Source organism: Channa argus, chromosome 1, assembly GCF_033026475.1.
Source record: "Channa argus isolate prfri chromosome 1, Channa argus male v1.0, whole genome shotgun sequence".
In the NCBI taxonomy this organism is placed as follows: domain Eukaryota; kingdom Metazoa; phylum Chordata; class Actinopteri; order Anabantiformes; family Channidae; genus Channa; species Channa argus.
Genome location: NC_090197.1, coordinates 31,402,629 through 31,474,717, shown reverse-complemented (window position 1 = coordinate 31,474,717; position 72,089 = coordinate 31,402,629).

Here is a 72,089-nt window from a genome sequence, read left to right as displayed (position 1 = left end):
ACAGATGGAACAACGGTTTGAAAAGAACACACAGTACTATGATGACATAATAAGGGAACAGAGGTCTTAAGAATATGATCAGGTGCAGTTCTGTACGAAAGAATGGTCCAAAACTCCTCCTGTAAGTTGTGCAGGTCTGATCCACAGCTATAGGAAATTCTTGCTTGTGGTCATTGCTACTAAAGGTGGTTCAACCAGCTGTTAAAACAGTGTCGCCATTGATCTTTCTAACATTACTTTTGATTTTTAATAGTTGTGGTTACAAATATTGTGTTTATTAATATTTGAGGCTTTGGTGAATATCAGATCACATATTATGAATAATTTATGAAGAAGAAAATTTGCAAACAATATCAATGCTTTTTTCTGGCATCGGCATTAGCAGATTTTTGTATGGATCAATGGAGCAGGGTTGATGCTTTTTGTTAGTTTCTAAAACCTTGATTCGAGGTGTTTAGCTGGTTTTGATGGAAGGAGCAGACCTTGCTGACAGCTTGTCTCAACATTATGTTGAACACAGTTGGGAGCGACAAAGAACAAACAGCAGGGGAGGTTTTAAATAAAAGAAAGGAGAAAATGGTGGATATAATAAACTGTCATCTGCTGTGTTAAAATCTTGAATATTGAAATAAAACAGGTTGTTAGGACGGATTCTGATTGTGATCTTCTGCCATCCTGTCCTAAAGCTTCTCCCTGTGTCAACTGTATTTTCCTTCTCCTTCTTCCTTCACGTGTAACTTTTCTCTTATAAGCATCTTTGCCAGTTTTATTAATATTGTTTTAGATAAACCTTAACAGGGCAGACTGATAGCTTTAAAATATGCAAATAAGATAAGTGTTCGAATTGAGTGACTAACAAATGGCAATCTGTTTTTAATGTCAGTGCAGTGCTTTTGGTGTTAGATCTATTTAATCAAGACCTTGAGTTTGAACACTTTTTTTTTAGCTTGTACAGAAAGAATATAAAATGTTGGATTCTTTTATCTACCTAAAGTGAGTAAACGAATTTCCATTTTTCCTCTCTGCAGGAGTTTCCATCCACATTAGTTTTAATCAGAGATATATTATGGCACAAGCATGCCACATATAATGCTATGTTATACCTAATTATACAAATTTCCAGAGCTCCTCCAGATGATGTACAATTACACCCCATAGAAAGCAAATGAAAGTGAACTTGCCCTTTAAGCACAGATTTCACATTTCCTACACATTGCATGCTGGGTAAGTACCCTATGCACTAATGTCTGATGTCTGTTTGCTGAAAATAGCTGATGAGACTGAACCATACGATAAATGTGTGGCTTGAGAAAATAACTTGTGCATCATTCTTAGTAGATTTAGTTGTACATTATTAAAAATACAGCATGGGTCATTAAACAAAACACATTTTAGTAGCCTGGGGTCACTTATTTTTAATTGTTTTTAATGCGTGTCAGAGTGCGTTGTAATTCTCAGCGCCACATGTGCCTCTTTTTACATTTTGTTTTTAGGATGCCTCAAATAAAAAAATGCAATCTAATTAGCATTTTTTTCATTGTGTAATCAGATAAATTGAGATAGCTGAATGTCAGCATTCAGAATATGCCAGATTATGTTGCTTTATATACAATGTCATAGCTTTAGAAATCAAATAATGATGCACCAGCATTTTAATTTCACTTCACTGACAGCCCTGTGCGCTCTGACTGATGGCATCTAACGTCAAAAGACTGGACAAAGCTGCACTTTTAGATGCTTTGTGGTTGAGTACATGGTACAAAGTACCCTTCATCTGCCCATGTTTGAGTGCAGATGATTTGGAAAATTACTATTTATATAAATGGTCAAAGATGCGCAGATGAAAATCATTTGATGGTTGCGTAGTAACAATTAAAAAAATCTTTAAAACTTTGTTGGTTTCAGCAAAAGGTCAGTGCAGTTCATCTATGTTGTGATTAGGTTTAGGAACCAAGTGCATAACCACAGACCCATTTCTAGTAGCAGAATGCAGAAAAGGCCAGGAATTAAAAATCAAAAAACAAAGATGTGGATCATGACACTCTGTAACCTGAAGAAGTGTTTTATCTGATTAAGGCCTAATGTGGTTTTTAGAATGTATAAGGACTGCTCAACTACACAAACACCTATTTCAGTCTGAGAGGCGATTTTAAGCTCCAGTATTAATTTTGAAATGAGCTTTAACACTTTAATGGTTGTCTGGTAATTGGGCATTTTGCGCTATCTTAAAATGTTAACCTCTCGTTCAGAGACAAAGGGGGAAAACTGTCTTAACATCATCTGAATTATATAAAATGAGTCAATATGATCTTGTAAGTGTGAAATCAACCAGTATTTTAGGGTTTCTGATTTTTAGGCTGCCAGGGAATGAGCAAACATTGGCACTCACTTCACAGGTGAAGCTGTTCCACACACGTGCACGCAAACACTTGTCTAGCATGCGCGTAGAAGCATTTTACAAAGGCTCGATTTTGTGATTTTGCCGGGTAATTTGACAGCAGATGCTTGAGTCGTGACTTCCACTTTACTCTGTGAATACACAAAACCCTTCTGCCACCCACTGACAAACACACACGCACACACAAACACACACACACACACATAGGTGGAGACACTAACTTACATACAGAAACGCAGAAAAAAAAATCTTAACATTACCCTGACATTTTTGAGCTTAACCCTAACGCAGTTTTTGTTTATATGTAGGGCAATTCCCATGACATCAAATGGTGGAAGTCCTGGAGCGTCCTGTAGTGACATCAAAGTGTATCTGTAGCATCTATATGATACACAAAGGGATGTACAAAGCGGCACAATTTGACACCTTAGGAAGCATCATTATACAACGCTTTGGAATAAGAATTGGAACAGTCCTGCGCAAGTTTACAATACTAATATAGGGAGTTGTTACACATATAAACGTGGATGGATTGTAGAACAGGCCTGCAGGGCACAGGCCCAAGAGCCCAAGGGATCAGAGGACCCTGGGGCTTTAGCCTCTGTATATAGAGGTGATGGGAAGCTCTAGGAAGTTCTAGGAAGCTCCATCTGAGTATAATTCCTGCTGTGAAAACCCACAAAAAAGACCATAAATGACACAAATGACCACAAATAAATGACAATGAGATTAAATATGATTGGAAATAGAACAACAATGCTCAAAAAAGTCATTTGGTGTCGGTTTGAGGGTTTTGGAGGGCATCCTGTATAATGGTGTGTGTGGCCTTTACCTGTCTGTACCCAAGGGCTCATTTTCTCATAATCTGGACATGCCTACCAATCATCATGTATTTCTGAAGCTCATGTCTCTACATACATAACTCTCTTGGAGACTGTCCTGAACTCCTGTCCATGAAAATAACACTTGTCTTTGTGTAACCCCCCTTTTTTCGTCATGGTGTAGTAAGACAACTCATACATACATACTCGTAGACACGTTGGCTTTATTCAGAAGTGACCTGTGTCTGTCTGACAAAAGCCATCGGTTTTAGACATTGAGGAAGTAAGAAGTGTCATGTACACAATATATAAAAGTTTCATAGTTTCATAAAAAATGTGAGAAGTCATTCTTACATACAGAGGGAGAAAAAACAACACAAACACAGACAAGTCTGTAGACACACACACACACACACACACGCACACACACACACACACACACACAGACACACACACACACACAGACACACACACACACACACACACACACACACACAAACCATTATGTCTAAGTGGATATACAGTATGTGTGCACACTTCACCCTCCCACACACACACAGAAACTGGCGCACAAAGGCAGAGACACACACACACACTCAGAGAGAGGAGGTCTTACACACAAAACACACACGCAGAGAGGGAACAATCATGTCTACTTTGTTTTGCCTCCTCTTCCACTGAGGAGTGACATTTTGAGGGGCTTGGTGGGGATGGGGCTGAGGGCAGGAGGTTCACTGATGAAAAACATGAGTCAGGATGGAAGGAGAGCAAAAAAAAAAAAAAAGACAGAGACAACAGCATGTCAGAGAAAAACAGAAAGAGAGCAGGGAGAAGAAGCTGTGTTCCAATGTGGCAGATAAGACCCGTGCTGCCATGGTGAGGTACAACAGAGGCCGAGTCAGCGAGACACCCAAAGACAAAGGAGCTGAGAGAGAAAGGGAGACGGAGAGTGAGGAGGAAGCACAGAGTGGTACATCACCCGCCCTGAGGGGACAATGAAAACTGCATGGAAAAGGCCACTGGTTATGGCAGGAACTGAAACATACTTCCAGCATGCTACAGCAAAGTTATTAAATGGGGGTCTGGTTAAGCGATTGGGGTCTAAAAGCACTAGACTGGAGCTTGCATCATACGTCCCTGTGCCAGTTGATCACTTGGTTATGGTCAGAGAAAGAGGGTCATCTTTATTCAGTCATTCTGCATAAGTCAGCAAAGAGCATCTTTAAAATACCAATGTCAGCTCTTCGGAAAGATGTCAATTTCTCCCAAATGGGCACTTCCAGCCCACCATACCTACTTTCATACCATACCATATTTCCTCTGTCTCTGTGATATGATCTGTGTACTACTACATCATTTGGCAGATAACCAGTGGGGAGGTGTGTGTTGTAATAACCAGCGTGGAGGTTGGTGTGTATTGTACATCGGACATTTGGATGTTGAGTCATGGAAACTGGACTACTCATCCAAGAAAGGGATGTGAATATTGGATAGTATCAGGATATGCTCATGACCCCAAGAACCGTTCACTCAAAATGGGACATGAAGTGTGGTGTCCCTATATGTGAAGGTGATTTCATGGCGTGTTGACTTTTGGGTTTCATGCACCATGTTCTGAGAACCCCACATCATGCCTTTCTGTTTAGGGTACCTGTTTGCGTGAGTGACACTCAGATCTTTCAGGGTATTTCAAGAGGAAACCCTGACGCTTCAATATTTTGGCACCTAAAGCATTATTTCACCACACCCAGTGTCATGTTCCCAGCCCCCTGCAGGAATGATTCTTTGGCAGGGTGCTCTGCTGAAGTGAGGTCTACTGAACTGAACTTCACAGAAGTACAGCGCACAAAATTACACTGACAAGAGGAAGTATGTGAAGCCTCTGGAGTTCCCTTGTTATTGCAGAAAACATTATTTTGAGAGACAGCCGGAGAGATCATTCTAACAACCAAATGTTTAATTGCGAAACTATTTCAGTTTTCATTAACAAAATATGTGAAATATATTATGCCATCAAACCCAAGCTTTTCTTATTCTTTTTTGAAATCTTCTCTTTTGAATACCAAAAGTCACTGATGGATTTATTGAATATGTGATTTTGTAGAAATGAGACATATATAACGTTTCTCTCACTTACATGTGTAAAGTAAATTAGCTATACTGCATTAACCAAAAATAAATAGATAATATACAGTAATAAATTAATCACTCGACTCCCAAAATTAAAGAAAAGAAAAACTTTTCAGTCAGAAATTCAACAAAACACAGTCATGTGTAAACCTACATACCTGTTATTTCATAGAAATTAGACATTCATTACTTAATTACAGCTGCATAAGTCAGCGTCGACATTTAAGTGTATCGGCAGATAAGTATAATTTCGCATTGTGGAGCCAACCTCAAAGGCAACTACGGATTCACTGTAGCTTGAGGGCACGTGGCCACGAGGAATCAAATTACTGACCCTGCAGTTTGTGGACGACTGCTGTACCAAGAGCCACAAACTGCTCAAACTATATTCCAGACGTAAGTCAAAGTATACCCCCAAAACACTGATCTGCTAAGTCGATTCCTGAACTAATATTACTAACATTAAGTACAAAATCCAGTAATACTTTCATAAAATATAAATTTTTTTCCTGATCATTAGGACTGATCACACTCTGCGGTGCAGTCCGTTAGCAGTATTTTGTGAAGATGACCGCAATGCTCAAAAACACTACCAAGACATGCTGGACATTGCTCCTTATTCACAAAAAAATTCCACAGCACTTAGAGTTGGTCAAAGTTTTACTTTACTTTCTTTGGTTTTTATAGGGCTCATGTCCCATGGGCAGGACAGTGGGTGGTAAAAGGTTATCTCACCTTTATAATGTCTATGCAAACTTTCTTTGTCCAAAAGTAAGCAGTATGGGGCCCTTCTTACAGTACGTCTAAAAAACTGCGGTATGTTTGGTTTTATTTTCATTTCCCTAGTGAATGTGCTCAAATCGCAGATGGTGATCTGTGTGCATGACCCTGTAGCATCAACTATCAAAAATAAATACACAACATTTGCACCAGCATCTCCAATTTCCCCTGCAGATATTTACCTAACAGAGGTGTGGGTGGATGGTCAGGGGTTGTACATAAACATATAATTACATTCAGATAAAGTGCTCTCATACTTTGCAAACTAGTTAAGTTGGTCACACGTGCTCATGCGTGTGCCCATTAACTGCAGTTTAAAAATATCAAAGCACACCTTTTACAGAAGAAAGGGCAACATGGCGGATTCTGCAGGGTATATTTAACTGAAGCCCGTGAAGCAGGCATCTACTGAACCAGATTAATATGCATAATAAATGGGTATGTTGTGATGACAAAATATTGGTCTGCTTGTCAAACAGTCAAGTACGCCCTGAAGCAGGATGGCTCTATCTTATACATTTAGGTCAACAGCAAGTCATTGTCTTAGATGATCCCAAAATTATCCTAAGATTACATACACTCATTCATTAAATGGAAAGGTCTTTGAGCATTATATTTAGGCCTGTATTATTCAGATATGATTTGTGTCTTGTTTGAAAAACGCTGCTGGACATATGGTGTTGAATCGTTGCTTTTCATGCGTGTAACGCAGCCAAAGAACCAACCCCAGTGGTCATGTTTGATAACTCTCCCAATACTCACCATTACTAGTGGGATTAACATGATTGTGGTTACACACACACACACACAAAAACACACACGCACAGAGGGTTAGAGAGGCAATGTGAGACAAGAGGCCCTGGCAGTAGAAGACAAGTCTGATGCCAGTGAAGCGCTTCAAAATGAAAGTGAACAACAGGAAAAAAATGAGGACAGAGGGGAGAACAGAGACAAAGAGAAAAGGAAATTGGGAAGAACAAGGGTGAGACAAGTTGGATAGTAAATGCAAAAAGCTGGAGTCAAACCCACAACGTCTTAAGTACAGGACGTGCCTTAGCCTGCTGCACTACAGAGAATACCAGTGTGTCTAACACGCTTTGGTTTCAGTCCATTTGGAAACAAATTCAAAGTGTGCAGACCCAGGCGGCTGAGTTTTGAAAGGAGGGGTGTGTGTGTGTGTATGTGCAAGTCGTAGAGGTAAACCCCTCATTGTTTCCATTACCCTTCATGCAGAAACTCAGCGAAACCACCTCTTGTAACTTACTGTAAATTAGTCTGTTTTGTTAATTTCAAGTTAATTAATCTTAAAATGTCTACTTAGATGTTTAACAAAACATCCAAGTCAACAAAATTTCTTAAGTTTATTGAACTAGATTACTCAACTTCAGATAAATAAAATATTTCTATTAAAGTAACTTAATAAATATGAAACTGTTTTATCTTCATTCAAATTAGGGCAAGAATTTTTATATTAAATTCTGACTTTTTTTCTCAAAACTCCATCTAAAATCAGATTTTAAAATCTGAGTTTTAAGTAAGTCATAATGCTGAGCGTAAAGTCAACTCAAATATATTTCTATACTAATCCTATACTAATCCTCTTCTGTAGTTTTGGCATCCTTTAGATTTTTTTTTTTTCATTCATTCTGTTTGTCCTACTGTCCCTTTCATTTCCTCCTCCCTTTCTCTATGTTTATAAGAAAATTAGAAAGAAATCGATGGTCTTATGCTCCCAACTTCTGCAAGCCGTCAACCAGGGGAACTTAATACTTTTATAGAATTACACTATGATAGCTTATGTATTCAAAAGAAATCCCGCTGCAATGTTAGTCTGGTCAGTGCATCAGTTTAACTCTGGAAACTCAGAGAGAGATAGACAAACTGTTTGACACATACTGTGGACTTACGCCAGCTTCTGCCCTTGATTCTAATATTGATAGATGCAGAAACGCATTGTGCGAGTGAACATGCACATATTGGAAAAGTGTCTCGATGGTAAAAGCATAAAATCCTACAGCTAATTGGTTCTCTGTGGGCCTCTGCTGACAGGCTCCAAACATTAGGGTTATGCAGCGGAGAGAGGCAAGAGGACACACACAACAACACAGAAAGCCAGAGACAAAAGTAGACAGCAGGAGGACGACTTGCAGAAGGAGAGAAAAAGTAAGAGTGAGACAGATGAGACAAGTGGGTCACTTGACATCTGAGAAGTCTAGAGAAAGATGTCAAAACTTAAATGTAAATCTGTGATGGTGAGAAAAAGCAGGATAAAATAGCTCAGTATAATAGCACAGAGAGAGACAGAAAGAAAAAAAGGAACTTTATAAGCTATTTGGGATTTTATAAGCCTTTTGAGGGTCCTTTTATTCTCTGACCTTTTCAGTTTTGTCATCTCAGTGTGCAATTTTACAAACCCTAAACCAAGATAAAGAAGAGAGAGAGAGATCAGACAGGAAATGACAGTCTGTGAAAAATACAGCGGTTTCTCTTTCAAGAATTTCTTGCAGTCTTTTCACACGTGAGCCTCGTTGTGCCTCTGAGTGCCTTGTATAGTCGTGTATTACTTCTTGTTTGTGTGGCTGCACTTTTCACTTGTCATTTTGCCGCTTTAACAAGGAGCATTCCTTGTACATGTAACCGGGCTGCTCAGTGATCCTGATTGCAATTCGGCATGTTCGTGCCAATGCAGCACATTGTTTAGCCTCGTATCCAGCTCCTTGCTCGTCTCTACACATTGAAACTGTCAGCTTAGCTACAATGAAGTCACACCTGCTGCAAATAGAAACACAATCACACGCATGCATGTACAGTCACTCTGGTGTCATATATAAACGCATGAATTTATGAATGAAAAATAAACATAATTAGGACTCATTAGGAACGGATAGAAGGAAACAGTTAAGTCAAGCAGATGTACTTTGTTGTTTTTCTGTGTATTTTTCAGTTGTCGTAACGACATTGTCCTTTCTTAAAGACGTTATGCTAAATAAATAAATAATAATTGTTGTTATTATAACGATGGGAAAATGTGGACCTACATGTTTTGGAGAATAATTATAATTAATCATTTATTTTAGGAAATGTATTTATATGGTGAAAAGATTCGAAAAATAGCGAGTGCTTGTTCTGGACAAATTCAGACTGTAAGTTTCATTGCCTTGTGACAAGGTGCAGCAGATTAGAAAACATTGTAGGGAACGCACACACAAAAAAATAGCACATGAATAACACATATTTAATTCACAACCACTATTTCAGACCTAAGCAGTGTCAGCAATGTTCAGGTTATCATCTTTATAAGCCCTGGAAATATCTAAATTCAGCATTTGAGGGCCGCCTGTGTTGTAAGGCAGTGCCTGGACAGAGGACAGGGACAGAACACAGGATGCAGTCAAGTAAATAATGACTTTTTTGTGAATTGTAAAGCTTTTTAAGGTGTGATAATGAAGAATAGTCAAAAACGTTAATGTTGGCCATACCTGAGCATAGGTTTGTCTGCATCCATGCACCACATGTGATTCACATGAATTTATTTGAAACTTTTTATTACTGTGGACATTTTTCACTGTCATTTATTAAATTGAATTTTAGCAACCAGCAACCTTTACTCAAACATATGTTTATAGGCCTTTGTGACTTTAGCTAAGCATCATGGACTTAAACATTACCGATGTTTACTTCTGGTGGTCATAAAGGATGGGTTCACATTTTTTCAAGTGTGTCTCATTACAACATCCATCCTTGCTGCGACCATTCCTCAGGTTTATATTGGTCATCCCTTTCCTAAACGTTGTTTATTGGAAGAGATGGGGTGTCAACATCCACAGTCCTCATTCTGCTATACTGTCTCCTAAAAATTACGTTAACATACAACCAAACAGTAAATGCAATAATGTTTTGCACCTGCACCTGAAAATTGTGAACCTGTCTATTACATGAGTTGTGGCTAAAGTGTGGGTACTTATGAGTTTGACTTGATTCATTTGGTTACGTTGAGCTTTCCGAGTTTAAATAACTCAGTGATGTCAGTGACGCAATGTTGTTATCCACCTCCATGTTCTATGTTCTCAGAAATACATTCATGCCAACAGTTGCTCAAAACGCTCAGTTTATGCACCTCAAAAGGCCTAAGTCAAAGCCAACTAAGTGGGTGCTGGAGCCGGGTCTTTACAAACTATCCTCGACTGTCTCTCACATTTCTGTGTTCCAGAATAATCTATGTGACATCTGTCTGTACTCTTTCCACATATGTTAGTATTTCTGCCCATTTACCGCCTGTATGTCAAGATATGGCACAATTTCTGTATATGTGACCTCTTTCTGTAAATATATTCTAACAATAAGGATGCAGCACACAGGAAACATAAAAAGTGCAGTTATTTAGATTTGTTTTGTGTGCAGACCTTATTTCATTAAAATAGTCAAAAAGATTTTACAGTTTGTACCATACATAATACAAAGTAGCCATTTGCCCTTTGAAGGATTTGTAACCACACTACACACACACACTACAGAAGTTGTATTTGACTGAGTCAACCACAGTATATATTGTACACTTGAAGGAGTACCAACACGTTATCATCCCACAGCGTGAGATTATGATGCTTCTTTCGGCATACAATTGAGCTGCTTTTTACATCCTTTGGTATATACAGGTTCATGTTGGCGTTACTGTTAGATTCCAGGATTGTCACCATTTGACGCCACGGGCATTACTTTATAAACATACAAAATCTGCATTAGGTTTAGGATAAACAACATCAGGGTAAGATTATGTTACGAAACAACAACAGTCAGAAAAAAAAATTGAAGTTAGAAAATAAATTACATTCAAAAAAACGCTATAAACAAAAAAAAAACAACACACACATACTTTCTTACTATAAGTGCACGCAAAATTATAATTCTGTCATTAATTGTACTCCCCCTTAGATAAAAGCACCTGCTACATGACCAACTGTAATTATAGAAAATATCTTATGTACAATTAATTATATTATAAATAATTAATAGACTAAAAGTCTTCTTGTTACTATTACTAACAGGTTGTTAAGATAAATATCATGTTGTTTAGCAATTGTAGCCTCCAGCTGTAGCCATCCTGCTACAGTATTTGACTTTTTATGCAGTTAAATCACTTATCTTAGCTTTCAATGAATGGTGCTACTGTATGCAATGAATTAAATATTTCCATACAAACACAGAGCCAAGGAAATTTTGCAATGTTGTATCCGAACGCTGGTTATAAGCTGATACAGTACCGAGTTTATTATTTCGTTAAATAACTAACTATTGCTCTTGTCATTAACGCATAAGCTATTATGCTGTAATATGGGTTACGGTCAGAAGAGAGCTTTAAATAAACTCGCTGAGCAAGATTCCTGCCACATTTCAGAGTACAGTAATATGAGTGTGGTGTACAGCACAAGAGGGTGATGGAGCCCGCAGTACTGTGGCAGGTTGATGAGGCACACCTGTACCACATTACATCTCTCATCATACATCTGGTGGAGGAAGCTTAAACTGTAGGGTGCAGATGCAATGTCACATCCTAAATACTTCATAATGCTGCTCTGTTCCAGTCAGATGTTTGGCTTCATCACCAAAATGGAGAAATCGAGTTCCTTTTCATTCAAATACATACTGCAACCAAAGCATCGTAGTTTTTCTGTCGAGTAAAAGCTGGACTTCTGATGTAGCAGACGTAGATGTTTTTCATCTAAGGCGGTGAAAGATGCGATTCTCTCCTGGGGAATGTTCAGCATCGAGCGCTCCTCACTGGGCCTCACATTCACCTGATGTTGACAGACTGGCGTCACTGTTCAGCGACTTTTGCCCCTGCTAGCTTGCATTTTCCCAGCATGCTCTACTGAGGATGTAGCCCAGTAGTTAACCCAGAGCTTTCCTGGAAGTCTCTGAGGGGTGAGCAAGTGTGTAGGTGTCCTGAACAGAAGTGTGCTACTGGTCTGTCTCTGTGAAGGTGGAAAAATGTCTGTGGTTTATGATAATAATGGGGACAAAAGTAAAGCTGAATGCAGCTCTGTTGGACTATATTAAGCATTAAGCTTTAGTTACTAACAGAAGAACAGTTTTTTACCTGAAGTTGGCTTTGTTTTCCAAAGTTATTTTACCTCCAGACTCTACAGTCCATGTTTTCCACACTTCCCATCCAGGATCTGACCCTGAATCTGTAATTTGTTTACCGCTATATTTCTTTTGATAGAAGAACATGCAAGATTTTTCATTCTCATGGGATTAACTTTACTTTAATGGATTGGGCAACTGTGGCTCAGGAGGTAGAGCAGCCATCCAATAATCCCAGAGTTGTTGGTTTGATCCCCGGCTCACATGTCGAAGTGTCCTTGAGGAAGACAGCTGCATAGCATATTCCCCATCGGTGTGTGAGTGAATAGGTGAATGGATAGCAATAATGTAGAAAAGCACTATGTAAGTGCAGAACATTTACCATTGAGGGTTTTACTGTCCAGCAACTCATAATACAAGCAAAACACTTTAGTATTTGTATCAATATTCTGTATCGTTAAGTACTAAAATGTAAGTACTTGTATTCATTCTGGGGAAAAGAGAACCCTAATTCTGGTAAAAACCTGTCTGTTATGTAAATGTCTAAATGCCTCAGTCTGAGATCCAGCTCTGGAGCCAAATAGTGGCCTATTTATGAAATTTCATGTGTTACATAAATGAACAGGAAGTGGTTTAAGTATTAAGACCGCATCATGTGTGAGTAACTGTGAGGAAAATGCATGTGTTTTTAAAGGCAGTTTTACAAATTCTGTGCATTTCCTTCTGTGTTATGAATGTATGTGTGTGTGTGTGTGTGTGTGTGTGTGTGTGTGTTTGTGATGTCCCTGTGGGAGCTGTGACTGATTTAACCAGGCAATGACACTCATGTTCTAACAAGTTAATTCTGCTGTTTCTCTCATCTGACCCAGATGAAATGATTGTTGACCACATAATTATCTTCACTCAGAGATTTGTTTGTGCGTCTGTGTGTGTGTTCAAATTAGCTAACTAGATTGGTAAATGACCGTTAAATGAAGCGGCAAATTACTCTCTTTTGCAGTTGCTCTCATGAACATACTCAAACACTGAGGCTGTATCCACACCTGTAATTTCATTTTTGCCTTTTAGGTCTAGTTGATTTATTCTTTTTCTTATTTTCTTTTTCAGTTTTAAATTAACCAGAGTGTGTAAACCTACTGTCTAATCATGAGCAAGTTAACTTATTGACTGAACATCTTTAGAAACACCTGTAAAATGTCCTAAAAGTGCATTTATTTATTGGACTGAGAAATGTGCTTTAACTTCAATCAAACATCAGCATCTGAAATAAATAAATAATTATTTAGTTTGAAGTGTAACGAATTCCCCAGTGCACTACTTTTATTTCAGGATCTGAAGCAGGTCTCTGCTGCTTCAAAGTGACTAGTGGTGCTACTGTATGCAGCATATTACAGTAGGTGGATGGCAGAACAGGAGGAGATAAGGATATGTCAAGTCAGGTTATGCATAAACCCTTTAAAAACTACAATATTACAGGATAACTTTGGTCATTTGCTAAATGAATCATACTGACCACAACAAGCATCTTTTCCACTTATGTATGGATATTTGTCAGCCTGCAGCTTCCATTAGCTTGTTCGTCTGTGTCATAGACCAGTGTGTGAAGTGATTGTAATGTCTTTCTTTATTAAGCTACATAACAATCTTTTTCCCTAAACCTGACACAGTGCCTAAAGAAAACCGCATAAATACTAAAAAAGATAAAATAATAACACTGTCGACAAATGTTTTTAGCAGACAAAGAAACGCCTGGCTGGTAACATTTAATTGCTATGTTTAATCTCAGTGTATTTGCAACTTGACATTTATATTTTGTTTGTGGGTTATTTTTTTTGGGTCCAAGTGGGAGGAGACCCAGGGGCAGACCCAGAACCCACTAAAGAGATTATGTTATTAATATGGCCTAGAAAGCCCCCAGCATCCCCCAGGTAGACTGGGAGTACGTGGCTGGGGAAAGGGACATCTGGGCTGCCGAGTCAACCTGCTGCCTTTGTGTAAGCAGCAGAAAATAAATGGATGGATGGCAAGTTATTACAGAGAAAGCTGGGCATGAAAGACATGTGGCTTAATGTACCTAATTTTCTAAAAGCTCAGTTTTTCTTATCTACTACATCTTTTGGAAAATCATCCATCCAACATCGACATGTTTAAGCTCTGCTCAGTTCTTTCATCAGCATCCACTGCTGAGATGTCCATGGGCACCACCTCCAACAGAACTGCTCCGTGGCCACTAGTGTGACTTGGCTTCAACTCGCAGGTGTGAATGTGCAGAGAAAGTAAAGCAGGAGATGAGCTACCAATGCTCAGCTGTATACAAATAAAAGTAATGAATATATATTAATTCTGTCACATAAACAAACATTTAAATAGCTTTTTGTCTGAATCGCATACATATTAGCTGCTGCCCCCAGACAAATGCAGTTGGTTTGGATAAATAAGAGACATTTTAATAACAAAGATATTGCCTTTAATTCAAACTGTTAAATGTGGTGCCATTTGTCCACGACGAACTAATGATCTGTACATAATGGAATTGAAAACATAAACACAGGAAGAAGAGGTGAGGGAGACAGAGGAGAAAAGGACGAGCAAGTGGATTAAAAACAGACTAGTTAAGTACGAAGCAGACGCAAGAAATGTGAGTAAAGAAAGTGATAAAGAGAGACAGGGGATTAAAGAAAAACACAAAAGTTAAATAATCGGATACAAAGAAGGAATCTAAGAAAAGACACAGAGACAAAGAAAGACAGCGACAACAGGATTTGCATTCAAGCTCTGTCAGACTCTTCTTTCAGCCTATTAATTAAAGCCCATCCTGATTGTTCTAAAAATGAACCAGCCGGTCGTCAGACATCCTCACACATCATTAAGTCTCTGATTACATCTACAGCAAGTCGGCTGCTTTATATATGAAAAAAAAAAACAGAAATGATTACAGCTCTAGCTATTAAATAAGGCAGAAATCATTACATGTGCTGTCAAGTCAACAGCTATTAAACAGGCCTGAAAAACAATGACAGTGATGCTGATTTGCTCTCTGATATTAGAGCCAAAGAGAGAAGGTGAGAAATGAGAGACTGTGTGGGAGAAAGGGAAGATTGGGGGGGTGAAGTATATAAAGCAAAGCCATGTAAAGAGAAGAAGAAGTGCGAGAGCAAATCAAAGGCCTAACAAGCCAACAAAGTGCAACAGACAATTAGCTTTCCATGAATTCCAGACATCTGCGAGCGTCTTTGCCTCTCTAATTCCACAGCATGAAATGGGACCAGAATCATTGGGTCTCTGCGAGCCAACGCCAGTCCGCTAATTAAGCAGTGCCGACCGAGCTCTGGAGTGCTTTTCTCCCATGCCATCTTTGTTTCTTGGAGGCTTCTGGAAACAAATGTGCCCACTGTAGCTCATTTTTCAAAAGAGAGAGTATGAGTAGATGAGGCTTTTTTTTCTTCAGATTTTGGCCCTGGAACTAAACAGCATTGTTACTCATGTCTTGTTAGAATCCTGGCACTGCGAACATGCAATAAACATTTAATACAATATGCAATTATGGGGTACAGAGACTAAGGAGGGTTTTGTTTCTCTTAGTATATCCATGGATGAATAAATTAAGTCTGATCACTTTAGATCTCCAGTCATATAAACAGTCACATGAACTGTTGTCCTTCTTATTAAAGGGTCAAGCCTAGGAAACAAGTAAAGTCTTAAAGAATGTTACATCTTTAGTTTTAATTGTTTAATGGAAACAGTTCACACTTAGGTGTGTATAGATAATCCGACGTACTCAAAGGCTTATTACTGGAGATTTTGAACCCACTATTGTAATGAATTGGCAACCACATTCTCAAACACTGGCACTGCAAAACCTGGGCAAATCAAACTTAAACCCGCCTTCCAAAAATTTGTCTCCCTGTAAAATATGATTAAGTAGGTTGATGGACGGGTAAACTAAAGAGAACTTCCCAATGGAAGACAGGAGTTTGAGACCATTGCTCTTTTGTCATAAGTGAATTTAGGCAAAACCACAACATTTAACGATACCTAACCACATATATGCATACTTATAATACAGCATTTTTTACTGTTCAAGGTGAAAATCGATGTTACACCAGCTGCCATTTTGACGCCACTTTAATAAGCAGCATCCACTACTTTGGTGTCCATGTGGGGGTGCTATATCAACAAATGGTTCTGTCGAGAGTAGAAACAAATTGCCTGGTTGACATTAATATACACATATATAAATGGTTAACATTTATATACAATTAATTTACAACTACTTGCTTTATTGGAGGGAACATAATTATTGGATTATTGGATTATGTTCCAGTGTTTAATTAAAGTTTGCTGCATTTATTAATAGAAACAGAGCTTCTAGAAGGTGGATGAAGTTGGAGTTGTTAATCATGTGTATATATATATATATATATATATATATATATATATATATATATATATGTCTTATTATTGTCAAATTTACTGATTGTCAGTCACATGTATCCTACAACATTGATTTGATTTGAAAAACACAAAGGAACATCACAGTAAAAATACTAAATAATACTTTAAAAATACTTTATTTAAGTATTTTTACAGTAAAATCTAAGCACTTTATGTAGTTAAAATTGTCAGCAAAAAAATCTAACTGTGTAGAGAATTATATTATCTATATATATGTTTTCAACCTGATGCATCTACCAGGGCAGAAGTCTGCATCCCTGCAGCGGAAGGACATAAAGAAAAACGTTTGGCACTGTCTACCACAACATGTTCCTACTTCTGACACCACTACATAAAAAGGCAGTAGCACAGTAGAACAAAACAAAAGCATCACTTAGTTGAAGTGATTTCAATGCTATTTGCTGCTCCGTACAATTGAAAGGCATCCCTCAGGTTTGGTCTGTGAAATCCTTCCCGGGCCTTTCCAAGGAGTGTACTTTACTGCAAAAATATACATAACAATGCACTGAAAAATGTAAAATTGTCAGTTGATGTCATCACAAATGCAAGTTTTAATCATATTAGATTAGATATAAGCTACTGCTGATGTTTTCATGAACTGTCCATCACTGGGGCCAGGGACAACCACACGCTGACGTGCTTGGTACTGGGTTAAAGTAACAGTCTGCTCTGCTTTCACTAGTCTCCTTCATATCCTACAGCTTTACGCACAGTTGCTTTCGAGTAAAGCACAGCTACATTTTAGCCTGTGTAGTTCAAGTATTTTAACTATGTATAGCTGCTAGATAGAGTGCATCAGAGCAAGTTAATGCTAATTAGCATTATCGCGCAATGTTCTAATTAACATTAGCGTATGACATGCAGCGAAGGTTCTGTTTCCTGTAACGTTAGCATCCCTATCTGTATGCTAAAGGCTAACGTTAACAAACTCTACCCACCTTAGTTGCAGTCATCATTAAACAAGAGAAAAGAAGCAGTAACAGTAACACGCAGAAATAATTTCACCAGCGGCTACAAACTCATGCACCAAACTGTTGTTTTACACAAGAAAACACTGGATGCTAAAAAAAATCACAGGATATGAAGTTAGGTTACCTTTCTGAAAAAAAATGGCTAAAGAAAATGTAGAATCTTGTCAGTTGCTCTTGAAGCAAATTTGTGTGATGGACATATTTTTCTGTTTCTACTGCTGATATAACAATCCCACTCAAAATTACTGCATTGTCATTCACAGTATAGTATAATATAGTATAATTAGTAAGTATAATTACTGTTTAATTCACCCCCCCAGCAAATTTTGACAATGAGGCATTGCAGATCTACAGCAAAACGCTGTATGCGGGTTCTACATTAAGCATTTGTTTATTAAACAATAATAATGCTGTGAAAAAACAGGAATCTGTTACAGTGTAGCTGACAAAGCAGCCACTGTTTTCGGTATCTTGTACCAAAGAGGAACAATATTAACAGATGCCTGCTCGTGTGGGTTGTATGAGAGCACAGGGACAAATTATGTCCATGGCCAGATATGTCGAAGGACATCTCGGTGGACACAACTGAATTAACACAAACTTAACTCTACGTGTGTAGGTTTAGGCAACAAAAGCCCTTAAGTGAAGGTTAGAGAAAAATTGTGATATTTAACTTTTAAATCTTTCTCTAACTCTAACCAAGAGCTCTGAGTGGCTCAACAAAACCATAAAGGACCTTCATATTACTGCAGATGGACATATTTTCTGCTGAAAACTTTTACGCATGTGGAAGCATTGTATTCACATGCATTCAATGTCAATAGATTTGTAACTAGAAGTTTATGTTATCCAGCCATTATCTGTCACTGCTTGTCCTATTTAGGTGGGAGAGGGGCTAGAGGCTAAGCCAGGTTTCATCGAGCAAGAGGCGGGATACAGCCTGGACAGGACGCCAGTCTATGTCAGGGCCGCAGACAGACAATCATTCACACTCACATTCACACTTACGGGGAATTTTTACATTCACCAATTAACCTAACATCCACGTCTTTGGACTGTGTGAGGAAACCCATACTCCACACAAACCCGCAACCATCTAGCTGCGAGGCGGCATTGCTAAACACTCCACTGCCGTATTGTAAGTGTTAATAAGGACGTTGCAATTATGGTCCCTGCAAAAAAATCATTGCAATTGTAAAATTGTTTTTAGAGGCAGGTTTGCCAAACTACATACCAGTTGAGCAGGTGCTAAATCTTTTTAGTAAGACATCATTTAAACATAACTTTCACTCAGCTATAGAAGGGATTTTCTCTATCAACAGCTGTTCAGCTGCAACTGCACCTTATCTACAGTTTTATAGAGAGATGACATCAGTTTGTGGCATCAAAAATCTTCATTCATCCCAATAGAACAAGCTTTAAGGCCTGAAGTGAAAATGAATCCAAAAGTTTCTCTGTTCAAAAGCTCTGACAGTAAACTTCATCCTGAGTTGTAGTACAATGAGGGTTGCTGATGTTGAAGGTCAAAGTGGCTCTGCACCTTGGTTACACTGTAATTCATATGGCCAGTTGTGTGTGTGTGTGTGTGAGAGAGAGAGAGAGAGAGAGAAAGAGAGAGAGAGCAAGAGTGAGGATTCTTTGACAGAGGAACCAATAAATGGAAACTTTGATGGGTCAGACCACAGGAGACACACACACACACACACACACACACACACACACACACACACACACACAGAGGACTTCAAAGACGCTCAGCCTTCCACTGCCCACACTCACTCTGTGGATGTGTGAGACGAGGAAAAGCATTGATCCAGAGAGGACAGGTAGAAGAGTTAAAAAAGAGAGGGGGGTTTGGGAAGAGGTCTGATCCTCAGCCATCATCCAACTGACAGCAGCGATAACGTCAACTGTGAATTCACACAGCAAGGCTGCGAAACGTTTTTGTGGTATCAGAGGCTCGTTTGAAAAACTAAATGGACAAAATTTTCAACATAAAGAAAAAAGATATCAAAGATGAGGATACAGATCAAGCAGAAGAGGACTGACGATGTGTGAGAGATGTCAGATTCATCAGAGGAACAATTATAAGTGAAATGAATTAATTTATGATTACATTTTATACTATTATTATTATAACTTCCAGGTATTTCTTTTCAATCATTAATGGTCTGTGTTGGAAAATAAAATATATATATATGTTCAAATTATAAGTATTGAAAATAAAGAAAGACTCATTGTGTTAACTCACACTATTAAGTCATAACTGACATATGATATGAACAAAACTAACAAAGATATTGAGGCAAGGATGTCCATCAATCATATTATTGTTGAGTTTTAATCTAAAAATCTTAAATAATCGCAACGTACTCAAGACCAAGGATGATTCAAAACACAGTCTGAGAGACCAGGCTGCAGGAAATGAGTGAGGCCAACTACAAATGACTTCAAATCAATGAAAACTTTCTTTACATAGTGCATCTTGAACAGATTAATTTAATTCACAGCACCAAGTAAAAACAATAAAAAGTGAAAACTGTTAAAACTGGTATTATAATGCAAAAAAAAAAACACTTGACAATAAGATTATAAGAATAAAATACTTCAAATGTTCAAATGATTTGATATGCATAGCCCTCAACAATATGATGATGAATATGAATATAACTTACAGAAAAATGATATGAGGTCAAAATTGGAAGTTTCTAGAAAGTGTAAGATAACAGTACGTGTACTATGTACATAGCGATTAAAAAGTAAGTGGTCATTTGTCCTAAATCTAATGTTTTTAAGAATACTTGTTTCACGGGGAGATATTTAAATATAAAAATAATTTAGGTAAATAAATAAGTCTACTAGCCATTAATGCCCCTTTTCCAGTCCTATTACAGTCTAGGTCATTTTTAAAATTACTATTAAATTAGACCCCAATATAAAACTTTTTTTTATACTTTTCCCCCCCAAATGCCTAGAAACACAGGTCCACAGTTGGTCATTGTGGCCTGTAAGATAGGAGTGTGTGTCTGTGTGTTGGCGTGTGCCTTTAATAACACATGACCCGACACAAAGCCCGATCCCACTGTGACTAACAATAAAGACAGGTAGAGAGGGAAACTAAGGCGGCAGCACAGTGAGAGGAGGGAGGGCAAAAGCAAAGAATGAGGAGGAAGTGAAGCAAAGAGAAGAGTGGGATGTGAGACCAATTTTGATAACAAATGACCTGCCACAAAGTCCATATACCTGTAGCAAAGACTGTTGGAGGGAGAGAGAGACTTTGGTCAGTGGCTATTATCACTTCAAAGCCTCACTGGGGAGTTGGGAAGTTCTCATCGACTTGTTTAAGCTAGACCATTATTTCTAAGACGAGCAGTGAGGGGTGGGGAGTACAGGCTTCCCTAAAGCCATTTAGCCTGCATGACACACAAAAACATACAAAGACAAAGCAGATTTTTATTTGAATCACAAAATTAAATTCTCTGCAATTAGAAAAGTACTTATAAAACAATACAGTACAACAAAATGAAGAGAAATAGAGAATAAAGCATATACGGAAAAAAAAAACACAAAAATGAATAAACATTAACCCATTTATATGGTTCTGTTGCTGACAACAAAATTACTAAGGACACAAATCTCTTTTGTTCCCTAAGGGCATCTTCACTGAATTCCAACTTGCTTTCTTTTGTTTCACTGCATCCGCTTAGGCCTTATGTAACTTGATGGTGTTGTGGCCATTGTTTCTAGGGTACATGCTAGGGTAATGTTTGGCTTTCTAAAATGTCATTTGTATTGCAATTAGGGCTATCTCCTGAAACAGCAGTTGTTACTAAAAGAGCAGCCCGGCTCGTTCTCCTTCCCGAGGTGTCAAAAGCCTGTCCAATGCTTTTGTGTTACATGCTGATGCTTAAGAAGCCCGTTTGCGTTAGTGATCGACCTTTGGACCTTTCAGTGACGTGCAATGGAAACCAAGATGCTGAAATTTTTGAGACCTAGAGCAATGGCGTTGTATGCAAAATGATAACCTTCGTATGGAGGTGGACGGAGTGGTGGACGGTACAACAACACAGAGGACTTTTAGACAGTTTACACTTGAATTAGGATCAATAAACAACGCAAATGATGTGGTTACTATTGTAAGGAAGTATGTGTGTGAAGTTGTCGCTCTATGTAGCATTTTGTTTTTATGTAATAGTCCTTCTAACTTAACTTTAACCTGAAGTTTCTGTGCCTAACCCTGACCCATGTTGTCTCTTTACGTCACTTTACCCCATAGTTGTTTGCATAAGAGGAAGTCACATGCCAGCCCATTAAAACATTTAGTGACAGTTTACTTAATGTTCGTGCTACAGTAACTTACTACACCCCACAGAATAACAAGCCACAATACATTGACTATATTTGCGATATTGCACACCCTAAAAAGTCATCAATTACATCAGGAAATATCCACTCCTTGATGATATGGCAGTCAAAGACCGACAAAAGCCTTTCACTGACTTTCAAGGTGGTTGCTGTAGTCAAGGATGAAACATACTGACCTTCCATCTAACGTAAACAAGTTTTGTCTGGCGGCCTAGAGAATATCATAGAATGGAATGCTTTTCATTCAAGCCAAAACTTTCCACTTTGGTTTTGTTCTGTCAACAAAACATTGTTCCAACAGTCTTCTGATTCATCCACATCTTCTTGAGCAAACTCTATATGGACTGTGTTGCTGTTAAAGTACTAGTAGTAGCAGTGGAAGTAGTATTAATTTTCTCCTTAGCATATTCACCATTGAGGTTCAGTGCTCTCCTGAGCATTGACTGTCACAGCTAGAGGAAAACTGAGGCGACTATGACACGGGAAGGTAGACCGGTCGTCCACCAATCTTGCAGTTGGTTGGTTCAATCCCCGGCTCCTCCGGTCAAATGTCGAAGTGTCCTTGAGCAAGACACTGAACTCCAACTTAGTTGTTGGTTGTATGAGTGAGTGTTGTATAGCTGCATAGCAGCTCCCCCATCGGTGTCTAAATGTGTGTGATTGTGAGTGTGAATGGGTAAGTGAGAAGCAGTGTAAAGCGCTTTGAGTACCAATAGGTAGAAAAGCGCTATATAAGATCAGACCATTTACCATTTACCATTTAACCCTAATGTGGTCAAATGGTGGCGCTCCCATTAGTCTCTCTGCAAAGCTTGCATCAGCACCAAATGTTGCAACTGCTAATAAAAAAAGCTTTTCACTGAAATAAAAAAAATCACCTTCAACAAATTAACATATGAGTGTCTCAGGATCTGTGATAACAACAGCGTGTGAAGATTTGTGCCAGGATGCATTTTTGCAAATTGTGTGATCTGTTCTGTCAACAAGGGTCCTCACATGTAAGGTAGAAAATGCCCGTGTTTGTACATGTTCTCTGTTGTGTGTTATGTTTTTTAAGCTTTATTGGCCTTCATTGATTTACTTAAATTGTGCTAATGAGTCACATCAGAACCGTGAAATTAGAGATATGTTAAAAAAATTTTTTTATAAATATAAATATGCAATCACTTATTGGTTCAGTGAGAAATATTTATTAGAAAACTAAGGAAAAATAGAATTGATGACACCATTAGAGCATTTAAGTGGCTTTGCAACAGAACTCTGCACTAATAGAAATGTAACAATGATTTTCCTTTACTCTAAATTGTCTTCTTCAGTCTGCAAATACTGAGAAAACAACTCTGAAAAGTTGAATCTTTCATTACAAAAAATGTAATAAAAGCAATAAACAGAAAATATGTCTTTCCACACTAGCACCCATTTAATCATCTCTGTCATTAGTAGTGGTTGGTATTTTCAGCATATCTTTAAAAAGAAGAGATACTAAAATTATAAAACAGCAAAGGCAATTGGTGAAGTTATTATTTTTCTTATTTTCTTTTTTTCTGTTCATTAGGTATATAAAGTAACCATTGGAGAAGGAGTCTGGAAATGAAATAAATGGACTTAACTCCAAACTTATGGAGGATATAAAACGCTTAACGGACACTTTCACTGATACTGAACCTGCATTTGCGTGCTCTATTAGCAGTCATGTGACTAACCTGTTCTCTCTTTTATTTAGATCAAGACCAATGTATTTTTCTAACCCGCTGTAAAATATGTGACACCTGATCTATGAAGCCAGTGTTCTCAAATTAGAGAAGGAACCAAGAGCCAGGAGTAAAAAATATTGACCCAATTTCGGTTTAATAACATGTGGTAGAGAATTGGGTTGGGATGCAGATGTCAGCATGCTCAACTCCCACCCCACCAGGTGTGGCCCCACCAAGGCCCCAAGCCCGGACAAAAATGTGGGGGGTGCGGCAGGCAGGGCTAAGAGTAAGAAAGAGTCAATTGAGTTTGGTCTGAATAACTTTATTTTCATTTATTAATTTTCATTTATTTTTTCTCTTTGAGTAGATGTCTTATTTTTCTTTTTATATTCTTTGAAGGGTTTAATTGAGTTACGAGTGAGTTTTAATTTAGCAATATAATTGTCTTCTAGTAATTTTTGTTTAAGCACAGTCTGGAATCAGTTATTCAAATAGTTAAAAGTGACAAAATTTCCTTGCATTTATGTTGTATATACTTTAGTAGGTAATATTCATTCCACTTGCTGTCGGTAAAACTTTGTGGTAGCTACCTTTAATATAAGAACCCTTAAGCCCCATGTCGCAGTAACAAAAGCATGGATATAAATATTGCAAAAAAAAATAATATGGCCAAATTTCAAGGTCCTGGTATTGTGGAGCCTAGGACACTGTCACACTGTGGTGGTTTGAAGAGAACAGAGCTTTCATTCATGTGAGTAACACTAACAATAGCAGTAGTAGTGTTACTGCAACTTTGGCACATGTGAAACCTATTTTGATTTTGAGCAATGGCTTTAGCAGTAAGAGAACATGACTGTAAACATTGGACTTATTAAACACTTCATTTTATGTGGCTTGTTGTGGCTGAATCTCCCTGTGGAAAAAAAAAAAAGCACTGTACTGTCCCTGCCAACACTTAAAAGCTGTGAGAAGGATGAAAGATAACCACAGCATCTCTGCTATGTGCTGTTTGACTATCAGCCCATCCAACACCATCCCTGCTGCCAAACAAGCCTCCTGTATTCCGTAGACTGCTCTCTCTCCCCTGCTACCACTTAAAATCTGGCAGATAGCAGGCCCAACAAAAGAGGTAACAACACGGATGTTTTAGAGCTTTAATTAGTCCAACTAATGTGGCAGTTTTAGAAGTAGTGGAGAAAAACAGCAGTGTGTTGTTTTCTTGTAGTGTTATATTTTTACCGTTGCTTACTTCTGCTGATTTTACTGTACTCACACACACCTACGGCACCTCATACAAACAGCCCCTGTGCTGACGTTTGTTAATGTTATTGCCGCTTTGCTGCAGTCTTCACCTTTTTAGTGTGGTTGGGAGTTGTTTTCCCAAACATGTGAAGATGCACTCAGTAGTGTTTCACACCTTTTAAAAAAAAAATAAAAAAATCACAGACTCGCATAATACAAAAAAAAAAAAAAAAAAAGTCTTATTAAACACTTCTGGCGAGGATTTCAAGGAAGTGAATTGAGTCTCACACCCCAGGACTGGACTCATTAAAAGTTTTAATTCTCAGAAGCGTGTTTAGGGTCACTAACTTTTATCAATTGAAAACTCAAACTGAGCACATTTAATCTTACCCTATGACACAGGCTCATTAAAAACAAGCAAGTTCTCCTTGTCAGATGATAATCTGCACAAAAGAGTTATTATAGAAACCATTTATAAAAGGTCTCATGTTGCTAAGTTATAGAAATACTGTACATTCTCAGTGTACCCCGGCTTAGAACTGGAAATTGACCATCTAACTGACATTTTATAGGGGTTAAATCTTGATGAAGTTCAGCAGTCAGAGGAACACAAGTGTTTTATTGGAAAATGTGTGCTGTGTAACAGTAAATCTTCAAATTTAGTCACTGCTGATTGTTCTCGTAAGGATTTTTTAAAAATCTTAAGCCCTTGTTAAACAAGGTTACATAGGTCTCAGTGGTCCCCCAAATTTGTTGATTGTTTTTCAGGTGCAGCCCGTCTCCTTACAAATACCATTCCGATACAACTAAGGGAAACCACAAAGCGATTACATTTTTGTAGCAAACAGAGGAAGGTATTCATCGTGTTCCGATGCAAAATATTTTGTGAATGACACAATTAGAACATTTATTTAGGAAAAGTGAGCTGCCAGGAGGTGTTTGGGGAGGTATTTGTAATTTTGTTCACAGGAAATGTGATGTAGTTAAAATTTTCAATTACATAGGAACGTAATTTGTAAGAGAGAGTTGCCAGGTGACATTCTGGCCAACACATTCTTATCCCACTGAGTCAGATGTTGACGCTTCCTAACGCTGCTTTGCACATCCTTTGGCTTATCATGATGCTACAGGTGCACTTTGGCGTCAGTATTGGAAGCTCCTGGAGCATCACCTTATGACAACATGGAAATAGCTTTATAAACACAAAAAAACTGCGTTAGGGTTACGGAAAACAGCTTCAGTATAACGTTAACTTACATCAAAACCAAATGCTACAAACGGTGACAAGATCACCATGTTATGATCATCATTAAATTGCACAACTTACATTAGAGTCCAATCCCAGGTCCTGTTGAAAAGTCCTGGATCTTGTTGTACCATCCACCACCCTGTCCACCTCCCTATGAGACTTTTTTACTTCATATTCTTTGTTATTACTTTAATCATCACATATTGAAGCATCAGGGTTTCCATTGCACTACACTGAAAGCTTTTAGTGTCAAACACCAACGCGAATGGGTACCCTAAGCCTCAGTGTGTAGCGTAGAAGGGACTGGACAAAGTGGCACTTTTTGATGCTTCGGGAATGAAAAATGGCGGATTCTGGCATGTTACTGCCAGATTTTACAGTGTTTAAAAATCTACTAAAAATAACTGTGACAGTGTAGCCGTCAGCTAGTCTTCGAGTAGCAGTTTGTGCTGAATATCATGTTGATTCTGTAGTCGCTCATACAAAATACTGTTGCATAAAGCGGATTCTCAGCCCAAATAAGAACTTCAACATCCATGGGACTGATGAATGGGCACAGCCCAGAATCTTTTAAATGAATGTAATTGGAAGGTGTGCATTGACAGCTTGTTTCCACTGCTCCCAAGTGGCCAACACAGTTTAAATACTTTTTAAAAATGGTCCATGTCTGTTTTTATGTCATGTGTTATGATGTGAGGAACTACTGTGTAATAATGCATCAAATTATATTGCAGTTACCATATGTGGCTTTCTGTAGACCATTCTGCTGCATTTCCTCTGTGTGGCTTTATGCATAACCTTCTTCTTCTTTGTTTTTTAAAAGCATCTTCTCTGTTTTCACCACTGTTGCTCCACCGACGTATCTGTAAATACAGTCCAGTATATCAGGCAGCACTCCGCTAGTACTTTATAACTGTCCCACTCTATTTCTCTTTCTTCTGTTTCTCCCTCTTTCTTGCACAGTGGCCTCCAAATAGACTGCAGAGCGGATTAATGATCATCTGGCTTTACATTGTGTGTGAGATGATGTCTGTGACTGTGTGTGTGAATGCCGTCCTTGGTCTGGTATTAACAGTTCATGTGGGAATTGATATTAGTCCGGATGACAACAGCTATCCATTTTCTGTAAACAAACACACACACACACACACACACACACACACACACACACACACACACACACACACACACACACACACACACACACACACACACACACACACACACACACAGAAAGTGTAAAGGAATTAGAGCGACAAGATAGCAGTTGGTGACTTATCCAAATTTTGCATCCAAATCCAATTTGAGTCATTAATTCAGTCATTTGTTACTTCATCGTGAGTGTGGGGTTACGTGAATCAAGAGCACAATTAATTCCACTGTGTTCTGTGTACTTGCACCAAATTAGCACCACTGCCTCTGCCAGGAATGCTGTTTTTGTAGTCCCACTTGTTCATTAGCATGATGTCTCAAAACAGATTTTAATGAAATTTGGTGGAATGATGGACCGTGGGCCAAAGAACATACGTGACTCATTTGGTAATGGGATTTTTTTTTTTTCAATGCTCTTTGCCATGAATTACTGAACAAAAAATAACACAGCATAAAGTATTTATCACATGACTGTCTTTGTATGTTGGTTAGGTCTTCAAGGTCTCCAAAGATGAGAGACAGCATGATGGGAACTGAGCAAGCAGGCAAAAGAAAACAGTGAAATTTGTTTACCTCACAAATATGAAAACAAATCACAAAATACTGGGCCCATAAAAGAGTTCAACAGAAACTAGACTCAACTGAATATAACAAAAAAGAAAAAAGAAAAAAAAAACATACTGACAGATACTGAATGAAAATAATTACATATTATCCAAAACAATTATACTAAGTAACTAACATAACATAGCTAAATAACCAATAGTCCAAATGACAACTTCCTTTATTTAGATGTTTTGCTTCCCAAGGTGGATCTTTTGCTTAGCTGAACAAGATGTACCTCCAGCAGCTGAAGCCCACAGCAGCTCCACCTGCACTGGTAACTTAATTATGAATAACTTAAGTAATTTAAATAATTAAAAAATAATTAATTAAAGTGTGTCTGTACAGACTCACTTAAGGACACACCTGGTGAGTAGGGATTTTGTGCTGCAAACTTCTGCATCCCAGCCTGATGCTCTCCCCCACTAACCAGATTGAAAACCATGCCCAAACCATGACTGAAATATATCTGAGGCCAGATACTGTAGTGTACGGTATTTATATGCAAGTGTTGGCTGTTGCGTATTTGCATGTTAGTAGCTTTGCTTCAAGAGGACGTGTTGTTATCTCAGTCAGCATGTTGCCACCTGCTGTGTGTTTGCAGTCTTTGAACTATTCCACTCTGTTGGTGAGTGAAACACTAAATCATCTTTTTCATCTATGTATTCTGTTCCTGTGCATATGCATGCGTCTGAATGTTGTTTTGTTTTCGCTGCCTCTGTGTGTGATCCAGAATCATCTGTATACTGTGTGTGTGGCCTTTTGTAGCATCTGCATTTCCTGGCAGGCCATTGTATATTCATGTCTAATTCCAGATGTACATAATTGAGAAGCAGAGATGGCATGGTGGAGTTAAGGGCAGCGATGTTTGCAAATACAAACCTGATGAATTTTACAACACTTCGCGGCGCTTTACTGTGTTTTACAGCGTACACACTGACATGCTTGGCTGCCCAGGGATATGGTATTAGGATAGGCTGTCCTTTCACTTCTAATTGACCTTCTCCTCTCTTCTTATGGTTAGGTGTTTCTCTGCTCTCTCCTCCTCATTTCGCGTATCCTCTGCCACATTTCTCTGTCAGTCTGTCTTATTTATAGCCATTTCTTGTTCTCTGCAGATGACTTGATTATCTAAACTTCCTTCTCAAGGCCGTTTCATTTATTATCTGAGAATAAAGTAGATGATAATTTTCTTACACACCTGTCTTTTAAATATTGTTAGCAACACATATTATATAGTAGCAGATGAGTACTGCTTTGGATTGACTTTTATGTAACAAGCAGACCTTCATCATTAACTGAACATTTTCTTCTTTGGGCTTTAACCTCAGGCTATACAGCAGTTTTAACTACAGCTTTCAACACAAAATGTAACACACTGTGTCTGAACCACTCTTCTTCTTCTTCTTCTTCTTTTCCTTTCGGCTCTTCCCTTTTGGGAGTCGCCAAAGTGAATCATGTGCCACCATCTAACCCTACTCTCTGCATCCTCTTCTCTCACACCAATTAACCTCATGTCCTCCCTCACTACATCCATAAATCTCCTCTTTGGTCTTCCTCTAGACCACCTGCCTGGAAGCTCCAACCTCAGCATCCTTCTACCGATATATTCACAGTTTCTCCTCTGAACATGTCCAAACCACCTCAATCTGTCCTCTCTGTCTTTATCTCCAAAACATCTAACATGAGCTGTCCCTCTGATGTACTCATTCCTGATCCTGTCCATCCTCGTCACTCCCAAAGAGAACCTCAACATCTTAAGCTCTGCTACCTCCAACTCTGCTTCATGTCTTTTCTTCAGTGCCACTGTCTCTAAGCTGAACAACATGGCTGGTCTCACCACCGTCTTGAACCTTTTCTTTCATTCTCGCTGATAATCTTTTATCACACAACACACCTGACACTTTTCTCCACCTGTTCCAACCTGCCTGCACTCGCCTCTTCATCTCATTTCCACACTCTTTGTTGCTCTGAACCGTTGACCCTAAGTACTTAAAGTCCTGCACCTTCTTCACCTCTGCTCCCTGTAACCTCACTGTTCCACCTGGGTCCCTCTCATTCACACACATGTATTCTGTCTTGTCTAAGCTTCATTCCTCTGTTTTCCAGAGCAGACCTCCACCTCTCTAGATTTTCCTCCACCTGCTCCCTGTTCTCGCTACAGATCACAATCTGCAAACATCATAGTCCATGAAGATTCCTGTCTAACATCATCTGTCAGCCTGTCCATCACCAGAGCACCTCTCCTAGAAACGTCTATACCTCCACAGGTTTGTCATCAGAACCAACTGCCTTTCCACTCTTCATCCTATTCAACGTCCTCTTCACTTCACTCTTACTAATCTTTGCTACTTCCTGCTCCACACCAGTCACCTCTTCTACTCTTCGTTCCCTTTCATTTTCCTCATTCATCAACTCTTCAAAGTACTTCTTCAATCTTCCCATCACACTCCTGGCACCTGTCAATACATTTCCATCCTTGTCTTTAATCACACTAACCTGCTGCACATCCTTCCCATCTCTATCTCTTTGTCTGGCAAACCTGTACAAATCCACCTCTCCCTTCTTTGAGTCAAACCTAGCATACAAGTCCACATATGCTCTTCGTTTGGCCTTTGCCACCTCTACCTTCACCTTACACTGCATTTCCCTGTACTCCTGTCTACTCTTTTTAGTCCTCTGTGTCTCACTTCTTCTTAGCTGAACTTCCTTGTCTCCTTGTCCACTTTCCTCTTTCCAGATGACACACCGAGTACCCTCTTCCTTGATCACATTAGCTGTAATGGTCCATGACTGGACCATGACTGGACCATTACAGACCACCAGAGTCATTTTACACCATCCTGTGTTGTCTGGCTACACTCTCCCCTACCAATACTTTACAGTCACTGATCTTTCAGATGAAAATGTCAACAAAAGATGTAGTCCACCTGAGTGCTTCTAACTCCGCTCTTATATGTTGCCCTATGTTCCTGCCTCTTCTGGAAGAAAGTGTTCACTACAGCCACCATCTGTCCTTCTACAATTTACATTTAGTCATTTAGCAGATGCTTTTATTAAAAGCGAGTTACAAGTGAGGTACAAGGCAGCAAGAATCTAAGTCAAGGAAAAAACATCAAAGCAAAATCCTATCAGAAAAGTGTTTACGTTTCATGAGATGCAAGTGCAGGAAAGAGCAGAAAGGATTTAGTTTTTTATAGATTTAAGTGCAGAGGAAGGTGCAGAGATGTTTTTCAGCAGTGTTTACATTTCACAAGATGCAAGTGCGAAAAAGAGCAGAAAGGAATTTTTTTTCTCCCTCTTTTTTTTTAAATAATAAAAAGTGCAAAGGAAGATGCAGAAGAGTTCTGTTTTCAGCAGTTTTTTGAATTTTGGTAGTGAGTTCGCTGAGCGTGCAGAGTTTGGTAGCTCGTTCCACCATCGTGGGATCCTTGCGCTGAAAAGTTTTGCTTGGTGTCTTCTGTGCGGTGCTGGGACCACCAGACGTCGTTCATTAGCAGACCGCAGCGGACGGGAAGGATTGTAGACTTGAATGAGTGAGTTGAGGTAGGCAGGAGCTGTTGAGTTAACCATCCTGTAAGCAAGAGACAGAGCTTTGAACCTGATGTGAGCCTGATGTGTTCCTGTCCTGAAGACCAAACCTGCCCATCACATTCTCATTACCTCTGTTCCCTTCACAAACATGTCCATCTGCCCCAATCACCACTCTCTCACCTCTGTTGATGCTCTGCATCACTTCATCTAACTAACTCCAGAATTTCTCCTTCTCTTCTAACTCACATCCTACCTGTGTGGCATAACCACTAACAACATTGAACATAACGCCTTAAATTTCCAGCTCCAGACTCATCAACCTGTCTGCTACTCTTTTCACCTCTAGAACCTTCCTCACAAACTCTTTCAGGATAACTCCTACTCCATTTGTTGTCTTCTCCGACCGATGGTAAAACACTTGAACCCTAAGCTTTGAGCCTTGCTATCATTCCACCTGGTCTCTTGGACACACAGTATATCCACCGAGATGGTCGACAGGATGTCAGCCAACTCCGTAGCCTTCACTGTCATAGTAATACTGTCAGTCCTACACTCTTGGTTTTCCTCATCACCTACTCTCCTCCTCAACAGCACGCCGTTGTTGTTAACTTGGGCCGTGACAAATCCGGTACGGATGTCAGATCTGGTGTGCAATTCGTGATTTACATGTTTAATTTGGCATGTGTTTTACATCGGATGCCTTTGCTGACATGCCCCTCTGCATTTATCCAGACATGGAAATGGCACAAGAAGAAACTGGCTTGTGCCCCCTGTGGTTGCATTACTGTGTCTGAACCAATACACAGGTGCAAACTGATGGCAAGCCATTAAGATATTTGAAACAGTATGATATTGCTTGACTCTTAAGAGAAGGAATATTTTCGTCTAAGCAAGGACATCAGGGATACAACATCAGCTGCTGAAAACAGCAGCAGCCAGAGATCCACTTTGTGCTGGTGTCTGACTGGGGTGAGAGGGTGGAAAGTGCAGATACCAGGACAAATGTTAAGCCTTTTTGTTTTATGAGACATTATCAGATACTGAGAGACACTGTGCACAGGGAGACAAATGTAAAAATGCTTACAGAGCCATTAAAAAAACCCGAAGTGTTGTTTGCAGGGGAGACTGGCAAGTTGACGTCATGCCATGTTAAGTGTTGGTTGACCCGGCGCTTTCTACTGAGGATCTTCCTGCTTCCTTGTTGGTGAGTTGGAGTTATTATAATTTGTTATTAATCTAAAAAGTGGTCAGCAGAGGAAGGCCACATTATCTTTGCTAGTATGACTGTACTCAAATGAGCAGATCCTTAATCCAGCCAATAGAGAATTTGTAATTCATTTAATGTTGTTAGTTTTTCTGAATATTTCTTTCTTCCTCTCTACACATCTCAATCACCTTTGTATGGTCGAAAGTACTTCTTAGTCAAACAGAAGATGTGTAGGTAATCTATTTTCACCACTGCACCATGCACAGGTTAAAGGGATTTAATAGATTGCAGGATGCTTCCTATGTCCTCCAAGCAATAGGGGGCTGTGATGTCACTTACATTCTTTAAAAAATTGAGAACAACACAGTAACATACAAATATGCAAGTGTGGACCGTTTTTGATAAAAGACTGAAGTAAACAATTGTGGGAAAAGTAGAGTCAGGATTAGGCTGATGTGACCTTCATCACAACATGGAAGGATAAGACAGTATAATAAATTAATGGTCTCAGGAACAGTGGTTCTAGCTTGTATGGCAGCCCTGGCAACTCAAAAACACAGCATCATTCTGCTCTAGGTTTTATTTAGAAAACTGAAATGCACTGGCGCCCTGTCCAGGATGTGCTTGACCTTTCACCCAGTGACATTTGGGATTGGCACCAGTTTCTTGTGAACTTTGACAGGATAAGTGTTTTAGATTATGAATGGTGTCTACTGCTATGTTTGAGTTAATTTTTTAAGGTGTAATAGAAAGCTTTCATGTTCAATAAACTGATCTAAACTTTGAACATTTATTTTCTAGAAAGAAAAACAAAATGCCAGTCTGTTAATATCACTCACGTTATCTGGCATCTCAAGCACAATGGGAAAAAAGAATAATGTTAACCTGTGTGTTTATCAGTCAAAGGGAAGTTGTTCTGTGAGCCAGTTTTTCAAAAACGTGGTGCATTTATTGTCGGTCTCTATGGAAGAGAAGAGACAGACTGTTCTTGTGGCCCATTGAGGTCAAGAAAGTGTTGGAGTTGCTGTTAAATACGATCATGGCTCAGCCCAGTGTCTCTGGGGTTTTATAGAAGTGCTTAGCATGTGTGGCAGAGTGAAGAAGTGAATAAGTGCAACACTTTGGTCAACACTCAGTCGTTTCGCTGTCTCACCCCCTTCTTTGTCTGTCTCTCTCTATTACAGAGGGCCATTTCTAGTCATTTCTAAACAAGCTTATCATACATTGAAACCATGAAATGACAGGGTATTATAAAATAAACCAACAAAAAGAACCAAAAAAAAAAAAAAATTCCTGTCAAAAAACATCTTCAGAAATCTTTTTTAATTTTCTGATTTTTTCAGATAAAATGATGGCATAAAATATTTTTGCTTGTTTTATTACAGTTGCATTTGGTTGAAAACTTCATCCAGTCAAGTAGTCTGTTAATAGTGACCAATTACAGCAAAATATTAAAAACAGTGTTTCAGTGTAGTTTATGTATTGCTGGGGCATCTATTGACATTTCTTGTTAGACATACAGTGTGACAGCTCCACATGAAAAACAAATACCAGCCATTAACAAAGTGACATAAAACAAAATACAAAATTACACAAAATAACAATTTGGACAATGTCCTGTTTGCCATTTAAATAAACAATCTCTTCAATGTGATTGTAAAATTCATTTTTATGCATTGTTTTCTTGTGCACTGCTGATTCTGTTTATTAAAGACAGAACTTGATTTTTTGTACAGAAACTAACATAGCGTCAACACCGGATTACAACTGTGCAAATGTAGCACATTGGTTGGGTTTAATCACAAAGAGACATAGGTTAGGTTTAGCCACTACAAATATATAACTGATTTAGTTTAGATGTTGTGCTTGGCATAAAAATCACAGTTTTCCTAATGTTGCTCATGCAAGCATCCTATAGAACTGGGTTTTAAAAAAGGACAGTCTCACCAATATGACAAGGAAACAAAGATAAAGAGATGACTGGAGAGAGAAAAATTTTCTTTTTTAAGTTTCTTCTCCAAAACTTGGTTAGGAAAATGCTGAAGTCATTAAATATTGGTTGGGAAGAGTGGAATTAATACACTTTCAGAATATTTTCTTATAAACTTGGTTTTAACATATAATATAATTATCATTATAATGCTACTTTCATTAGATAGTTAGCATTTAAGCAATACCGATAACGGATACTGTCCTTTAAGGAAGACATTATATATTGTCCTCATCCTTTTGGCTTGTATGTTTGATGGTTGTAAAAGAAACAGGAAAAAAGCGCAAAGGAAAAAAAGGTTCTATGTGAAATCTGCATTAGATATAAATTTCATATCCTTCACATTTAATCAGCTTCAACAGTGTGTCTAGACCGAACAGCGAGAACACTGCCACGGCCTCCACCTCTCTCGGATTATTAGCAGCAGTGGCTAACAGAGCAGAGAATGGAGTAGCCCAAAGCAATCTAGCAATGGTGAATTGAAATGCCAGGCCAACCAATTATGTTGTCAGCACACACAGTGACGAGAGTGCACTACTGCACCACTGTGATCATTTTAGTCTGAGGGGCACAGCAACTAAGAGAGGACACACACACACACACACTTACACACATGGGCCCACAGCCCAATAAATAAGGCTCATCTCGTCTCAGCGGCTCATTGCCCTGTCAGGCCAAATTAGGAGCCCTCATTTCCCCTCAGTGACACACACACACACATTAACAAGACACACCTATACATTGATGCACCGAAATAAATGAGCAGTAACATACACACAGACACACACAGCACAATAAACATTACATTTGGACGATGAGGAAAGTTGCTACTTTTGTGAGCTGATACAAAACAAACACACACCAACACACACAGTCATATGCACACTGCCATTATGTAAGTGGAGACAGATTCAGCATGGTGTACTCATGACACAACGATTAGTCAGTCCTGAACCCACAATGCACTGGAGTAGAGAAGGCAATCTCAAGTTCCAGGGTCAGGGGAGTGTGTGTGTGTGTGTGTGTGTGTGTGTGTGTGTGTGTGTGTGTGTGTGTGTGTGTGTGTGTTTGCAATAAGGAATGTTTTGGATTGGTGTCATTTAGCAGAAAATATTGTGTCATCATATGTGTGTACCTCAGTGTGTGTCTTAATTTGTTTAGCTATTTTTAGTCTTATGATTTTAACATGAACTTCATCTCAGCCTTTAGGTTTTAGAAGTTCATGTTTAGTTGACTAAAACTGCATATTTTGTCTTGTTGTAGACAAAGGAAACCATAAAGATTTGCGTTGAGGTCAATGAACATTTACATTTTTGTAGTCATTAGAAGATTAATTGACAGACATATGAGTGTAATTTAGCATTAGTCGAGACCAAAAATGAGTATTTCTGTCAAACTTAAATTGCTCTCAAAAAGGATTTCATTCAGTTGAATGTAGGTTATATAAAATGGTAAATTGTATAATTAAGAATGTAGCTTTGCAGAGAGGGAATCTAGTCTTATTTTATGAATTGAAGCAATATTTTAGTATATTGCAGTCGTACCTTAATATGTTTTCACTTCTGGTGAGCTGTCAAGTTGTTTGTCTTCACTAATCACCACAGATATTACAATGAAACTAAGCAGAAACAGGATGTTTTGTACTTCACAAGTCTGTTTTATGCTTATAAAACTGACACTACCAGAAGTTTTTCCAGGTAATTACTGAATCTCTTATTGTCTAGTTTCTGAATTATTCCCCATGTGGTTTTTGGCCTCCTGTTACCAAGATGTATTCACTGCCTACAGCAAACTATATAGCTGTTATCACATTTATTATTTTTATTATCAACACAATAACCCCATTAAATTGCAATTACAGAAATATTACCCATTGACTTTATCACCAAGATATTACCCCAAAATACCATGTGATTGCCAACCTATTATCTCACTATTACCCTGTTATTACCAGGTTCTAAAGTGCTACAAATATTTCATTTTCTTTTTAGGAATGAATTTTTTAAAAAGTGCAAATAATTGCAGGTCGCAAAAACATCCATCCATGAATAAAATTATCTTTTACAAGTCTTCTCTTATGCATTCTTTACCATTGAATTAATCGATGCATCCAGACATTAAAGAGGATAAAACATTGATGTCAATGTGAATCACGAATTGCAACGATCTTAACTTTTACTTTGATAACAAACCATGAGTATCCACAATAAAGAACACCTACCAACAACACTGCAATATATGGTACCAAAGGTAGGACTGCCACATTTTCAGGATTCTCAACCAAATGATTCTACACACTTCCTTTTTCTTGCAGCTGAATCATGTTTTAAGTGGATCCAAATTAACCAGTTTGTCTTGTGACCTTTTTTTTTTGCAGAAGATTATATAGCCTCTGCATTAAAGTGCATGTTGTAGCTAGGTGCAGGCCGTCTGCAGTGCAAAAAGACATTTGCATCATGCCTCCAAAATTACACCTAAATTACTTGTGTGCGCTAAAGATTTTCTTGTGCAATAAGGATTATTAGTAAGGTTACAGAAGCTCTCACTTTTAGTAAGAAAAGAGGCATTTTCTCCAAAGTTTTCATTTTGTTCACAGCCTGAATGATGAATGATGACGACAGCTCATATTTCTTTTCCCAAATCGACCGTTTTTTAGCAATGTTGCCGCTTTTGAGATCTCACAAATTACAGTTCAAATCATTCAGTCAAAATGTCGGAGTATTACTTTGCAGTTGAGCGAGCCACTTATTGCTCACATATATTCCAATAAAAAATAGAAGAAAATTCGGCTGCTGAAGATCTGACTTTGCCTGCCTTGACTTTGTCTTCTCCTTTTATCTATCGCAGCTAAAACTTCAGCTGGAACCCACCCATATGGCCTGTGCGCATTTAAAGCTTTGCAAAGCACAAAACAATACAGAGCACGAGGGGTAAATGGGTGTCTTAAACTGTCAACAAAGTAACAGCCTAAAGTCTAATGGCTGTCTATAAATGTCACGGTGGATGTGTCTGTATTCATAGAGGCAGTTATCAGCTTTTAGATGTGCTTCTGCCTCACCGAAGCACTCTCTGCTTCTCTCTCCGTCTGTTGTAAGTGGTCCTGATGCGTCTATATTGATACCCACCTGTTACCGGCCATTTCAGTCACCTCTTTCTGATGAAATATGGATGCATGTCGCACTCTGTTTCACTCCTCCTCCCTCTCTAAAAGTGTCCCTCATGCCTATTTATTGATGTTCCCAACAGTTATCAGTTAGTAGCTGTGTGTCCCCTTCCTCTGCTATTTTATTAACTATGCATATGTCCGTGGGATGAAATATGAATGCATGTCCTTTCTCTTTCTGTCCCTTTCTTTTTTACTACTTGCCTGTTGTTTTAGCCAAGTGTGTCTCTCTGATGAAATATGAATGCTTGTCCCCTCTCATTCTCCCCACCACTTACTGAGTGTCTCAGCTGTGCATCGCTGTGAGATGAAATATGGATGTCTGTCCCCTCTTGGGGCTGTGTATGCAATGTTATTTATCCATTACTGGGGAATTTATTATTGTCCTCTCTAAGTATCAAGGATTATACGTGGTGTTTTGACTTATAAGGTGTTTTATCTTCTTGCGTACATCATCAGACCAGCTGAATTCATAGATACCTGGATACCCAAGCAATATTACTTCAGATGTTGGCACCGTGAAATAGTTGTCATCAAATAAACTAAACTTAAACTAAACTTAAAATTTAGTGCGTTATTGACCCTTAAACTTGTTTTCTCTGCAGAGCCAAACTCAAAACACATTTCCTGTCACTCTCTCCACCATGTGTCATGTGTCTTCATTTTCTCTTCTAATATGGAGTTCGAGATAGAGGACCCAAAACTGTATGCGGTTTCAAAAGGTTTAACTGCCAACATCTTGAGGTTGGTAGGCCAAGGAAATGAGAAAAGTTGTGATAGGTTTAGAACTATTGTACTAAAGGAATTACAGAAATACAGAAAATATCAGTATGATCAATTTTATCCTAAATCATTATCCGTACCAACAACATATTTAAGATAAAATCATTTCCTCCGGTTATCAGTTCTCATCAGCTCAGACAAGGTTGGATGTGTATCCTGCCACATCCTGTTGGATTCCAGGAGCAGGAGTCACTGAAGATGTATTGATGTTGACGTAATTTAAAGAGAAAGTCAACTTAGGGTGCTGGACTGGGTGGATGGGTGGGCGTCTTTCAAGTGGGTTTCAAGACAGTGGTTTAATGTTTGTAAATAAGTATTTTAACCCAATTCCAACTACATTCTAATTGCTACTGTGTGTGCAGAAAATATTTAGATGGTCAAATACTACTAGTCCACCGTAATCCATTTATGCATGTTAAAGAAAATGGACTCATATTGAGGGGGTGAAGAAGGAAACTTGCTTCTAAATCAGGACACAAAGAGGATCATAAAAGGCCCCTCTTGGTCCATCTGCTGATGTGAAGTGTCAGCAGTCTTCTCTGAGTGGCACAACGCCGAACCTTCCCTCTCCATGCCTTTCAACCCTGTTTTGTCATTTGTAGTGTTGCTCTATCTGAGAGAATGAGAGAGGTGGCGGAAACTGGTATGCATTATTAAATGTCTATGTGTGTTTTTGCTATAATGGAACAAAGTAGAAGAGTGTTGCCTCTTTCATGATGCTAAATCTAGATCTCTGTCACTTAAACCCACCCATGCACACATCAAGACCGCCTGGTAAAATGATGCAGAACTGCAAAGGCACAAGCACATTCATACACAGTAGATGAAAAGCCCAAGGCTCCAACAAGTGATGTGTTCCTGTAAGAAAGGAATCACGGGGAATGTCTCTGCACTTTCCACTACACACACCAAAACACATACACACACACACACCGTTTCTTGCAGTTTTCTGCAGAAATCAGCACATTGAACCAATCCATTAGCCCTTGCTGCAGGGGAGAGGGGAAACAGAGAGGGAACTTTGCTACCAGACCTAAAACTTTCCTCTTTTTCTAATCATCTCTCCAAACATCCATCCTTCCCTCTACAGCATAGTGATGAAGGAGAAAAGGGGGCACAAAAGAGTGAGAATGGATGAGAGGTGATGAAGAGAAGAGAAGAGAACAAAGAAAATATTTACATTTTGCCTGAGTTACTCAAAATGCACATAAAGAAAGTACGTAATCAGAGGAGAATTTTGAAAACTCTTTACGTATCAGCTTTATTCGGGGCTACATTTTTGATTTGATGAAAAATCTGTGTCCCTGTGTCCAACCTGGCCTCTGCAAAGCTCATGTCTGGTAGCAGCAGGCAGCTATTTTGTAGCAAGGAGTTGGTGGGAAACAGATGAATTACTGAACGGGCCCAGGGGCACCAGAATTCAAAGTCTCTCTTGTTTTTAAGTCACAGATATCCATTAAAACACAGACAATCAGTGTGATCCAGATAAGTGCCATAAAATAGACACAGACATTTAAAAAATGACAACAGACACATGATAAACCAATAAAGGTAAAAAAAAAATCTCAGGAAGAAAACATGACAGCAACCACATAGACATCAAGAGACAGGAGATGAACAAAAAGAGACAACAAATCACGTCTATGTCAGTCTGGAGGTCTCCTTCTGAAGGAAGAAGGAGGCTTTTTTTGTCTCTGCCAAAGGGGTCTAAGGGGCTACTTTCTCCCAATCTATCTATGACCACAGCTGAAAGCAAATTAAATATTTGTCTTAAATTGGTAGTTTGAATGAATGTAACTCTAAATGAATGCTGGCATTGATGTCTGCTGGGAGTTTTAAGATTTAGAAGCCCAATAATGGTGATGCCCAACTTTGCTTACTATTTAACACTTAGGACAATATGATATAAAAGATGTCACAGAATACTCGACACTACTGTGGCCATTGCTCTCATTTTTTTCCCCTCTATTTGTGCTTCATGACGGCAATCTACAGCGGTAACTAGACAACACTTGTGAATGGTAAACACAGTGGACCACACAGTAAATTGACATATTGAACTTGCTGAATACAAACAAAATAAGGATGTATTTTAAACTGTCCAACTATTTGTCCTTTTAACATTTCCACTCCGAAGGCTGCAAACCCACCTGCCAACATTTTAATGAAGCGTCACACAAGCTCCTCTCTGTAATGCATTGAACAATGCCCTTATTATCCACCTTTGATCACGGCTGTGTACTAACAGGAAAAATAGATTTCCTGTGTTGGGCTGACAAAAAGACAAAAACTGAGTTTCCTGAGTCAGCATTGTTGGGAGGCAGCCTGTGTCTGGGAGCTCGGCCGCTGCTCGATAACTCAATAGGTCAGAGTGTGTACATGTCTGCACATTTGTTTTGTATGAATGTTTATGTGCTCTTCTGAGGAGTTAAAGCACTAATCTCAGTCGTGTGTTTTTTGTAAAGTAGAATAAAAGGTTTCAGTGCATCAGACTTCTAATTAACTGTGGAGCGTCTTTAATTTAACAGCCCCGCACACAGGTGTTTCCACTTGTGGTTAATTAGACCTCTGCTTACGCTGAAGGTCAGAAAAGCTATAGAGGCAATTAAGTCTGGCTGATAAACAGTACAGGCCTGCACATCTGAACGAACTTCTGCAGCTGCTGGGCCTAAAATAAAATCGGAACACGTGTTTAATCGAAACATGGCATTATACCTCACTGGGAGCTCAGAGTGCAGTGTTTGAATCTTCTGTTTGTTTTTGATTAGGTGACATTTCAAGTGGACATGCACCAGGAAACCGATAAACTGCAGTAACAGGTGCAGTAACATTTGTCACCCTCCCTGCCCTGGTTCTGCAAACTCTACTGCCACTTCACTGTCACAGCTCCCCGCAAACAGGGACAAATCTGCAGGGGCAAAAGGGGGCAGCTGCTCTCCCCACCCCCAACCACTTACACCCCAGTGGTTCGGGTCTGAAAGCTGTAATTGTAAAGTACAGTGACAGTTATGTCCATCACCTGTTTGTTTCAATGAAACAGTGGAAAAAATTCTACTTACATTTAATTTTTTAAATAAAGTTGACAGGCACATAACAATACTCAAAGGGACCCTCCCCCACCACAGCCCCCCTCCGGATTACATGGCACCTTGAAAAACCTTGGGCCAACCCAGGTAAAAATTTCTAGATTCACTACTGCACCAAAACCCACATTCTTACCTGTCTCTCACTGTCTATCCGCCCAATCCTGAGTCCTCTGGGTCACTAAAGTGAAAACTGTCTACACTCACCTGGCATGGCCCCCCTCTTATCCAAGTTGAGTGTCTTTAATCATGTCCTTAAACATCACACATATGCAGTGCAGTTGAACACAATCTTCCCTTTCTTTTTTGACTCAACGGCTCCATCCTGGTCCTCTGCATTTTAATCATGGTGACTTATGTCAACCTTATGTTTCCAAGAGACATAACATTGGTCACGTATTGTAACTCAAGATTCTTAGCCCTCTGGACTCTGGGCCTCACTGAGCCCCTTAAGTTGTCTAGACAAAAAAGGCAAATTTTTCCATGTAAAAACTGCTTCCAACCAAAGATATATGTGATATGTTTGCATTTTGATGGATAACACTTTTGTTTCAGACAGGTGGGGTTGACCCACGCCAGGTGGGTATTAACAAATTTCAACACGAGGACTGGATAGGACACTTGACAGAAGGCTGCACAGCTCATAGAATCTAGGGTTATAATGCATTTAGCTCCATGATGCTCTTTTCCTCCCCACATGCTGCATCATCAGCCAGTGTCATTCTCATTCTTTACCTTAACACCTTCTTCCGCCTTATGAACCCATGTCTACCTGCCTGCCTGATCATTATTTCTGTTGCCTCAACAATCAAGCACAATCCCACACACTCACAAAGCCCAAACAGAAGGTCTAATGTGGCTAAACATATTATCTACAGAAAATCTTTTATTAAAATGGCACCATACTTTGCACTTTATTACATATTTGAAAAATTATCTAAACTATTGTCCATTTTAGGCTGTGATTGAAACTTTTACACTGAAAATTCATCTGTTCAGGCTCATTATTTTCATTTGCATTATGCAACTTTAGTGAATCCCCCCAATCCCAAATATAATATGTAGTATCCATTTAGAATTCAGTTATTGGGATATTAATCAGGATTGTTTTCTGCCCTACTGAGCATTAAAGTTTGATGGGTTATGCTGCAAAACTATTTCCATGATCATTTGACATTATCAAAAGTTTTGCAGCTTCCTAATTACACAACAACTGTTAATGAAGATCCGTAATGGATGAAAAGTTAAAGCGCATTTTTACACCAGGGTCATTTGTATAGCAGCCAGCCAAACGACAGTAAAGGACTTTATATGCTATGCAAGTCTGTGCTAGCAGATTCATATTCAATCAAAGTCACTTGAACAGATCATTTCCACCACTTTATCACCCATTGTCTTTAATCAGTGCCATTTCTCTCACTGTCAATGCTTGTTGAGGCTGTTTGGACGCACGCATCCTTGTTCATCCCAAACGCCACAGTAAAATTAGACCGAATTTTAATTAAAATGATGCAGCTTAATAGGGGCCTGTCACTTCTGTCGCTGCATCCAAATTAACCACAGCAAACAGTTTATCACTTAAATTAATTACAGATGTATTACTTTGGGTGAATTAAGGGCTTGTTTTGTGTTAGGGGAATGTAACACAGGCAGTTCTCCCTCATCACTTGTCTTTCAGTGCTATCGATTAGGACGCAATCAATGGGAATGTTTGTGCTGCTACTACTACGACTCACTCAGTCAAATTTAATCACATTTAGTGACTTTTTTTTAAAGACAAGGTCATTCTCTCCCTCCATCTTTCACCTCTACATTTATTTTATTATGCCATGAGGCGTCCTTCTGCTTCTTTCACGACACACCAATTTCAGAGTTGTGTGATTGTAGTTGATGAACACCCACAGCTCCTGACTTTGATTTTCTAAATGACAAGAGGCCTGGAGAGGGAAGCGTTTAAAGAAAAAATGACAAACAGAGCTCAGCTTTTCTGATTCAACCTGGCTGAACATACACTGTAGATATCAGTGTTTATGTGGAGGATCACTGCGCCTACCTCCTTCACTCTTCTACCACATTATGTAACACTTCACATTTGAAGATTCCAAGTGTTTTGCCCACAGTCGTGTACTGCATTCAGACTGTTAGAGGCTATCAATCTGTGACAGTTGGGGGACAGTCTTTAAGTGTGCACTCTATTTGAAAGTCTTAGCTAGGCCTTCAGTTTGTCCCCAGCTTAAGACACCCCCTCTCACCCTCTTACTGTGTTCTTCTCATTCAGACTTTGGCTCATGTAAGCCTAACAACAATCATGAGACAACCCAAAACAACTTACTGATTCTGCAGATTTTACATGTCTGCCACTCTGAGCCCGTCAGGTATGAACTGATGATGCCTTTCGGACAAGGGGTCAGGAATGTCAAGGAAGTCAAGTAGTAAAGTGTCTCCATCACTGGCACAAACTGATAAAAGAATAGGCTTCAGGACTGACTCTGACTGCTCATCCAGAGATCACTGTGACGACTGTGGCTCACAGAATGTGGGAGGATTTTGAATAGTTGCATGCAATGATGAAATCCATGACTACTGTTCATGTGGGGAAATTCAGATTAAAATTCTAAAAAATGCTGTCTCATTGCTTTGGAAGATGAATAGACCATCATGATTTTATACAAGGGAAAACAACATATTTATTTACATCAAAAACGGACAGATGAACGTGGTTTCACCAAATTAAGAAAATGTTTACTGGGAATGGACAGAGAAGATATCATCCAACAAACGCAGCATACTCTACTCCAAATATACAGTATACTGTTTATAGTAAGCAGTCAATGTGTGAGGATGAGGGTTTGTCTGTTCTTATAGTTTTGTATGTCTTCATTCAGGCAGCACGGTGATGGAGTAGTCAGAGGTGCCGTCTCTCAGCTAGAAGGTAGCTGACCATGGGATTCCTCTGGTTTCCTCCCACAGTTCAAACACATGCATGTTTAGGTTAATTGGTGACTCTAAATTGGTGTGAATGTAAGTGTGAATGGTTGTCTGTCTGTGTATGTGGGTCTCGCCCAATGACAGCTGGGATAGGCTTCAGCCCCCTGCGACACTGATACATGATCACTGGTTAGAAATGATGGATGGTTAGTTATTCCCAGGCAAAACCAGTTTTTACTTGGGAATTAAAAGTTACGCATATATTTTAAACAGTGTTTACATGGATGTGATCACATAAACAGTGATACAATGATATGACACCGCATATATACCTCATATTTCTTTAATGCGGAGAATGCACAAATTCTAGTGTCTCCCATATAAATACTGAAAGCACTTGTCATGTCTCAACAGTAATTATCTGTGGGTTTGCTTAATAAAGTCAGATTAACTACAACAAGTTTAGGTTCTTTGAAACTTTATGTTTTGGAAATCTTTGCTGTTCTCATGCCCCTTGAATAATACTGGATATATCGTCTACTCCAGTACCTTGTTTGTGTACAAATACAGTAACACTGGTATGATACATTGTGGGAGGGACTATGATGTCTGCATGGACCATGTGCTGTAACCCTGAGTGTAAGTTGAGCGACACCTACAGACCATACACTGTCATAACATACATGCCATCTCACAGGACAAGACAAGAGCAATCGCAGTGAGTGACGAACTCACGGGGCAGAGACCTACATTTCGAATGGCTATATCTCTAGATCACTCAATTGTACGGGTGGAGCACATGATATAGTCAAAAGCTACTTTAATGGCGGAAACTCGATAAAGCATCCAAATCTTTACTTCACCTTTCAAAAGTTAGGAGTGGAAAAAAAGTTCAAACTTTTCCACTCACTGCACAAAGAGAAACTACTTCTAAAAGAGCTGGAGGTCAGACAGCATACATCTTCACGCCTGCATGCACAACAGACACCAAGACAACTTGGGAAAACTTTGGTTTGTGAAATGGCTTATGATAAATATATGCCTACAAACTCCCACAGAAGTACACCGTCGGCACACACTAACAAAGCAGCTGTAAAACAGTTTTTTATTTGACCATCTGGTGAGCCTGACATGTTTATTGGGGCTCATAACCTGGAAAACTCTTTACTAGCCAGGACAAGGCATTTGTCTCTGTGATGTGTGTGTGTGTGTGTGAGCTGACATCATGTTCCTGTAAAATGTCATGTAGCTAATTCTTGGTAGATGGTGTCTGGTGGAGTGGGCAGGCACCTAAACCCTAAACTGTTATTTATTTTGTATTTACCTTGTATTTTATTTGCAACAGATGTAGCATGGAGAAAATTCCCATTCATCTGTAAAAGTAGACAAAATATTAGACATTCCTTTTTATATGATGCATTACACTTCTACTCTAGATTTGGCAAGTCAACATCTACAGGTTTTTATTTGATCACAAAATATTAAAGCCACTAAATTCATGTTATTTTCATTAGTCTGCTTCACCTCAAATTTTACCAAAATCCATGATTTAAAAAAAGACGTGGACTGCCTCTTTCAGCAGCACTGAGGTGTGGAGAAGAATGAGAAAAGAGAGATAAACTTTATTCATGTCTTTTGTGTCTATTGCAGTACTAGAGTATGGTTGTCTCCAGAATTTCATGGCACACCTGAACTTGCTTGACCACAGACCATTGGACCGTTCATTTTGTGCACTAATAAACTAAAAACTAGGTGTATGTGTGTGCAAACTGTACTGCTAACAGAAAAAGTTGTGATTCTGATTTCAGCCTCATGTTTATGTTTCTGAAATGAGCAATGAGCATTAACACAGAGATTTTATTTCTATATAAAGAGAATATTATTTTATTTTAAACAGACAGATCACAGATTTTCTCCGAAGGGGGAAAGAAGTAGCTATCTTTGTACATATCAGAAATGAAAAAAACATAAAAAACAAACTGAGGCTGGAATGAGAATCACTTTTTAACTTTTTAAATCTATTTTTTACCGCAAAGTAAAAGAGCTTTAAGCAGTAAAATGTTCCTCTGGGAAGACTAAAACAGATACATACTGGAAGTAGTTAATACCAAGTAATCTTAACAATATTTAGATGCACATAAATTCATGTTAAGCAGTTAAAACATATTTTAGATGTACATGTACTGAGAAATATGGATTTATTTGCTGATATATATAAATCATTTAACAAGTGGGGAATTTGTGGGAGAACATGCAGAAAAAATACAAACGTGGCTTAACAGCAAGTTTAGATTTTAACATAAAAGTGAGACATAAAAAGAGACACCTGCACATAACACAACAAACACCGCCTCGTGAAGCACTTAACACTGTTCATGCCTACTTCAGCACAACACTAGTACAAACCACATCCTTCAACACACCATGCTAGAGTCAAACTTTGATCAACATGTATCGAGAGCTATAATGTTTGACTTTTGTGTTTGTGTATTTGTGCGGAAGGTGTGAGTGGGGGGTAATCATCAGGAAAGCAGCAATCAGTGGAGGCTGTCTTTGTCTCTAATCATCTACAGAACTCCCATGGACATTGCCTTGAGCATGTGTACATGTGTCTGTTTGCGTTCAATCAGCCGGAGAGACCCCATGAACACTGTCAATGAGGCATCAATCAGCAAACACACACACACACGCGTCGATCCACCCAGTATTTCTTGTACACACAAGCGAACACACTTTTATCCACAGTGTCTGTCACTCAAAGAAAAAGGAAACATTCCTATTTGTCAAGCACCGTTTTTTATGTCTAACACCTAAAATCAGGTGAAACCTTCAGTAAAGTGTTTCCTTTAATCTTAAACCAAAATTTAAATAAAAGTGTCAAATCATTGATTGGTGGCAAACTAGTCACATAATTTCTTGAGGCCAAATTATTCCCATCCCAGCTTCTTTTTTTCTTCATTCTACCATTACTTTCTATTTTTACAGTTCACAGTTTCTCAGTGAGCAGGTAATACATCCAATGTGTAATCCCTCAGTATCCTGTCCTCCATACAAAGAGGTTAATACATTTGTTGCCTTTAAATTGAACTTATATATAAGGTACTTTAAATTTATATAATCTTGTACACTTATAAATGTATATAATCTGTAATAATAATTTTATTAATTCCAATGTCACTGATGAACAAAACAAGGTAAATGAACAAGCTAACATTTATCAGTAATACAGGTTCAAAACTTCCGTTTTCTTCCGTTATGTTTTATTTGCAGAACATTTTTATTTTATTAATTAACATTTTATTAACTACATTGCTATTTAAAATTGTCAGGGTTTCATTTATGCGCTCACAGCTCTTGTGGATAAGGTTAGGGATGGAAGAGCTAATCATATGAACTGTGCTTGTCAACATTAGCTACAAACTTGCAAAAAGGGTCAATGCTTGGAGCTATCTATGTAGTACAGTGGGAACCCAGACTCTAAAATATTTCATGCCTAAAGCAACGACATAGTAAATGAAGTGAAGTTTCATTGGGAGGTGGATGGGATAGTGGATTGTACCACAAGATGCAGGACTTTTCTACAGGTTCGACTCGTGAGAGATGTTGTGCACTTTAATGACGATTGTAACAGAACGTGGCGCACATAGTCACTATAGTAAGGAAGTATGTGTTTGATGTCGGTATTGTATGTAGCATTTGGTTTTTATTTCATTTGTTGACATAAAATGTAAAAATGAATTTACATTTATGTAACGCTAATGCAGTTTTTGTGTGCATACAAAGTTGTTCCAGTGGCATTGAATGGTGGCATTTCCGAAGTGTCAAATAGTGATGCCAAAGGCTACCTGTGGTTCAATGTAATGCGCCAAACTATGTTTAAAAAAAAAAACTTTGAGCCAATTCATTGGCTAATAACCAAATGTGTTTTGGGAGAACTAGCTGTTCTGCCCATTTACTGTTTCTTAATTGGTTGTCATTGGTTGTCAGAGTCATGTCATACGGTGGTGGGATAAGTTACATTAGAAGAAATGGGGATAGTTTGACTTTTGATCAAAAGTAAATCAAAAGTCAAACTATCCCAAGTTTGACTTTTGATTTACTTTAAATAAATACAATAGAAGTTATGACAACAGAATCTTTCCAAGTCCCTGCTCGAGATCATATTGAAGCAACAGCTGAGCGAGAGTGTTATTTTTTCCACACATTCCTTGAAAGGAGCCAGGCAACATTTCTGTCACGACAAGCACTTTTTATTAGCCTGTTATCTTGTTTGTAAGGATAAAAAACTTGTGGAGACAGCGAGTGATATAGCCATGATGTGCTATATTAAAAAACAAGTAAACAGGCTTCATGAAGCTCAGGTAAAGTAAATGCAAGCAAGGGTAAAAAAAAAAAAAACTTCATTTTGAGCCCCTGTAGCAGCTGGGTCAATGCAGGATCTCTTAACTGCTGACCTGAGTTGTTCGTGCAGAACGGTGTTTTGGGTTTAATGAGGAAGATGTGAAAAAAAACACAATATAAGAAACACCTGTCAGCATTGTCCATTAAACAGGAGCAAGAAGGGTGCAAGAGACATGCAAATAATGGTGCTGTCCAACACTGAGTCCCCATGATCTTTGATTTCTCTTTGATTCTTTTGATTGGCTGGAAATTGCTTTGTATGATATGTGACCTGTGTGTCTGTTATAGTATTGCACAGACAGACAAGTCTTCTCAAAAGGACACGTACACACATCCATAGCTTCTCTGCAGTAGCTAATGGTCAAAAAAAGAAGTAATTGTTCTTATTGTTGTTAAACAAAGAGAGCGAACATGAACTGAACCCTGGGTAATTTATAGCAGTTTGCAAAGTTTTCTTTTTTACATTTGAGTGCAAGTTCATGTGTCCCTGAAGCACATGACAACTAAGGCGACAATACAGACAGTCAGACATTAATTAATCAGTGACACAGTGGTGTATTGATCAATGTAAATGCCTTCATTTGTTAAGTTGATGTGTGGCCTCGGGCTCAGATAGCAGGTGTTTGCGTCTGCAGTGTGTTAATATACCTTTAAATTTAATATTAATGTTTTTGCTCTCTCTGCTTTCTCTACATTTGTATCTTTGTGCATATAAATGTGTTTGCTTTCTTTGACGTGCATTAGTGTGTTTTCTCTCTGACAAGCGCAGCAGATCTATACAAACAGCCCTCCGCTCCCCTCCCTATCCCCAGGCAGCATACAAATGGCTGCTACATTTTAGTAATTGCTTCTTTATTGACAAATGGCTGTGAAGTGTTGTGAGGGCATTACCTGTCACTGTTGCTTTTATTCCTTATTCAATCCTGTCCTTCTGTTGCTCTTGCGCCTCGTCGCAAAGTCAAGAAAAACAAGTTAATGTCTGCGTGTGTACCTGTGTTTGGTGGTTCCTTTGTACACCTGTGTGTGCACGCCATGTGATTATTGTCTTCATTTGAATGTATTTGTTTGTCTCAGAGCAGTCTCCTGAGTTAAAGGCTGCTAAACATGTAGATCCTAATTAAACAGAAAGTAAGCAAAACCGTTAGGCTCAAAGAGTAATGGATTTGATTTGTCTTAAGCCCAGGTGCCTTGATCAATAAGAACATTTGGGATGTATATAAGGAAGAATGACACTTTCCATATCTGTTCCTAATTTCACTTCACAATTTAGAAGTAAGCAGGAGGGGAAGTTACTTGAATTAACTTCAAAGTACTATTTTAACAATGTTAACATCTCCATTCAGACACTAGTCATTTATTCCCTCTAGTTCATATCAATAAGTCTTCAAACTGGATTAGCTTGTTCGTTCGTGCCAAAGACCTCTGTTGTTGCCCAAAATCAATTAAAAAGGGATCAAACAGACACAATATTCCACTGTGTGACACACTGTTTCATCCTCTCCATCATCCTCTGGTTGATTGAGAATGTTGTTAAAAAATGTTGCTCCAAATGTTTAATGAATGGCTTTGTACACCAGTGTGAATTCATCCAGTGTCTGTGAGCTGCCATGTTTCTCCACAGTTGTTCTGTGGAGTTTAAGTTTGGGCTTTTGTTGGGACACTCAAGGACGGTTGAGACTTGTCCTGGAGCCACTGCAGCATTGTCTTAGCTGCTTGTTGTGGATCATAGTCATACTGAAAGTTTAGCCATCACCAAAGTCTCAGCTCTGATTCACTCTGGAACACTTTTTCTTTCTTGTATTAGGCCGCATTCACCCTTTTCTGACCAGTTTCCCTGTCAATCCTGCTGAGAAGCCCCCCCATAGCATGGTGCAGTCTGTGTGTCTTACGACCACCTTTGTCCTTATTGTACCAGAGTCTTTTGAATGTTGTTTGCCAACTGCCAAACAAGCTTTGGGTTCTGTCTAGTGATTCTACCACCGATTTCCGAGATGTTTGTCCTTGTCAGGTTCCTCCATCTCTGCTGTTTGTCTGTCGTTGTAACTGTTGGGTTCCTGGTCACCTCTCTGATCTTTGTCCTTCTTGTCTGGTGGCTCAGTGTGGCCTGATGGGCAACTCTAGGATGAGATGTTGCGGTTGCAGAATTCTTTCATTTACTGAGGCCAGTGTGCTCCTGGGAACACCCAACTGCGACTGTGGCGCAGGAAGGTAGAGCGGTTGCCACCAATCTCACAGTTGTTGGTTCAATCCCCGGCTCCTCTGGTCACATGTCGAAGTGTCCTTGAGCAAGACACTGAACCCCAACTTAGTTGCTCCCGGTGAGTGTTGGCCAGCTGCATAGCAGCTCCCCCATCGGTATATGAATGTGTGTGTGATTGTGAGTGTGATTGGGTAAATAAGAAGCAGTGTAAAGCGCTTTGAGTGCCAATAGGTAGAAAAGTGCTATATAAGTGCAGACCATTTACCATTTACCAACGCTTTAGAAATGGTTTTATATCGTGACATATCCGATCTGTGCCCCAATACAAAATTTTACGTTGGAGTTTTGTGGAGGGTTCCTCAGACTTGAAAATGTGAACTATGGTACATTTTATACACAGGTCTGTGCCATTCTATACCAAGTCCAATGCCTTTAATTGGCCTCAGGTGGATTTCAGTCAAGGTCTACACTCATCTAACACAACTTGGACTACTACAGAGTATGTAGGTAATGAGAAATTTCAGTTTTTGATTTTTAATTCATTTGCAGATTTTATTTATTTTAATTTCATAATAATTTTATTTATATTTTTTAATTATAGAGTTTTGATTGATGGAGAAATATTGCATTTTGTTTTATTTTAATATTAATTTGAAATTGGGTACAATGTGCAAAAAAATTAAGGGGTCTGAATACTACACGTACAGTATACTGTGTATTGAAAGCCAAAATAATGACTGAACATGCTGTACGATGAAGTGACTGGATAGTGTAATAAAGCTTCCCCAATGAATGCAGACAAAAAAACTTTTTAATAACTTATTTCTTGAGAAGAATAGCCTTAAAATAAGACGCCAATTCAACAGACATGCAAAAGTAAGAAGAAGAAGATCTGTGGCAGTTTTGTGACTAGTAAACTGTGGCATTCTGACTATGATTTCCACTGTGGGCACTTGCACTCATAATGTCACCCAGATATTTCATGACAGTCTGGAACACCATAATTACCAAATTTACTGGCTTTTGTACTGCACTTGAGGAAGCACAAAATGAGCATTTTGCCCAGTAAAAACAAGAAAATGTTAAAGAACTATTTTAAAATACCACCTCTCAAGATGCTTTAATTTAACAGCTTCTTCAGAGGCCACTGGTCTTTCGTTTGCATTTTTCATCGGAGCCCCAATTCCAAACTAGCAGCTGCTCATCTTTAATAATATAAGTCTTAATACAGGATTTCACATCACAATGTCATCTCGCTAAAAAATTACCATCAACGGCATTAGTTTTTTTTTTTTCATCATACTCCACATTGGCGCCTGAAACCACATTGGAATGCCGCTCTTTAGATATCTTAGAGCCTGTCGTTTATTTCTCTGACCCTTCAAACCTGCACCCGCTTTATCCCCTTCTCAGTGTGTCCTCATGTCCCAATGGCTTAAAGGGAAAAAAGGGAAAACTTAAAAAAAATAAACATTTTTTGTTCCGAGCTCTGCACAAAGGTGGGACTTAAAGCTGGATTTATAGGTTACTTGACAAGAGGGGTTCGCCCTGGTCCATAGATCCCCACTGGGACGAATAAAGGTTTATGTTATTTTATCTTCTATATATGACATAGGTTTTATTTATAGATCAGCACTGGAACCACATCAGGCCAAATCATCAATAGCTGTGTTGATATCGCACTTGTTTACTTTGTGATAAAGATTGAGGATCACAGGAAGTAGGTTTGCAGTGGAGATGATAATGGACACTTTTAACCAACATGTTTAAACTTAAAAGTAAACACAAGTAAGAAAAGGAGACTACTTTTAGTAAATCAAGTCTTTGATCGGTATCACCAGAGCTGCTAAAGCCTCAGTGCTTAGTTACAGGTCCGAGGAGGTGCACACTATAGGCTCCATAAATCCATTATAACCTACAAATACATAAACATAAGAGGTACAAGGCATAACAGCATAGTGTGATTTTTGTGCTGCTCTCCAATCAGTGTTATGCCCACTACAGTAATGATGACAGTATTTGCAGTAGTTTGTTGTCACAGCCTATAGCGGTTTAAAAATCTAACTGCCCTCGGATGGAGAAGATTCCACTTATGGCTCTGCATTCATGATAATACTGTACATCACTATTTATCTAGCCGTAGTGTGACTTGTGTCGTATAGCTTGAATCTGTTTTTGTCATGAGCAAATTATGAAAAAATGGGCCCCTGGGCACAGCCAGGGAAGGGCCCTCATCCTTTGATTTCGGTCATTTTGTCTGTTATTCTGTTCTCATTCTCGAGGCGTCAAAAAGCGTTGCTTTGTCCAGTACCTTCTGTGTTACATGCTGACGATGAGGGTACCTGTTTGCATTGGTGATCGATGCTCTGAGCGTTCAGTGTAATATGATGGAGTTTGAAGCCTAAAACAATGACGTACTATATAAGGTAACGCAAAACACAGGACTTTTCCAGGAGACCAGGGTTCAACCCTAGTGGGAGACGTTGTTATCCTGAAGTGTTTATGCGTACATAAAGCTGCTCTCAAATGGGAGCGCTCCTGGAGGGGCCTGTAGTGAGTTCAAAGGGTACCTGTAGCATCAGTATGATACGCCAAAGAATGTACAAAAGAGGAGCACTTTGACTGACTGCACAGCTCATTATTATTGTGGTTTGGTCGTAATGACTTGTCAGACCCAGTTCACCCTGGTCATTGCCAGTCTGACTGAATCAGGATTGGCTCGTGGCTCTTGGGATTTGGGGTGTGTCTATTTCCAGAACGACCCGTCATTAAGTTAGTTGCCACCAGTTTACGTCGTTTACGTCGTAAGTCGTCTGGTGTGTGCTATTTCCAGACTGTCAAAGACAGTGATAGTTGGTGTAAAACAGTCTTTTTGTTGAACTGTCCTGTCTTCGACAGTCTTTGCCACCATCTGACACTGTTGGATGAGAACGTCTGTTTTGTGACTTGTTTTGCTCATTTTGTTTTAGTTTTTTGCAATTTCGTGTCTTTTTTTCGGTGCTTCCTGGTCATTGTTTTGCATTTTTGGTTCTTTTTCGGGTCAGTTTATGTATTTGAACTAAGCTCTACACAAGAGATTTGAACATTAACTTCAGAGGCTTTGACCTAGGGGCCCCCTCCCTCCTGTTCAGTAATCCAGCCATGGTTATTGTTGGTTTATTACATTATCTTGTCATCTGAAATTTTAATATCACATTTTCCATTCATAAAGTCCAGATATATAATTCAGTTGATTCAGTACATTCAAATTCATGTTAAAAAATACACAAAGTAAAAACATAATTTATTTTAAATATGAGTAAATATGGCTGTGCAAGAAATGACTAAATCCAAATCAAAGTCAAATGGCAGCATTTATCTTGAATTTTCTAATTTGTAAAGACCATGAAGTATCAGAAAACAGTGCAGTCATTCTCAAATCGTTTTACTTGATGCCTTTGTTTCTCATCATTATTCATAAGACTGTAAATGAAAGAAAAGTCATTTTGCAGAAGGTGAAGGTTTTTAGACTGAATATAATTTAATTTAAACAATTCTACTCCCTCCTGTGCTCCATTACATGCTGGCAGTTTACTGAGAGATTAGAAAATGGATGACTAAAAAGCAGAGATGAAAACAGATGCAAGCTTATCCAGGTCCCAGGGAAGCACAGCATAGACAACACAATCTGTCTTCAGCATTTCAGAGCATGTTGGAAATGTAAAACTTGCATGTCAGTGCTTAAAGTGGATTTTGTTTGTCAGTGGATAAATCCTTAATACAATCACAAAGAGTGAGCCTGCATGAGGATTGGGAGGTGGGGGAGGTAGGGGGTGCTTTGCTACCACTACAGCATTTATTCCATGTATATTCAGATGCAGACATCAATATTATTTATCAAATATATTCACTGCAGAGGTGAGGATGCTGGAGACGTAGATATTAAATCAGTGGTGTGACAGCATTAGATCCCAAGCTTCAGAAAGCTTTTGGAAGTAAAATTTTTGTCAGTAAAATGCACATGCAATAGGAATGACCTCATGCCCTCTAGATGTCCAGTTAGTACATTTAGTCACCTTGTTGGTACCATGCAGATGAAATGCTGTGAATTTGCACAGTTCGCATTTTCTGTACATAAAGTCAATCTGTGAAAATGGTATTTTCGCGCTTACGTCTATTCTTTTTCTGTGCAACTCATGCTAAACTGCTGTGCTATTGGACACTTTGGAAGGCTGGCCACATTTATGAAGGTTCCCTAGACCAGTGTTTTTCAACCGTTTTTGAGCCCAGGTAAATTTTTTTCATTGATAAAATTACAAGGCACACCACCAACCGAAAATGTTAAAAAAATGAAACTCTCTAGCCTATATTAACAATATAAAGTCAATACAAGCTCAGCAATGTGGTAGCTAGCTTTGACAACTCTCTCATTTACCTTTGTGGGTTTTCTCATAAAATTTGCCTGTTTCTCCGTGTGTTAATAATAATAATAATTATTCATTTTATTTATAAAGCACTTTACATTTGCTAACAAATCTCAAAGTGCTACACAAGTGGATTAAAACCAAGAATAAAACATAATAAACATGTAAAGCCTAAAAACATATAAAACATAGAATAACACAGCATTAAAGTAAAAAGTAATGATCACTTTAAAATGTTTTTCTAAACAAAAAAGTCTTTAACTGTTTTTTGAAACAGTCCACAGTCTGTGGTGCCCTCAGGTTCTCAGGTAAAGCGTTCCATAGCCGTGGCGCAGCTGCTGAGAAGTCTCGGTCCCCCATTTAATGTATCCAAACTACATTAAATGGGGGGGTAGAGGCGATAGGTGTTGGTGGAACGGAGGTGTCTAGTTGTAGATTGTGAGGTGAGGGGTGTGAGGAGTTCCTTTAGATACTGTGGGGAATTTCCATGGATGCACTGGTTGGTGAGTAGACAGACTTAATAATCAATGCGAAGGTGGATGGGGAGCCAGTGAAGTGTCCGTAGGACAGGAGTGATGTGTTGGTGTTTCCGCACTCTCATAAGGATCCTGGTGGTGCTGTTTTGAACATATTGGAGCTTTTGAAGGCTCCTGCTGGAGATTCCAATGAGAAGTGCATTGCAGTGGTCCAGCCTGGAGGAGACAAAAGCGTGGACCAGCCTTTCAGCGTCACAGAGAGACAGAGAGGGGCGGAGTTTGGCTATGTTTCTCAGATGAAAAAATGCAATTTTGCAGAGGAGTTGGACATGTGTTTCCAATGACAGGTGGGGGCCGAACTTGACCCCCAGGTTGCTAACAGAGTTGGAGAGGGTAATGGTGTGACCAGAAAAGGAGATACAATTAAAGGGTGAGGAATGAAGCTGATGAGTGGTGCCAACTAGAAGGGCATTCTTGTGTTGAAGCGCAGAGTGTTTAGTTTGGAGATGGCGTTTAAGCTTACTTGGGACCATAGCACTGTTGGATAGCTTTTCACCACACACCAAGCACAACGGAGTCGGGATCATTGCATCCCCGGTGACAGTAAATCCAAATGAAACACAGGTTTCGATGTATTGCCTCGCGCAAGAGACTTTGCTCAAGGTCACCGTCTTTGCTTTCTTGTGACAACCACTCATACTAGGGCCTTCATATGCATCCGAATTTGGTCCAGAGCCTAGTTCGGAGTTAGCATTTTTCCTTTTTAAAAACTTTTCCATCAATCTCACCGTAGTCTCATTAGCCACAATGCCACCTTTCGCATCCATGAATCACTATTTCTCTTGTCTCAAAGTACAAGGCAATTAGCTACCTGGTGCCACCTATAGGTATAAAAAAATTTGGGGGACCAATTAGGTGAAATTGAATGATTTGAGAGACACACTAGTGTGCCGTAAGAGAAACAGCATGTTGGTGAAGTGGTTAGTGCTGTTTGAATCCTGTCCGGATGCGGCGTTTCTGTTTGGAGTTTGCATGTTCTCCCCGTGCTTGTGTCGGCAATGTTAGGTTAAGTGGTGGCTCTAAATTACCCATGGGTGTGAGTGTGAGTGCTTTTCTGTCTATGTATGTCTCTCTGTGTTGGCTCTGAGATAGACTCTGACCTGTTCAGGGTGGATCTTGCCTCCTCCCCTATTACAACTGGAATAGGCTCCATCCCCCCGTGACCCTCAATAATATAAGTGGTTACAGATAATGGATGGATGATTTATCGAAGTTGTTTGGACTAATCTCCTCCAATAGAAGACATTACCATTATAACAATGTTTACAGGCTGAATAGTTCTCCCCATAATTAGGAAATTGACATGTTAAACTGCCCCTTTAAATGTACCTTTGCATCATCTAGACAAAAGCTCTTTTTGCAGTCTGAGTCATTTGCTAAAGTGTGTGCAGTATTTCACTGCATAATATTCTTTCCATAAGAAAGCCCATAAAATTGTGGTTATATAATAGCAAGGTTCTAAAAGGAAAAACCCTAAATTAACTGTCAGCTGTCAGAAGCCAGAGCCTTAGAAAGTAAAAGTAAGGTCAATGAAGTTAAAAGTGGCATCCTGTCAAAAAGCAGGGCCAAGCCTGAGCAGGAGAGCACGCTGACAGTGAGTGATACTTTGAAGTCCCTTGTAGTCCAAAACTGCAGTCCCTGCAGTTGAATGTGACAGGTTAGACTCATACTAGTTAGGTACTATGTGATTAAGTTGGAAAAAGGGAACATTTTATAAAATCATCAAAACTCACTCTTTAATAATACTGTTTACCCAATTTACATTTTCATTCACCTCTATTAAAAATCAGTATTCCTGTTTGTTTTTTATATAATTACAGTGAGCAGTTTTTGGAAAAACTAGTTGTCTGGTTGAATGTAGTTCTGTGTTGTTAAATAACACTTGAGGTGAGAAAATAGTTCTATTTTATAATTTGTGTTATCTGGCCTTTTCAAGGGTAGCATCCCACCTCTTCAATCCGCTTGCTTCTCTCTCCTCATTTGTTTTCAACCAGGAGCAAATAAACTGTATTGGTTTTAGCCCGAAGTGATGGTTAAATTCTGCTTAGTGCACACCAGGGGTCACGCGATGCATCACATTATAATCTAACATTAGTCTCGTGTTGCAAAGGGAATCTAACCTCAGACAAATGATGGCGTGGTGTGAATCTTGCACAATAACTAAAGCTGATGACAGGCATTAAAACAATAACAGTCTTTAAACAGCAGTTCACATATAAAAAATCTTATACTGTGTATCTTCGAAAGAAAAACACACACTTTTTGCACATTGGTTTGTTGCTCTAGCGAATTAAAGAGCTTAGAACTGTAACTGTAAATGTCAGGATTAGTGAGTTTGCCTGCATTTGTCACTCTAGCAAAGCCAGCAGTTGAAAGCCTTATAAGACACTTTTGATTCCTACCTGGATGCCTGCTTTGTTAGTCTAATCTAATTCTAATTGTTATGTTTTTCAAAATTTAATTCCCTTGAAAAATCACAAACACAAATCATTATACAAGACAAAACCTGTAATTAATCAGCTTCATGGGTGTTCATGTAGGCATGCATGGGATGGGCATACTGAGCACAGGCCAGTTAAGGGGCCCCGGGCCATTTCTTGTTTGACTCAGTTAAAGGCACAAAAGACCAGAACTGAATATGAACAACATGAACTAATTCATAAGAGGCACAAAATGACCACGAACACATATAAAACATAAAAAATTGACATAATAAGAACAAAAACAGAAACAAAACATTGAGAAATAGACACAAAATATCAAAACGTGCAAAAAGACTAAAAATAAACACAAAATAACTAAAAATAGACAAAATAAGACAGAAACAGACAGAAAACATAAAAAAATAAACACAAGAACAGAAATAGACACCAAAAAAACAAAAAACAAATGTAAAATGACTGTAAACAGACGTGCCTTGCCCTGTTTCTTAATCTATCCCTTGTTGGTGGGCATAATTATGAACGTTTCCCTTTTTGTCCGTGCCTTCTTGAGACAAACAAGACTATTTTCCAAAATGTTGAAATTCACCTTTTAGTAGCTGAAGGCCATTTGGAAAGAAAGTTAGAAAATAGAACAGCAGAGACAGAAAAGTTTGAAATGAAGGAGTGAATGAAAGGGGGTAGGGGGAGTGGTTGGGTGTTTCTGGGTGCTATCGGTCTCCCATGTTATTTATCACTAAGACAGGTACAGATATGGAGTCTTAGCTTTCTGGCCTCATTACACATTCACTCTCCTTCACAAACACACTTTTCATACACATCCACACAAACTTTGCCTCTCTCCATCTTTCGCTCGCCTTTGTTCTCTGCCCCCCCTCTCCATACACACACTAACACACACACAGAAAGACAAAAACACAAACACACATTCACACACAAACAAACATACATTTCAATTAAACCCAGGCTCAGCATGATGAATGTGGTTACCTTTTAATTTCAATTACAGCAGCTGTTCAGCTAGCTAGAAAGCTGTTGAGCTCGAGCAACATTCGCCAAGCGATGACTTAATTACCACACACACAGTTCATGAACGGGCGTATACGCCGAGGCTCGAGCACACGTGACTGACAGGCCAATGCACACGTACAAGCACACATACAAGTACGTGCACAAACACACAAAATTAGATTAGCTAATTTAGTTCATGTCTGCACACATTTTTCACCTTCGTCTCGCTGATGGCTGTTCGGAAACCTATTTAGAATTTCCGCAGGGCAGCACAGCATCTCAGCAGCTACCGGCGATGTGCGGAAACTCATAATTATTGCCCCAAATAGAAGTGTTGTTCATTTGTACGTAAAGACGCCATACATAAAGAATGAATGGTCGAGGATGTAATTGTCATGGGATTCGGCTAAAATGAATTTCTCGTAGGCCCCATTTATGCCAATGAAAGTCATGAGGCGCAGAGCATTTTCAGTTTGTAACCTACATTAACCAAACTACAGTAGCATGTCAGTTTTTCTTTTTCTAAAACCTGTCACACACCATGCGTTACAATGTGAGTAGTTCTTTTACAAGATTTTCCATTGTTGTTGTGTGGCCACATTTAAAGGAAAAAATTACAAACATCTTTATTTCTCACCAGATAGTCTGTTGGACTGTAACAACATACATTTATCATGTGCATTTGCAGTCTTCTGTGCTGTAACAAAGTAATTCAGGGAGTATTTGCTGCACAAAAGAACAATGCATAAGTGTTTACCCCACCTTTGCACAAATACTGGAAGAAAAAGGTAACAGTTGGCACCTTTCAGCGCCTCCTCTGTATTCTTTCTTAAAATAAAAATAATAATTAACACTGACTTCTGAGGTGTTTTTATAAAATGCTGAAATGTTTTCTCGTGTGAGGGAAATTTAGTTTTTTGTCTTAATTTTTTCATTAGTGGAAAATGAATTTTTCCGTGCATATGTATTTATGGAAGTTGTGAAAGTTCTCAGCTGCTTATCAGGTTTTCCCATAAAATTTATCAGCAATAAAAAAAGAAACAACAGTCCTTTACAATCTCTGGTTTGGAGCTTATGATCTTGGTTCAACCTTATTTCACATAAATACATGACCAATCAAAATATGTGAATGTAGATGTCTTCTGTTCAAATATTTTTTTAAATACAGCAATTTACTAATTCCATTAGCAAATCTGTGTGTTTGTTTGCCAAGTATGGTGAAGTGGAATTGAGAGTCAGAGGTAGAAAGTCCAAAAGGAAAGAAAGAGACAGCCAGACAAGGTGGTTGAAACACAGACAGGTAGTGGACGAATAAGACCGATGAAAGATAAAGAGAGAAACTACGGACTGAGAGCAGGAGGAGGGAAATAGAGACACCCAATGGTGGAAATGCGGCTGTGATTTCAGTGGTATTAAACCAGTTGATGTTGCTGCTGTGCCACCTGACAAAACAGACAAAAAAAAAAAAAAACACAGGAAAATGGCTGCAAATAGGTCACACACACACACACACATACACACAAATATTCACACTCACAGTGTGTGCCATCACCTACAGAGTCAATTGAAGAGAGTAGGAAAAAATAAGTGCACACGCACACACACACACACACACACACCACCTCAGGAGTCAATCAGAAGAAGAATTGCCCTAAGTAGACACATGCCTCAGGATGAGAGAGCTCTCTGCTATTTCTAACCCACAGTGCTGCGCCTCGTTCATGCACATTATCTCTTTGTCTTTTACACACACACAATCATGCACGCGCGTGTGCACTCTGTCCCTTCAGCTTGCTTCATATGAAATCTGACGTGAGATGAAAAGCTTTTGGAGGGTTTAAAGTCGGCCTTTTTGGTAGAGACAACATAAAAAAAGGAGGAAATTATGTCAATGTTATTTTCAATCGTGGCCTCTCCTTTTGTTTCCTGTGTTGCGATTGTTTTTCATCTTAATCCCCGCTCACCTCCACACACAAAACACACATTCAGTGTTACAAATGCACAATTGTGCCGTCGCTCTGAAATCTCAGTTTACATGCTGAACTCATCTCCACTGTTTTCTATAAATGACATTACGCAACTAAACTGCAACTGCACTAAAGTTTTGTGGGTAACATAATTATCACAGGTGGTAATTAACTATGTACATTTACTTAGTGCTGTACTTAAGTACAAGTGTGAGGTACTTTACTGGATTTAGTTACTAGTTACTTTGAACAGGTAGATTCTTTGATGTAAAAAGGGGTAGGACAGGTCTTCCTTTAGCAGCTGCTGTTTTTGTTCAATCTTAAGCCTGTATAGTAGAAGTTCTTCTACCCTTCTGTTAGTTCAAGTAATAAAAATGTGCTTTCCCACAAGTTTCCTTTTTAAAAAGGAAACACATATGGACTTGATTTTACAATGTTACCACCATTATTAGTACAGTTTTTTGAATGGAGTAATTGTACTTTTGCATTTTGGAGTATATACTTAGTAACTAGAGTAAAAGTTTTGAAGTGGTACTAATAATATTTCAGGTGATACAGTAACTTCCACTTGAGTTGAGGGTGTGTACTTCTACTACGTCTGGTCTTGAGGATATGTCGATAGCTACAGATACAGAACATATGTGTAACATATTCCCACACATCATATTTATTTTCATTCAAAATACCTGATGTTGCAGAGCATCATGGGGTTTATCAGATTACATCATTATTTAGTTATTTTTTGTGTTTATACTTTTACAGCATTTGGTCAGTGCTAGAAAAAGATTGTGGTCTGGCTTAATATATTATTATTAAGTTTTTAACACAAACACCTGCTTACCTACTTTTTTACTTACTGGAACATTTCGATTCATTTTGAAATTAATTGGAGAAATTTGGAGTGAGAAGAAACAACCCGGGTTGTTGTTTTGAAGTGTGCAAGTTATGTTGACAGAGCAAATCTCATGTCAGGTCACAAGAGGCCATGAAGAAAATATCTCACATGTAGAGAATCAAGAAAACCCTTTTTTTTTGTTGCTGAATTCTGACTTGGATTCAAGTTGTACCACTCTGGTGTTAATAATAATGTATAGAAAAACAGCAGATGGACCAGATGTTACTAAAACAACTGGTAAAACAAAGTAGTTTCTTGTGCATTATTACGACAGCAGGTGACCCATCGCCATCATCCTATCCCTGTGTTTTCTGAAGTAATCTCACCATTGCTTCTACCCCAATCAGCCATAGAGCTTACTACAGGCAGCAGCTGCTTCTCTGCGGTTTGATGTGCCTTGCAATCAAGCCAGAAGCCACAAGCACATCATCACTTTTCTGCAAGCTTGAATACCTTCCTCTGAAAAGAGAATAAATACGACACAACTGGGCTCCGGAGTCAATCACATCGTGATGCAACTGAGATTTCATTTCTGTTAACAAACTTTTCATGTGTTGATTAGACTGACTTATGTTGGTAAATGTGATCAACTCCACACATTCGCTGTTAATTGGATCGCAATCAATTTAATTGGATCTTGGTTTAATTTACACTGTAGACCCATTTGGGACACACATGCAGTATTACATGCCCTTACAGTACAAGCACAAATGGTTTGTGGTAGTTATGTTTCATTCATTTCCATCATTTAAAATAGTCATAATCCATCCACTCTGCTCCACCCTGTGGTAACTCTTCCTGCTCTGCTACATTTTGGTCACATTAATGGGCAAAATATATGTATTTTTTTCCAGTTACAGTACATACTTTTTATTTAATTGAACAGTAACATGAGGTGTGAATACATTCAGCTGCCATCCTAATTAACTAATGATTGTAGAAACTAAAAAAAGAAAAATGTCGGAAAGAGAAAGCTCTACTGTTTATAAAGTAAATTTGTGTCCATGGTCATGGGGGGTGACCCAGATTCTGTGGTTTATGTGGTCTACCAGTAACAACACAGCAGCTTCTGTTAAAATGAAGGCTCTGATTTATCCTCAGATTTGAAGAGAAAACCTCTCAAAAGAGTGCCGTTAATTTAGAGTTCAGCTGAGCAGACCTCCCACAGTCTTTTATCAACAATCAACAACCTGTAAGTGCTTAGTGATACGCTGTATTGCTAAATGAAATATCTTTCAAGCTTCAGTTACCAGAGTTATTCAGTCGCTGGACTGGGGCGATAATCTCCAGTGGCCACGACAGAGCCAGAACCGACTATTTCCAGTTGGTGAGAAAGCATCTGACACGAAAAGCCTCCTGTTCTTTCCAACACGTGTGAAAGAGCAACTTCATACAATGTGCAGACACGATTCTCAGGTAAATGGTCAGGAGAAACCTATGAAAACCAGTAAAAGAAAAAATGTTTGTCGTTTTGAAAAAAAAGAAAGGAAAATGTCAAAATTGTAGATTACGTGAGCCAATGCTTTTAACTTTTTAACAGGTAATCTAGAAGTATAAATTTAGACTTTGTAATTAATGACATAATTTTGACTGTCAAAATGAAGTCCAAATTTCTGCATTTTAATTTTACTTTTCTGTAAACTAAATGTTTTTAAAAATGTATCTCACAGTTTTAACTTGGTCGGTAGTAATTGTCATAATTCTCACTTAGTAAGTACAACATTGTTCGAGGTGATGATAAAATAAAATTTTCAATTTAGCTTAAACAAAAATCACCATTAAACACCATTATGTCAGATCAGTCACCTATGGTGTAAGTGCACCTTAACATGACTGTGACGGTGGTTTTCTTTTGCATTCCTTGTTGGTCAAAAATAATGTTTTATGTCTACAGGCTGAACTGTAACATCCTCTGAGCCATTAGTGATGAAATGACTCATGCTTTACAAATAAGTGAAGAAGTGTGGAGTTGCGAGAAGCGGTGTTCTTTGGAGGGCAGAGGAGTTAGAAAAGCACAAAATGACACAAACATGTTTTTTATGTGATGCCTTACCCCTCTGCACTTTGTTGGAATGTGCTTCCCTCCTGTTATTATCTGTTTGGAGAGCTGAACAAGTGTGTGTTTGCTGCAGTTAGAGCACAAAACTGAGGCTCAATGACAAATACGTCACCCTCTCTCTGTCTTCTTCACGTCTTGCTTGCTGACAGCATCAGCATTACAGTGTTTCACAGACTTTCTCAACTTTGTCGTTTTACTTCTCCTCCTCTCTTTGTCTTTCACTACTTTGTTTTCCGTCTCTCTGTGACTGACACTTTTTCTTTGTCACCTCACCACTCTAGCATCCTTTCCATCCCTGCAGACAAGCCTATTTCTTCTTCTCTGTGCTTTTTATTGACAGCTGTCCCATAGCATCAGTAACAGTCTCCGACCATCTGTCCTTCCCCTCTCTTCATCAAATTCTCCACCTTCTCTCCTTCTTCTCCTCTTCCTCTTTCTTGATATTGACAGCTGTCATGGAGCGGTGATGTGGTACAATCCAGTTTTTCTGTGACAACTGGGCTTATTTTGATTTTGCAGCCTTTTATTGGATCCCAAAGCGTGATCTGTGTCACAGAAAGAGCACATTGAGCCATTAGTGATGGGAATTGCAGTTCTTTGTAGCGTGCCAGATCATTCAGCTCGGCTCAGCAGTAAGAGCCAGCTGCTTTCAGCATTTAGTACAACTTCTGGCTTTGACAATTCAGCCACATTTAGCAATTATTTGCACTATGTGTGCTATGTGTGCATGTATATCACTGAAATTATTAAATACTTTTATATTCAACCTTGCTATATTTCAAAAATCATTATTTAGACACATATTTATGAAAAAAAGCAAGGCTATAAAAGAATATGAAACCATTTGACTCTATTACGCCAACATTTAGTTTATATTGAACATAATAAATTAACATTCACATCAAATAAAATAAAATACTATAATAAATAACCTGTCTGTATACACAAATGAGCTGGCTTGTAGGCCTGATTTTTTGCAACCAACACTACGATACATTCTTAATATTTTACTTCGTCTACTTTGACATTCCACCTCCTACTCCACTGTCTCCTCTCTTGTCCATACCAGTTGTACATTTAGCATCATTCACATACAGTATATTTTAATGTAAACTCTGTACAGGGCTCTTTGTGCATGTGTGTGTGTGTGTGTGTGTGTGTGTGTGTTTAGTAATGAAAACATCCACACACATTTGACAAGCTTTGACTAAACATTGGCATAAAGACATGTCTTTCACCATAATTTCTGTTAAGCAATGGTTACAGAGTTTGCATTCTTGTATAGTGCACATGTGCCATTTGTGCCCTTTGGCAGGCACATAAACAAGTCTTCTGAAATAATGTTTAGTATTTTAGTGTTTAAGTTTAAGTAATTTATCTTCATGTTAGATTATGTTTCTGATTTTCTTTCAATCTAATTATGTTTAGCTTTAGAATGTAACTGGTTGGCAGCTTACAATCAACCTTTTTGATAAAATATGAAGATGTTGGATTTAATTCAGACATTAAATAATATATTCATAAGTAAATATCAAGAAAGGATTGAAAATAAATTAATAGCTAGAACTATAATTAAAATGACTATGTAAAGATCTAAGGGTATCTGCCTCCTGACCCTGAACTGAGAGCTGGTTCCACAGGAGAGGAGCATGAAAGCTAAAGGCTCTGCATTCCATTCTAGCTACCACAAGTTGACCTGCACACTGAGAGCAAACAGTGAAAACTCAGATGTATCTACAGTATATGTATTAATATACAGCTGCACATTGCCAGACACATCATAGCAACTAATTAAATAAAGCTAATTTTTATCAAATAAAATATAAAAAGTTTAATTGTAAATTAAATGGAATCAGTATTGTGTGGTAGGGTGTCCATCCCCCAAACCCTGGCTTGGTCTGGCAGCCATTTGTGGCCAACAGCCAGTTACCAATTAGTCTTCTGGTACTGGAAAGCCATTCCTGCCCGGTCACATTCAGCTACCTGTGAAACTGAATTGGCACTCAGTGCTGTGGAGTGCTCTCAATTAAAGTGGATTGATGTGACTACATGTGTGCGTGTGACTGCGTCAGCCATGTTATGTTATGGTGGCGTTTTGTTTTTTTCAAAGCATTTTGAGACCGTTTCTCTCTGTAATCACCATCGATACTAATAAGAACTTACACCAGTGTGAAAGTAGTTCCCATATATTGTTGCTACCCCAGCTCTGGTATTTAGTCTATCACTGATCACCCTATTGTTACATGTATTCATCTGTATGACTCACAGGGGTCTAGTTTTTCTTGTCTGGGTTATGGGACCTTTAAATAATTGACACAATTTACAGGTTGATTGCACAAATGCTGCCTCCGAAGTTAAAAACATCACTTTGTTCTATTTGAACAACATCGCTGTTGTTGTTATTTAATTCCCTCTTTCTGCGGTCATGATTATTCTGATTTTAGTCTAAAGCAAAGGTTGAAAATGAGCTTTTCTTTCTATCCCCTCATTGCGTCAGTCAAACAATATGGCGGGGTCTGTGAATGAAGTGAATAAAGCAAATAAACCGGCATGGGAGTTGAGATAACCTGTGTGTATGTCTGTGTGTTTGTGGGTATGTGTGTGTTGTGTGTGTACGCCTGAGGGCAGCCCTCTGAACCTTCTATCTCTCCCGCTCTCTTTCTTTCATGGAGTATAAAAAGAATGTAAAGCAGGGCGGGACGGGAGAGGGAAAGCGATACACTGAGTTTACTGCCACTGTGAGCTGAATATAAAGCAGAGAGAGCAGCCAGCAGCACTGCACACTGCATTTCCTGCAATCATCTCAAAAGAGGTAGCCTCAGTAATAGTTAGTGTAGCTGTTTATTATAATCAGCAGGATCATGACAACACTGAGGATTCGTCCCGGTCGAAGTGTGAAGATGTGTAAATGCTGGGCCCAGTGTTTTTAATTCGAAAGAAGTCTCAGAAAGTCTTAAATGTGGTACTTTTTATTAAGTTTGCTCCACATGTGCACATGTGCTTCACGTGCAGAGAAGCATCCTCCACGTGTATCCCCCTGTCATGGGGATAAATGTTATTACATTTTCTTCTTGACAAAGACTTTTGACAGACACTTTTTTTCCCTCAATAAAAATGAGAATGAATTTATCTGATGATCTAATGGGTCACTGATGATTAATTTTTTATAATTTTCAAACCTCTACTTCATTTGCTCTGATCTGAATCAGTTGATCTGTATTAAAAACCTGGTCCATTGTTCCCTCGGTTGAAGATTCCTTTCACACAGAAAAACACAAGCAAATCAAAAGACATTAATGGTAATCTGGGGTAAAAACAACCCAGTAAAAGAAATTATTTTGTATTGATGAAATAATTCTCTGCATAATTTACATTTGTTCATAATTGTGGTGATTATTTGGGCAGTTAACCAAGCAAAATGCCGGAGCCCATGCCGGATGATCTTTAAAATAAGACACTGTAAAAAATACACACACTTTGTAAGGGAGACATCTTGTCAGTTAGCCACATGGCTAAAAGCTGTTTTTTGTGACCAGAGAGGTTGGATCCACTTTATACCACATATAAATAACCAATCCAGAGTTAATGTGAAACCAGAAGGGTCTCCGTGCAGTGTGTCTGGTCTGCACCCAAGTACCACTGTTGTGTTCAGACCTGCAAATGGACCTGGACTAAATGAGATTTGAAAATCCCTTCTTTTAACAACTTTTGTGTCTATGGGACTACTTTCTGTCTATATTGGTCATTGTGTCTCTTTGCGGGCAATTTGTGTCTATTTTGCCAGTTCTGACTGTGTTTTTGCACATTTATAGTCTCTTTGCAGTTATTTAGCTATTATATTACCGCTCACTTCATACAGCGGCTCTGGTCCAGAGGCCCGGGGCCTGTGCCCAGTAGGCCTCAGTAATCCATCCATGTGCAGAGCAGTGGGACAGAGAGAACACATAAACTGACTTTTTCAGTTATCTCACAATAGCAAACAACATCTTGAACAATTGTAAACATATACATCATAAAAGTGATGCTTTTGCCTCCAAATGCTTAGACATAGATTGATATTATAGATGTACTTTATACAGATATTAATATGATAAATCCGAACATTGCAAACTTCTAATGAAGATAATACTATTTGAAGCAACCTTCTTAGTCAGTTATCCCCTTTTTGGTAATTTTGCTCATATTGTGTGTACCACTATCACACTGAAGAGGTTCAATGAGTGGCGTAATCACCTCAATAAGAGCCTTTTCCAGCCAGTCACCTAATGGCTTAACAAAAGAGCTAATCAGGGAATATTGTTCTAAGACGCTGATGCCTTACAAAGGGAAGCGGATTGAGAAGCTTGGAGGAAGGAAATATGACATTACATAAAGAGACGTGGGGACGTGTTATGGATCCATATAGGGTGCAACCTCCTGTCCTCCCATACTCTTCCTCCTTATTTCGGATGTGGAGAGGTACTAGGCACACGGAGGGACAAATGGAACTATCCTGAGAGAGGAGAGACAAGGAAGTGAGACCAGAGATGAACAAAGTAATGAGAAAATGAGGAATGAATGAGACACAAGAAGAGAGGCAATGTGGCAAAAGAGGAGTGGGTGAGAGATGCCTTCAGGTAGCCTATTTTTTCCCCCTGCAGGAGAGAGGCAGCAATAAGGCTTGTGTGTGTGTGTGTGTGTGTTTGTGTGTGTGTGTTTGTGTGCGCGTGCACACAGCTTGTCATAAGAACAGCAGGGGTTTGGGGTTTTTGAAAAACAGAGAGCAGCTCGCAACAGCACCCTACCTCTGTTTCATCATCACTTAACCCTGTATGTGTGTGTGCGTTAAGTCATGTTGTTCAAGCATGTAGTTGTTGTGATTTGACAGTTAAGCCATTTTAAGTTGAACAACCTGCTGCTGTGGCATCTCCTGGAAAACACACACACAAATGATAGTGCTTCCATTAGTTCGACAGGGCGTAAACGCCTCAGTGGTTCTGCAGCTGTGTGGATCCATCCTGGATTTTGCAGCAGATGAAGCATGTGAAGGCTGGATCTGCAGGGAGAGACACTGTAGCAGAATGCGTGTCCTTTGGTCTTTTCTGTGACTCTGCTACAAGTAAGCCTTGGTTGTCAAGCGTGGAGAGTTCAGACGGAGACACTGAATGACAAACTCAGGTTGTGGGCACTGATATACTGTACATTCTGAAACTGCCTGATATTTGTATTCTCTATTTTCTACTTAAAATAATCAGTGTCCTATCAGGACTCATGCACACACTAGTATAGGAAGTAAAGTTTTTATGTGCTTGTAGTGTTGTGTTTAAGCAATGCACAGTTTAATCATGTCCTGCCTGAACTCTAATCCATGTTGTCATGGAGAATACCCATTAAAAATGAATGTAGGACTGACTTTTAAGTTTTGGCCTTTAAAAATGTCATAAGAATCGCTCATAGGCTCTCATCCGAACAGACATTTAGTTGAAATATGTAACTTCTGGCATTAAAGTCATGAATAATAGCATCACCCTCAGTTACTCTGTTTGTGGGTATTTTTGTTATAGTCCCCCCTGTTTGACTAAAGCTGACATTTCTGATGTTTAAGACGGTTGGATGACTAATCTGATTGAGGCAGTTAAACGTGTAGAAGTCAGATCATCATTCACAATAATGTAGAAACAATCAGGAAATCATACGTTTAACATTGCTCCTGTGACAGATCACTTGCCTCAGGCTTGATGATTTCATCAAACTGAGTGACAAGTGTTCGGGCAGGAACTCGACCAGAGGAAATTTACAATGATTTACAATGTGTCCATAAAGGAAGGGAGCTTGTAGCAAGACTTGATGTTTCACGTTGGTGCAGCTGTTTCATCTCCCCTTAATAAAGTTCTGTCTGCGATATAGTTAGATGGTGTACACCATATCATCAGCATTGAATTGCCAAAAGACGTTAAGATTGTGGACTTTTCCTGGCAGAGTACTAAGAAACCAGGCCAGAGAAAGAACCCCTGCTTGTGTGATCGCTCTAGGATCTCTAAAGCCCACACAGAGCTATTCTAACCTCACACAGGTGTTTCCTTGTTTCCCCTGATTAACCCCAATCTGAGGGCTGACAACAGACCAAGTCTGATTGGCAGCTCTCTAACTCTTCTGGTGGAACCTCTTCATTGTAGTTCATATGCTGAGGACTCCTCTTTATTTACTGCAGTGCCAAACTTTAACTTGAGCAGATGCCTAATCTGCCAAAATAATCCAGAAACAGCCGGCTGACTGTAGGGTTTTTAATGGGTAATGACACAAAGGAAGAGATTATGTGCATTTTCCCATCCTTGCAGGAGTGTGGAACTGAGGTCAGTCATATTATTTAGCAGGCGTTTAGACCAAAAAGCACAAAGGCAAAAGCCATTGGGTTGGTGGGATTGTGCTATTTCAGGTACAGGTGATTCATCATAATGCAAACAGTTAATCTGGATGGCACAGCTGTGATTGTGCTGCAACACTGCAAAGCAGCCTATGGGACAGTCACACTTTAAGATTCAAAAGACCTGTTCTATGACAGCTGCCATTCATTGTGAACGAGATCTGGCTTTGCAGTGGTGTGACCCCTTCCCCGTGACACGGCGGAAAAGCTGATCATTGTGGTCTCAGTTTCCTGATTATTTGTGTCTTTAGCACGTTATGTATCATGACGTGGGAAATAAATCAGTGCCATTGTTGGTGTGTCAGGCAGTGGTGAATACTTTGGACAACACTAGATCAGGGAGCAAAGTCCATGTGTAAACATAGGAGAGTAAAAATATCATTACAAGAGCCCTTGTCTTACAGTATGTTTCATTCCAAAATAGATTTTGGACATCTTTATCAGGGTGCTCCTGTGGTTCAGGAGATAGAGCCACCAACCACAGGAACAGTAGTTCAAACCCCAGAACCTCCAGTCCAAATTTCCAAGTGTTAAGTGTTAAGCTGCTCCTGTGCCTGTTGTGAGTCCTGTTGGATAAAAACTGCTAAAAGATACGTTTAGTTACTCGTAATCTAGTGCTAGAATCTATCTGACTGACCTGTGTAACACCTTTCTGCATGAAGTCAAGATGCGGTCCATCAAGAGTTTGGCCAGGTTTGCCCTTTTTATGAGCCAACGCTGTGGTCCACCTCAAATAACACATTTCTTCTTTTAGGCAAAAATGATTGATTTTAATCTTCAATAAACTGAGCTTAAACTTCAGCATACTTTGCTGAAACTTTCTTGTTCAATCAGAGGCTTAGCACACCTCACGATCTACCTCATCTGAACTGGCTGTACAGCCATTAAACCACTATTCTAACATTCATTTTTCTTAGATTGATGCTCATAATTCAAAGCCCACCACAAAACTTGACTCTGCACCATCACACTGCAGAAAGATCTGATTTTCCATCTTTGGCAAAGCTGACGACCAGTACAAAAGCTGGAACTGGGAGTGGAAGCTCTGTTTGACTCCACATGCTACAGTGACCCCATGTGGATGCAGTCTCTACCACATTATCTAATTTAACACTGTATAATTCAGTTTAACATGGAATAA